The following is a 72,089-nucleotide window of genomic DNA, read 5'->3' on the forward strand; positions in this document are numbered from 1 at the left end:
TCAATCTGGTACTGTGGTCCTTGCAGAAGCCACCCTTCGAGCCCTTGCCAAGGGCATCGCTGAAGGACCTAACACTGAAAGCGGTCTTCCTGGTGGCTATCACATCAGCCAGAAGAGTTTCCGAGCTCCAGGCTCTCTCGTGTAGAGAGCCGTTCCTACGATTCACTGAGGCAGGAGTATCGATTCGCCCAGTGCCCTCCTTCCTGCCCAAGATTGTTTCTCGATTCCATGTGAATTAGCAGCTTTACCTACCCTCCTTTCGTAGGGAGGATTACCCAGAGGAGTACCCTGCGCTCAAATACCTGGATGTTAGACAGGTCATCATCAGATACTTGGAAGTGACCAATGATTTCCGGAAGTCGGATCACCTGTTCGTGCTGTTCGCAGGACCTCGAAAGGGTCTGCAGGCATCTAAGCCTACAGTGGCACGTTGGGTCAAGGAGACGATCCCAGCAGTTTATGTGGCGGCAGGGAAGATTCCGCCTATTCAGCTGAAGGCCCACTCTACTAGAGCACAAGCAGCCTCGATGGCGGAGTCCAGATCTGTCTCCTTGGAAGAGATTTGCAGAGCGGCTACTTGGTCATCGGCTCATACCTTCTCACGATATTACCGCTTGGATGTGGCGGCTCGGGCCGTCAGTGTTGCGTTCAGGGATTTCCATGTCCCGCCCTGGGTGAGTACTGCTTCGGTACATCCCACCAGTCTATGGATTGATCGGCTTGATGATAGGGAAGGTAAAATTATGTATCATACCTGATAATTTTCTTTCCCTTAATCATAGCCGATCAATCCATAGCCCCTCCCAGATATCTGTATTGTTTGTGTTCTGATTATATTTCAGGTTCAAGTTCAGTCTTCATTTCCTGTTCACGAAGACTTCGTGTTCAAGTTCTTCCAATTGAAGTCTCTTCGAGTTGAGACGATTTTGTGTTACAGTGAGCTGCTGCTTCCTCTCCCCCTGTTTCGGCGGTGGCTGGATTGATATCTAAATTATGCTGGCGCTCCCTCCCGCTTCGTGTGGCTGTAGGGTAGCTTGGTATCCCTCCCGCTTCGGCGGTGTTAGGGTAAGCCAGCTCCTCCCGCAGTTACGGTAGCAGGATAGGCCAGTTCCCCCCGCGTCGGCGGGTGTGGTTTCCCGCCCACCGCCCCGGCGGTGGTGCGCTGGAATATTTCCCCTCCTCCGCTTCGGCGGTGGTGAGCTGGGCAGAGTGTCCCTTTGTGGGTGTAATTCTCTAAGTGCTGAGTCCTGCGGATGGAGCTTTGATATCGACATACTGGGGAATTTCCGGCAGCACATGACCACATATAGGGAGGCAAAAGATTGCTCTCTATCTCCACCTGCTGGTAGATGGACACAACCCACCAGTCTATGGATTGATTGGCTGATTAAGGGAAAGAAAATTATCAGGTATGATACATAATTTTACCTTTCCCCTTAACACTTGGAATTTTGATCCACAATGATCCACAATGATTCGAAGAGATCTTTCGTTTCCCGCAGAATTTGACCCAAGGCTCTCGTTAACATACAGTGCTACTCCTCCCCCAATCCGGTCCACCCTATCAGTACGATATAATTTGTACCCCGGTATGACAGTGTCCCACTGGTTATCCTCCTTCCACCAGGTCTCAGTTGCCTATTATGTCTAACTAGTAAAAAAGGCCCATTTCTGTCACAAATGAAACGGGCGCTAGCAAGGTTTTTCTCGGAGTGTGTATGTTTGAGAGAGAGTGTGTGTGTGTGAGAATGAGTGTGTGCGAGTGTGTATGTGAGCCACAGTGAGTGTGAGAGAGTGTGTTTAACACAGATACAGTGTGTGTGTGAGAGAGATTGTGAGAGAGTATGTGTGCAATACACAAACTCTCTGAGATTGAGAGTGTTTGAGAGTGACTGTGTGACACATAGAGAGTGAATGTGATAGTTTGAGACATAGAGTGTGTGATAGTGTATGAGAGTGAGAGAAAGACACTGACTGTGTGAGAGAGAGAGATACCTTCCCCCCCCCCCCCCCCCCCGTCTCTGGTCTCATGACCCCCTCCTCCCCCTTCTCAGGTCTCTGGACCCCCTCCTGCCCTGTGGTCTCAGGACCCCCGCCGCCCACTCACCCCTCCACCTCCCCCAGGGTGCCACCGCGCCTCCTCTCCACCGTCTGGTCTCAGGACCCCCTCCCCCTCCTCCCCCCTCTTAGGTCTCTGGACCCCCTCCCTCTCTGGTCTCAGGACCCCCTCCCCCTATCTGGTCAGGCCCGGCCCCTGCCGCCCTCGCCGCCACCCCCCCCCCCCCCCCCCCCCCCCCCCCCCCGAGGTCGCCCTCGCCGCCACTCCCCCCTCCTTCCGACGTCAGCTCCCATTTCCGGCCACCGCAGGCAGCCATCAGGCATTGGCTGTCAGCTCTGCAGCCGCTCCTCCTCTCGCCTCTCACGTCACTGTGCTCTTCCGGGGTTCTACTTCAGGGGCAGTGACGTGAGAGGCGAGAGGAGGTGCGGCTGCAGAGCTGACAGCCAATGCCTGATGGCTGCCTGCGGTGCTGCGCTTCCTTTTTAAACACATTTTTGCTGGTTTAATTTGCTGGTTTTGTTTTTGCAGTGGCTGGAAATGGGAGCTGACGTCGGACGGAGGGGGGGGGGGGAGTGGCGGCGACCTCAGGGGGGAGAGAGGGAAGCAGTGGCTGTGCCGACCTCGGGGGGTGTGGAGGGCGGAGCGGTGGCACCTTGGGGGGGCGTTAGTAGTTTTTCAGACGGCCTCCGCCATCTCCGCACTTAGCTTGTCTGCACGCTCCCGCTGTCCCTGTACCGGCCTCACTCAGTCCCTCCGTCTGCTCGCACTTTCTCTCGCCCCTCCCTACCAGTTCCAGGTTCGTCGTCCCTCCCTTCCGCCTTCCTCCTTTCCTCCCTTCCAGTTGTTGGCCCCTGGCCTCAACGATTCTGTTTGTCGTTGAAGCTCCGCCTCCGCCCCTGTGCCCTGCCCCTTTCGCCCCTCCGGCTCTGACGTCAGCCTGAGCTACGGAGCCTAGCAGACCAAGGAGCCATGGTCTCGTCCAGCAAGATTAGAATGTTGGAGGTGAGAATTATTATATAGGACTAGTAAAAAAGGCCCGTTTATGACACAAATGAAACAGGCGCTAGGAAGGTTTTCCTCGGAGTGTGTATGTTTGAGAAAGTGTGTGTGAGAGTGACTGTGTAAGAGAGAGAGTGAATGTGCGAGTGTGTGTGTGACAGAGAGTGAGACTGGGTGCGAGTTTATGTGTGAGAATGAGAGTGTGTGCCATGGGCCCCCCTCCCTCCGAGTTCCAGGGTCGTCCGTCTCTCCCTCCCTCCCTCCGTGTTCCAGGGTCATCCGTCCCCTCCCTCGCTCCCTCTGAGTTCCAGGATACCCCTCCCTCCCAGTTCTAGGGTTGTGCTCCCTCCCTTCCTCCCTCCCTCTGAAGTTTAGAAGTCATCTTCACTTACCAAATCGGGGTTACGGCGTCCGTCAGCAGTGGTAAAAGGCGTGCAGGCTTGGCCCTTCTCTCTCAGCTCTGGCAAGGGCGGGACAAGAGCTGAGAGAGAAAGAAGGGCCGAGCCTGTACGCCTTTTACTGCCGCTGCTGCTGGCCGCCGTAAACCCGACTTGGTAAGTGAAGATGACTTTTAAATTTTGGAGGGAGGGGGCCTGGAACTGGAAGGGAAGGACGATGACACCCTCATGCGTGTGACGTCGCGTTCCGTTGCCTGGCAACTCTGCAGCGTTCCCTTCCAGTGATTGGTCACTGCTGCTGGTGATCAACCAGGAAGCACGCAAACGTCAGGACAGGACATGGATACAGCAGGAGCACCAACCCTTCAAGGCTTCACTGCCACGGAGTCAGCTTCAGAACGTTGGAGATGCTTTTTATTATATAGGATTCTTCATTCAGTGCAATATATTCCAATTCTCCCATCTTATAGTTAGCTGTATAGTTCCTGAGTGATTTTTGTATTACAGGTACTTCACAATATGCTTGGTGCTGGATAGGGTTTATGTTTTCTTTGAGATAACACCAAAATCAGAACTTTTTTAAAATATGGTGAGTTCCTGGGAAAATGCTCTTTCCATATCATCATGCTGATCAATCCATAGACTGGTGGGTTGTGTCCATCTACCAGCAGGTGGAGATAGAGAGCAATCCTTTTGCCTCCCTATATGTGGTCATGTGCTGCCGGAAACTCCTCAGTATGTTCTCTATCTCAGCAGGTGGTGGTCACACACAGCAGCAGCTCTGGCTAGGCCTCCAAGCCTAATTTTTAGGTTTTGTTGAGTGCCTGGGGTTGAGGGCTCTTCTTGAGCAAGTGCAAACCTGGTGGCGCCAGGTCCCTCCTTTTCTCCCCCCTCCCGCTGGCTCCGTTAAAAAAAAAAAAAAATTTTTGGACGTCTTTAAGGGCGTTTATTTCGACGTTTATTTAAACGTTTATTGCAGCTACTCACTGGGACACCAGGTCGTTACAGCTTGGAGCGAGAAGCAGGTAATTTTTACCTTTTTATAGCGGGCAGGGGGTTCCCCAATTGATCTCCACGTGGCCTATGGCGTCGGAGGGCGAGGATACGAAGAATCGCTCCCCGGACCACGTGTGCGCTTCTAGCGGGGATGCAGGGGTTTTAAAGTCTGATTCGCCCTTGTTGGGTGTCAGTTTGGAGGCCGGTCAGTGTCCCGGGTCTTCCTCCGGCGCGGCGGTTTTTCCCGCCATAAACGCCCATCCCCCGCTGCTCGCCTCCGCCATCTTGGCCGGCCACTCTGCTCGGACGGCTTCTTCTTGGGCCGCCCTTGAGCTGGGAGACGTTCATGCCATGGCCGCCCTTGATTTGGGCGACGGCAAAAAAGCGGCTAAAGTTAAGCGCCATTCTTCCCACGCGGCTCCTTCGCGGAGTGTCGCGCCGGACGCCATCTTGGATGCGCAGCATGTGGCTCCCCTGCTCTTGCGAGCGCCGTTTGAGGGTGCGTCTAGGGCTGTGGCCCAGGCTGCTGAAATACACAGTCTGGGGGGTTTCTCCCCCGAGTTTATTTTGCTGCTGCATCAGGCTTTCCTTATGCAAAACGCTGCCCCTTCTCCCTTGTCCGATAATGGGGTTGAGGCCCCCGGAAGTAAACGCCCTCGGTGGATTCCCAGGCCTTAGAGGACGCTGTTTCCTCTGATGTAGATGAGGGCAGCGTATCTGAGTTCTCCCAATGGTCCTTTGGGGATTCCTTGGAGGAGACGGATTCCCGCTCGGATGGAGCGGATGACCCCTCTGCAGCGCGGATCTTTCGCTCAGAGGATTTGCCCAACCTGTTACTGCAGGCCATGAGCATTTTGAAGATTTCCTCGCCAGAGGACGTCTCTCCCTCAGCCCCTGTTGGCTCTGCCATTATGCTGGGGACGAAGCGCCCGCCTAGAACCTTCCTTTGCCTGAAAATGAACGTGAGGCCTTTCTTTGGCCTACCGTGGATTCTTTAATCACTGCGGTGACTAAGAAGACGGCGTTGCCGGTGGAAGGTGGCACGGCCCTAAAGGACGCCCAAGACAGAAGATTGGAAGCGGCTTTAAGGTCGTCCTTCGAGGCGGCTGCCTTAAGTTTGCAGGCCTCAGTTTGCGGCTCCTATGTGGCCAGGGCGTGCCTGACGATGGTGCAGCGGGCTTCCCCCTCGGATCCTTCCTTGAGGGCTGACTGGCCGGCCCTGGAATCGGGCTTGGCTTATTTAGTACATAAGTACATTAGTGCCATACTGGGAAAGACCAAAGGTCCATCTAGCCCAGCATCCTGTCACCGACAGTGGCCAATCCAGGTCAAGGGCACCTGGCACGCTCCCCCAACGTAAAAACATTCCAGACAAGTTATACCTAAAAATGCGGAATTTTTCCAAGTCCATTTAATAGCGGTCTATGGACTTGTCCTTTAGGAATCTATCTAACCCCTTTTTGAACTCCGTCAAGCTAACCGCCCGTACCACGTTCTCCCGCAACGAATTCCAGAGTCTAATTACACGTTGGGTGAAGAAAAATTTTCTCCGATTCGTTTTAAATTTACCACACTGTAGCTTCAACTCATGCCCTCTAGTCCTAGTATTTTTGGATAGCGTGAACAGTCGCTTCACATCCACCCGATCCATTCCACTCATTATTTTATACACTTCTATCATATCTCCCCTCAGCCGTCTCTTCTCCAAGCTAAAAAGCTAATGGCAGACTTACTGTATGATGTCTTGAGATCCTCGGCTAAAGGCATGGCTCAGACAGTCTCTGCGCGGCGCTGGCTTTGGCTGAAACATTGGTCTGCGGACCAAGCCTCTAAGTCCCACCTGGCTAAGTTGCCTTTTAAAGGCAAGCTGCTCTTTGGGGTCGAGCTGGACAAAATCGTGACCGATCTCGGCACGTCTAAGGGCAAGAGGTTACCAGAGGTCAGGGCTCGGGCCAGTGCTCGCCCTGGTATCTCCAGAGGACGGTTTCAAGAAGCCCGTCGATACCGCCCGGGCAAGTCGGGCTCCTCTGCCCCCTCTTCCTTCAAAAGGAACTTCTCCCCCAAGCAGCATTCCTTTCGCAGAGACCGCCGTCCCGGAGGTATGCCCTCCGGTCCTCCCCCAGGGTCTCGTACCCAATGACGGGGTCCTGGTCCATGGCCCAGTGCAGATTGGAGGACGCCTGTCCTCGTTTCTGGGCGAGTGGACCAAAGTAACTTCAGACGCTTGGGTGCTGGAAGTCATCAGAGACGGCTACAAGTTAGAATTCTGCCGACCCTTAAGAGACAGGTTTGTACTCTCTCCCTGCAAGTCTCTGGTCAAAGCTGTGGCAGTGCAGCAGACCTTGGACAACCTGATCCGCCTGGGTGCGGTCGTTCCGGTGCCAGAAAATCAGACTGGCAAGGGACGTTACTCCATTTACTTTGTGGTACCAAAGAAAGGAGGTTCTGTCCGGCCTATCCTCGACCTCAAAGGGGTCAATCAGGCCTTGAAAGTGCGGCACTTTCGCATGGAGACTCTCCGCTCTGTTATAGCGGCAGTGAAGGCAGGAGAGTTCTTGGCTTCCTTGGACATCAAGGAAGCGTACCTGCATATTCCCATCTGGCCTCCTCATCAACGCTTTCTACGTTTTGCAGTCCTGGGCCGACACTTCCAGTTCAGAGCCCTCCCTTTCGGGTTGGCTACTGCTCCGCGGACCTTCTCCAAAGTAATGGTGGTCATCGCGGCCTTCCTGCGAAAGGAAGGAGTACAAGTCCATCCTTATCTGGACGACTGGTTGATCCGAGCCCCCTCTTATGCAGAGTGCGGCAAAGCTGTGGACCGGGTGGTTGCTCTTTTGAGCTCCCTGGGGTGGATCATCAACTGGGAGAAGAGCCAGCTGCACCCGACTCAGTCCCTGGAGTATCTGGGAGTTCGATTCGACACCTAAGTGGGCAGAGTGTTCTTGCCAGACAATCGGATTGTCAAGCTTCAGGCTCAGGTGGACCAGTTCCTAGTAGCCTCTCCTCTTCGGGCTTGGGACTATGTGCAGCTGTTGGGCTCTATGACGGCCACGATGGAAGTAGTGCCCTGGGCCAGGGCTCATATGAGACCACTACAACACTCTCTGCTGCAGCGCTGGACTCCGATGTCGGAGGATTATGCTGTGCGCCTTCCCTTGGACCCAGCAGTGCGCAAGGCGCTGAGCTGGTGGATGCAGACAGACAAGTTGTCTGCAGGAATGCCTCTGGTGACCCCGGAGTGGATTGTCGTCACGACGGACGCCTCTTTGTCGGGCTGGGGAGCCCACTGCTTGGGAAGGACAGCGCAGGGGCTCTGGTCTCCTGCAGAGGCAAAGTGGTCTATCAACCTCCTGGAACTCAGGGCCATTCGGTTGGCGCTTTTGGAGTTCATCCCGGTACTGGCGTTGAAGCCAGTACGGGTCCTGTCGGACAATGCCACGGCTGTGGCCTATGTCAACCGCCAGGGAGGTACCAAGAGCGCCCCTCTAGCCAAGGAGGCCATGAATCTATGCCAGTGGGCGGAAGCGAACCCGGGACAGCTGTCAGCGGCCCACATTGCCGGAGTCATGAATGTCAAGGCGGACTTTCTCAGTCGCCATACCTTGGAGCCCGGAGAGTGGCAGCTATCTGCTCAGGCGTTCTTGGACATCACGAAGCGCTGGGGCCAGCCGAGCCTAGATCTGATGGCGTCATCGGCCAATTGCCAAGTGCCGCGCTTTTTCAGCAGAGGACGGGACCCTCGATCCCTGGGAGTAGATGCTCTTCTCCAACAGTGGCCGACACGAGCTTCTCTATGTGTTCCCGCCCTGGCCCATGTTGGGCAGGGTGCTAGACCGGGTGGCAAAGCATCCGGGCCGGATAATCCTGGTGGGTCCGGACTGGCCCAGACGTCCCTGGTATGCGGACTTGATCAGGCTCTCAGTCGACGATCCTCTGCGGCTGCCAGTGGAGCAAGGCCTGTTACATCAGGGTCCCGTGGTGATGGAGGATCCCTCCCCCTTTGGTCTTGCGGCCTGGCTATTGAGCGGCAGCGTCTGAGAAAGAAGGGCTTCTCAGACAAGGTCATCGCCACTATGTTGAGAGCGAGGAAGCGCTCTACTTCTACTGCTTACGCCAGGGTTTGGCGTATCTTTGCAGCGTGGTGTGAAGCAGGCTCACTTTCTCCCTTCACTGCTCCAATTTCTTCAGTGTTGGCGTTCCTGCAAGAAGGTCTGGAGAAAGGCCTGTCGCTCAGTTCCCTTAAAGTCCAGGTAGCGGCTCTGGCTTGCTTCAGGGGCCGCCTGAAGGGTGTTTCCCTGGCTTCGCAGCCAGATGTGGTGCGCTTTCTCAAGGGAGTTAATCACCTGCGCCCTCCTCTGCACTCAGTGGTGCCTGCATGGAATCTCAACCTGGTGCTAAGAGCATTGCAGAAGCCGCCTTTTGAACCCTTGTCGAGGGCATCTCTGAAAGACCTGACGTTGAAAGCAGTCTTTTTGGTGGCTATCACTTCAGCCAGAAGAGTTTCCGAGCTCCAGGCGCTCTCATGTAGAGAGCCTTTTCTGCAGTTCACTGAGGCAGGAGTGTCTATTCGCACAGTGCCTTCCTTCCTGTCCAAGATTGTTTCTCGCTTCCATGTGAATCAGCAGCTCTGTCTCCCTTCCTTTCGTAGGGAGGACTACCCAGAGGAGTACTCTGCTCTCAAATTTCTGGATGTGAGACGTGTCATCATCAGATACTTGGAAGTGACCAATGATTTCCGGAAATCGGATCATCTGTTTGTCCTGTTTGCAGGTCCTCGTAAGGGTCTGCAGGCTGCTAAGCCTACAGTGGCAAGATGGGTCAAGGAAGCCATTGCAGCGGCTTATGTGGCCGCGGGGAAGGTGCCGCCTATCCAGCTGAAGGCTCACTCCACTAGAGCTCAGGCGGCCTCGATGGCAGAGGCCGGGTCCGTCTCCTTGGAAGAGATTTGCAAGGCGGCAACTTGGGCTTCGGCCCATACCTTCTCCAGGCATTACCGCTTGACTGTGGCTGCTCGGGCGGAGGCCCGGTTTGGAGCTTCAGTGTTGCGGTCAGGGATTTCAATGTCCCGCCCTGGGTGAGTACTGCTTCGGTACATCCCACCAGTCTATGGATTGATCAGCATGATGATATGGAAGGTAAAATTATGTATCATACCTGATAATTTTCTTTCCACTAATCATAGCTGATCAATCCATAGCCCCTCCCAGATATCTGTACTGTTTATATTCTGGTTGCATTTCAGGTTCAAGTTTAGTCTTCAGTTCCTTCAGAAGGACTTCGTGTTCAAGTTTTTTCAATTGGATTCTTCAAGAGTTGAGACGAGTTTGTGTTTCAGTGAGCTGCTGCATTCTTCTCCCCTCCGTTTTACGGGGCTGGATTGAGACTTAAATTCTGCCGGCGCTCCCTCCCGCTTCGTGCGGCAGTAGGGCAGTTTTGTACCCCTCCCGCTTCGGTGGTGTTAGGGTCAGTCAGCTCCTCCCGCGGTTGCAGGATAAGCCAGATCCCCCCGCATCGGCGGGCGTGGTGTCCCTCCCCCGCTCCGCGGGGATGAGCTGGACGGATTCCCCTCCCCCACTTGTGTGGGGATGAGCTGGGTTAATTCCCCTCCCCCGTTTCGGCGGTGGTGAGCTGGGCAGAGTGTCCCTAAGTGGGTGTAATTCTCTAAGTGCTGAGTCCTGCGGATGGAGCTTGGATATCGACATACTGAGGAGTTTCCGGCAGCACATGACCACATATAGGGAGGCAAAAGGATTGCTCTCTATCTCCACCTGCTGGTAGATGGACACAACCCACCAGTCTATGGATTGATCAGCTATGATTAATGGAAAGAAAATTATCAGGTATGATACATAATTTTACCTTTTCTGCTTTGCATCCATTCTTAGGGAAAGGGCTATGGGGGTTTCTGTGGATGCAAAACATAAAATGTTTTATACTGTGAGATATTGAAGCTATTGTTACTGATTGCTTTCATTGGTATGTTTTGTCCTTTATAAAATAAAACATATTTTGTTTTACAGAGAAAAGTAAATATGAAAATGTTCCAGAAAGGTGAGATATTGATACATTTATTTATTTAAACAATATCCAGGGGCGTAATGAGAGTGGTCTGGGCCCCTTGCCTGGCCACTGCCCGATGCCCTTCTACCGCCGCAGCCGACGCCCTCATCATCCCGGTTCTTTCCTGTCCTCTGCGCTACTGCTACTCCCTCGCCCGTAGTTGCAAATTTCAAAAACTGACATATTTCAATCACTATACTATAGGTTAACAAATACAAGTAAAACAAAAAATGGAAAATATGAAGATACCATTTTATTGGGCTAAATATATTTTCCAATTAGCTTTCAGAGGCCAAAACCTCTTTCCTCAGGTCAGGACAGTATACTGCTGTGAAGGTATTCTATTCTGACATGAGAAAGGAGGGTTGGGTCTCCAAACATTAGTCAGAAATGTATTAAAATTAGTCCAGTAAAGATATCATCTTATTTCCATTTTCTTTATTATCACAGCTACCACTCTACTTTATACTAAACTAAAAATAAAATTCATTTTTCCTACCTTTGTTTGACCGTTTACTTTTTTCTAATTGTGTTGGTCCCAGTCTCTTAACTCTCGCCAGCGTCTATCCCTCTCTCTCCTCCCCCCCCTTTCCATCCAGAATCTCACCCTTCTCTCTCCTCACGTCCATCCAGTCTCTCCTCTTTTTCTCCCTCCTCCATCCAGCATCTGGCCCATCTCTCTCTTCACTTCCATCCACTCAGGCCCCCTCTCTCTCTCTCTCTCTCTCCCCAGTTACATCCAACATCTGCATCTTCTCTGCCCCTTCCATCCAGCTTCAATCCCCTCTCTCCCCTTCATCCAGTGTCTATCCCTCCTCTCCATCTGACCCCGTCCCCTCTCTCCTTCGCAACCAGCATCTGTCCTCCCTTCCCCCTCCATCCAGCATCTGTTCCCCCTCACTACTCCATTCTCCATCCATTGTCTATACTTCCCCATCACCCGCTCACCCTGTACCTATGGTCCCCCTTATCCCTACTCAATTTTATATGTACCACACTATCACCCCACTGGCCCCGGGCATGGAGGGAATACATGCCGGATTCAACATTGGGTAGGGCTATACTAGTAGCGCTATAGAAATGTTTAATAGTAGTAGTAGTAGTGCTCCTCCTCGTCCTCGGGAGCCTCGAAGCTGCGGGACAGGGCATCCACCTGGACATTCTTTTCCCCCAGTCTGAAGATCAGACGGAAGTCAAACCGGGCACAGAACAGAAACCTCCCCCCCCCCCCCCCCCCCTGGCCTGGCGAGGATTCAGTCTGGTGGCATTTTGCAGATACAGCAGGTTTTTGTGGTCAGTGTCAAATTCGTGACTTTTTTTTCCTTTGGGTTGTGCTCCTCTCGCCCTCTGGTGGCCAGAACCGGTGGCTGCCATAGATTTTCCAGACTTTGCATTCCGGTCCAGATATTTTAGCCTTCCAGTCTTGTGTGGAAGTTTGGCAGCTAGCCTCACCCGTAGCTGCCTTGTGATTTGTTACAGCTGAGCTCAGCTGTGCTGAGCTTATTAGCCACCTGGGAACTTGCTGACTTTGCCTTTGCAACGTTTGCTTTAGGTCCAGGTTAGCGTTGGTGCAGTGTGCACTTTTGACCTATGTGTTTAGCTTCCCTGCTTTTTCCTTGTGGCTCCCCTGCTTTCCCTTTTGGTGCTGTTAGAAACACTTTTGTTTTGCTGTTAGAAGTATTTCTGCTTTTGGAGCTGTTAGAATCTCTTCTGTTTTGCTGTTAGAAGTACTTCTGATTTTGGTGCTGTTAGAAGCACTTCTGTTAGTGGAGTGCTTAGGAGCACTCCTGATTAGTTTAGTGCTTAGGAGCACTGTTGGTGGAGTGCTTAGGTGCACCTTTGTTAGTTTAGTGCTGTGGAGCACTGCTGTAGCTTGGTGCTTAGGAGCACCTTTGTTAGTTTGTGTTTAGCTTTCCTACTTTCTCTCCTTGTAGCTCACCTGCTTCTCCTTTGTTAGTTTAGTGCGGTGGAGCGCTGCTGTAGCTTGGTGCTTAGGAGCACCTTGTTAGTTTATGTGTTTATCTTTCCTTCTTTCTCCTTGTGGCTCACCCTCTTCTCCTTTGTTAGTTTAGTGCTGTGGAGCACTGCTGTAGCTTGGTGCTTAGGAGCACCCCTGTTAGCTTAGTGCTTAGGCATTCTTCTGTTAGTGTAGTGCTTAGGAGCACTTCCGTTGGTTTAGTGCTTAGGAACACTTCAGTCTGGTTACGCTATAGGAACACTTCTGTATTGCTGGGTTGCCCTGCTTTCCCCTGTGGGCTTATCTGCCTTTCCCTTTGGTACTTTGGAGCACTTCTGGTACTGTCAAGCTTGTTCTAGTATCCCAGTCCCTGTGTTATCCTGTATCCAGTAAGCCCTGCCGGCCGCTTGAACCCAGGGGCTCAACTCCTGGGGGACAGTGGCTAAGTGCAGGTGAAGCAGTGCGGACCAGTCTGGGGTACTCCAGTCCGGTGTGTTGCTGTCCAGTGCAGACCAGTCCGGTGTGTTGCTTTCCAGTGCGGACCAGTCCAGTGGGTTGCAGTCCAGTGGGTTCCGGTCCAGTGAGGACCGGTCCGGTGTACTCCAGTCCGTGTGTTCTGGCTCGCTGGGCGGCTCCTGCAGTCCTTGCTTGTGCCGGTGTGCTAGCCCAGTGTTGGTTTGTGGGTTTTGCCTGCTGCTGTCGCTCCTCGTCAGCAGCCCAAGGGCTCACGTTTGCCCCAGAGCCTGTCCCCACGGGCTCTGAACCTGAGAACCTGACAGTCAGTTATCACTGTCACTGGGTGCGCTGCTCCCTCCAGTAAGTAGCGCCACTCCTCAAAGGCTAGTTTGAGCGCCAGAAGTTCCCGATCCCCCTCCATATAGTTCCGCTCCGCGGGGGTGAACTTGCGGGAGAAGAAGAAGCAGGGATGTTTTTTCCCGGATGCTGACGTCTGGGACAGTACTGCCCCTGCTCCCAGGGATGAGGCGTCCACCTCCACCAGGAAAGGCTGGGTAGGGTCTGGACTGCAGAGTACCGGAGCAGAAATGAAAGCCATCTTCGGGGTGGCGAACGCGGTGAAGGCCTCCGACGTCCAGTTCTTCACGTCGGTACCCTTCCTCGTGAGGGCCGTCAGGGGAGCCGTGATGAGGGAGTAATTCTGGATGAACTGCCGGTAGTAATTGGCGAACCCCAGGAACCGCTGCAAGGCCCGCGGACCCTGGGGAGCCGGCCAGTCATGGATCGCTGTCAATTTACTGGGATCCATCTGCAACCCGGTGGAGGAAATGATATACCCCAGGAAAGGCAGACTCTGTTGGTGGAACGAACACTTCTCCAACTTGGCGTACAGCCGATGCTCCCGGAGGCGCTGGAGCACTCTGCGGACATGGGTGACATGTTGTTGCAGAGAAGCGGAAAAGATCAAGATGTCATCCAGATAGACGATCACTGAGGTGTAGAGCAGGTCCTGGAATATGAAATTTACAAAGTTCTGAAATACTGCAGGGGCATTGCAGAGGCTGAACGGCATCACCCGGTATTCAGAGTGTCCATGGGTGTTAAATGCCGTCTTCCTCTCATCTCCCTCCCGCATCCGCACCAGGTTGTAGGCCCCGCGTAAGTCCAACTTAGTGAAGATCTTGGCCCTGTGCAGGCGGTCGAACAACTCCGGGATGAGTGGAAGCGGATACTGGTTCTTGACGGTGATTTTATTCAAACCCCGGTAGTCAATGCAAGGGCGAAGCGACCCGTCTTTCTTTGAAACAAAGAAGAATCCGGCCCCTGCAGGGGAAGTAGAAGCTCAGATGAACCCCTTGAGGAGATTCTCCTGGATGTAGTCCCTCATGGCCTGGGACAAAGTGTAAAGACGCCCTCTGGGTGGGTTGGTTCCCGGCAGTAGATCAATAGCACAGTAGAAAGACCGATGGGGAGGAAGCGTATCCGCCGCCCGAGCACTGAACACATCCTGGAAATCTTGATAGTCCTTATGCAGCCCGGGCAACCCTTCCTGCGGGTTCTGAACTTGGACTAAGCAGAGGTATAGGGGCCTTGACCGGCTGGAGACAGTGCTGAAAACACCAGGAACCCCATTGCCCGATCTCCCTGGTGGACCAGTTGATAACCGGGGCGTGTAGTCGGAGCCAGGGTAGTCCAAGGATCACCGGGTGAATGACTCGGGGAAGTACCAGGAACTGGATCTCCTCCTGATGCATTGCCCCCACCTGCAGACACAGAGGCGAGGTAATCCGGGTGATAGTCCGGGGAAGACTGTCCCCCTGGATGGAGGTGACCCTGAGAACCGGTTGGCAGGGCACCGTGGAACCACCCAACTGCAACAGGAACTTGGCATCAATGAAGTTGCCGCCGGCCCCAGAGTCCAGCAAGGCCCGCGTCTGGATCTGGACCCCTTCTCCACGGAGCAGGACGGGAACAGAGAGCAGCTTGTCGGGAAGGGATGACAGCCGACCCAGAGCGTTTCCCGACGCCCCAAGCTTATTTGGGCAGGTGCTCGAGAAATGGCCGGCCTGCCCACAGCACAGGCATAACCGATTCCTGAGATGATGGGCCCTCTCCTGCTTGGACAAGCGATGCCGCCCCACTACCATGGGTTCCTCTTCGGCTCCTTCCGAACCCTCTTTTGAGGAACCTGGGCGGAAGCGGACCCTGGTTCTCTGCACCGCCGGCTACTTAGCCCTCTCCTGGACTCGCTCCTGGAACCGGATATCAACCCTGGTGCAGAGTGCAATGAGGGCGTCCAAGGTGGCGGGAATCTCTCTACCAGCCAATTCGTCCTTTATTTGGCAGTTCAACCCATGCCAGAAAATGGCCAGGAGGGCTTCCTGGTTCCACCGGAGTTCTGCGGCCAAGGTACGGAACCAGACAGCATACGCCCCGACCGACCTAGAGCCCTGCTGGATCCGCAGTAGCTCCCTGGAGGCAGAAGAAGGCCGGCCAGGCACGTCGAATACCATCCGGAACTGCCACAGAAAACTCATCAAGGTCCACCAGGACCGGACTCTGCTGCTCCCATAGCGGGGGCGCCCAGGCCAGGGTGGCACCTGAAAGCAGAGAGATGATGTAGGTCACCTTTACTTTATCGGATGGGAAAGCTTCTGGTTGCAGCTCGAACAGGATCTGGCACTGGTTGAGAAAACCCCGGCATGCTGAGGGGGGTGCCACCGAATCGGGGAGGTTCTGGAAGCCGCAACTGTGCGGAGGAAGCCTCCACCCTAGGGCCCGGAGGAGCCACGGCAACCTGTTGCTGGAGCGCCGGTAACTGGTTACAGACGTCCTGCAGAACGTTGAACAAGCAGGTTAGCTGAGCCTGCTGCTGATGTAGAACCTGAGCCAGGTTGGACAGCTCGGACTTGTCTGGCAAGCTCATGCCTTCGGCTTACTGTTATGTCTGGGAATGTGAGCTCTTGTGCCCCGACTGAGCACGGCGAAGATGGAGTGACACCGCACTCGGTCTGGCAGCCAGACAACCCCTAGCTTCACATGGGAAGCGACACCCGTTCCCCGGGAGTTGAGCCCCCAGGTGCAGGCGGCCACCAGGACTTCCGGAACCGGTGGGGTTGCACGGCCACTGACCCGACAAGCAGGGAGAGCAGACACCGTCCAGGAGCAAAGGAATCAGCAGCGCAGCGAATAGTCAGAGAAACAGTCCGAGGTCTAGGCAGGCAGCAACACAGCGCGTTGTCAGGCAACAATCCAAGGTCTGGTACACAGGAACCACAGGAACAAAGATAGCCGGCTATAGAACACAGACGTAGACCACGACCTCTAAGCACTAGAAGCCGAAGCAAGGAAGGACTGGAGGCAGGGCTTTAAATAGTGTAGGAATTAGGTTCAATCATGTGCAGCTGATCCAAGATGGCTGCCTCCATCAGAAGAGATGCCCTACTTCCAAATATGGGCTTCGTTCCTGAAGCTGCCCAACTCCAAGGTGGCTGCCACAACCTGGGACGCCCATCTCCAAATTGGCCGTCCTACCCTGGAGATACCACATCCAAGATGGCCGCCACAGCCTCGAATGCCCATACGCTGCGCAAGCAGGCTGCACCTCTGGAGGAGTGGAACAGAGTGTAACAGTACTCTCATCAGATGTAACGAACAATAACTCAGTCTTGTCAACATTCAAAGAGCTGATTATCTTTCATCCAAGTAGATACAGTGTCCAAAATAGTCTGCAACCGGAGTACTGCAGTGGAAAAGTCAGCTGTCAGTGGAAGAAAAAACTGGATGTCATCTGCATATACACAGTATGATACCTCAAAAGAACACAATAGGCAACGTAAAGGAAAAGATACAAATTAAACAACAAAGCTGACAGCAATGAACCCTGCAGCAGTCCGGTTCACAGCGATCGGGCCCTCGAGGTTTTAGCCCCCACATGTACCGCCTGGGTACAACCAGTTGATAAAGACACAAACCATTTCAGAACGGTTCCTGCAAGGCCATAACTACATAGATGATGCAACAGTATCCCATGATCCAAAGTATAAAATGCAGCAGAAATATCTAGTTATTTTATATAATTACTTTTTAGTGACAACCATTTGATTTTTTTTTTTTTTTTTGCGTCACTAGGTCCATTCTTCCTTTTGCGTGAAATTGTTTGAGCATGCAGTATAAGGTGATAACAAAGATGGCTGGGTCATTGGCATTTAAGAACTCTGTGTCAAATTTTTTTATTTAGTAAGCAAAAAAGATATTTATGTTAGGTGCAAGTTGTGTCTGGTAGGAGTAATGAAGTGGTGTCAGTGCCAGCAAAGAAACAAAATCTTGTTCAATCAACTGTTGACTTTAACCGTGACAGTGTTGCAGACTCAAGTGGATGACCTCATCATTTAGCGTTGGAGAATAGCCAGCTTTCATTAAGCTCATCACTGGGTTGCAACCAAGGAGATTGGTTAGGAGTTGGAAAACTCTGGGTTGATGTCTTGAGGTTAAATTTGCAAAATGAAAGAAACACTGACAGCTCATTTGAGCAAACTACTTCTACTATTTAACATTTCTAAAGCGCTACAAGGGTTACGCAGCGCTGTACAATTTAACAAAGAAGGACAGTCCCTGCTCAAAGGAGCTTACCATCTAAAGGACAAAAAGTGCAGTCAATCAAATTGGGGGCAGTCTAGATTTCCTGGATAGAGGTACAATGGTTAGGTGCCGAAAGCGACATTGAAGAGGTGGGCTTTGAGCAAGGATTTGAAGATGGGCAGGGAGGGGACTTGGCATATGGGCTCAGGGAGTTTATTCCAAGCATAGGGAGAGGCGAGGCAGAAAGGGCGGAGCCTGGAGTTGGCGGTGGTGGAGAAGGGTACTGAGAGGAGGGATTTGTCCTGTGAGCAGAGGTTACGGGTAGGAGCGTAAGGGGAGATGAGGGTAGAGAGGTAATGAGGGGCTGCAGATTGAGTGCATTTGTAGGTTAGTAGGAGAAGCTTGAACTGTATGCGGTTCCTGATCGGAAGCCAGTGAAGTGACTTGAGGAGAGGGGTGATATGAGCATATCGATCTAGGCCGAAGATAAGACGGGCAGCAGAGTTCTGAACGGATTGAAGGGGAGATAGATGGTTAAGTGGGACCCCAGTGAGGAGTAGGTTGCAGGAGTCAAGGCGAGAGGTGATGAGAGATGGTGTGCTCGGAGAGGAAGGGGCGAATTTTGCTGATGTTATAGAGAAAGAAGCGACAGGTCTTGGCTGTCTGCTGGATATGAGCAGAGAAGGAGAGGGAGGAGTCGAAGATGACTGTGAGGTTGCGGGCAGATGAGACGGGGAGGATGAGGGTGTTGTCGACTGAAATAGAGAGTGGAGGGAGAGGAGAAGTGGGTTTGGGTGGAAAGACAATGAGCTCGGTCTTGGCCATGTTCAGTTTCAGGTGGCGGTTGGACATCCAGGCAGCAATGTCGGATAAGCCGGACGATGCTTTGGCCTGGGTTTCCACAGTGATAACTGGTGTGGAGAGATAAAGCTGGGTGTCGTCAGCATAAAGATGAAATCAGCGAGCCCAGGGAGGAGGTGTAGATTGAAAAAAGAAGGGGTCCAAGGACAGATCCCTGATAAACTCCAACAGAGAGTGGGATGGGGGTGGAGGAAGATCCATGAGAATGTACTCTGAAGGTACGGTGGGAGAAATAAGAGGAGAACCAGGAGAGGACAGAGCCCTGGAACCCAAATGAGGATAGTGCAGCAAGAAGTAAATTATGATTGACAGTGTCAAAAGCGGCGGATAGGTCGAGGAGGATGAGGATGGAGTAGTGACCTTTGGCTTTGGCAAGGAACAGGTCATTACAGACTTTAGTGAGTGCTGTTTCTGTCGAGTGTAGAGGGCGAAAACCGGATTGAAGCGGATCTAGGATGGCATGAGAGGAGAGAAAATCAAGGCAGCAGCTGTGAACGACGCGTTCAAGTATCTTGGAGAGGAAGGGTAGGAGGGAGATGGGGCGGTAGTTGGAAGGACAGGTAGGGTCTAGTGATGTTTTTTTGAGAAGTGGTGTGACAACAGCATGCTTGAAGGTGTCAGGGACAGTTGCAGTGGAGAGAGAGAGGTTGAGGATATGACAGATGGGGGGGTGACAGTAGGAGAGATGGTGTTTAGTAAGTTGGTGGGGATGGGATCAGAGGAACAGGTGGTGCATTTCGAGGAGGAAAGAAGGTGGGCGGTTTCCTCCTCGGTGATATCAGGAAAAGAGGAGAAGGAGGCCTGGGTTGGTTGGTTGAGGGAGTGGGTTAAAGGGTGAAGAAGAGGAGGTGGCTTGGTAGTGAATTTGAGGTTGATCTTCTGCACCTTGTCGCAGAAGTAGTCAGCTAGTGATTGAGGAGAGAGTGAGGGGGGGTGGGAGCGGAGGGCACTTTGAGGAGGGAGTTAAGGGTAGCGAAGAGACGACGAGGGTTGGGGCCGAGAGAATTAGTCAAATGGGTGTAATAGTCCTGTTTGGCAAGGAATAGGGAGGACTGGAAGGAGGATAGCATGAATTTGTAATGAATGAAGTCGGTATGGGTGCGAGATTTCCTCCAGAGGCTTTCAGCAGATCGGGCGCAGGAGCGAAGGTATCGGATGCAAGGGGTCAGCCAGGGCTGGGGATTAGTACGCCTTGTAGGGCAGGAGATGGATGGTGCAAGTGTGTCCAGAGCAGTGGAGAGAGTGGCATTGTAAACAGACACAGCCTTGTCGACAGACTCGGAGGACATGATGGAAGGGAAGACAATGGCCAGTTTGGTGAGTAGGGGTGGTGAAGCTCAGCTGGAGGTTGAAGGAGGATGTCAGAGTGAGGAACTGAGAAGCGTAGGAGTCGGATGGGTCATCAGCGTGTATGTTAAAGTCTCCAAGAATGAGGGACGGAGATGAGGGTTGAAGAAAAACGGAGAGCCAGGCATCGAAGTCGGTAAGGAAGGAAGGGAGGGACTTATCAGGGGGGCGGTAAATGACTGCAACTCTGAGTGGCAGCGGGTAGAATAGACGGATGGAGTGAACTTCAAAGGATGAGAAGCAGTGAGACTGCGGTAGGAGGAGGGGTTGAAAATGACAAGAGGGCGAAATTAGAAACCCGACTCCTCCTCCGCGGCCAACTGGGCGGGGAGTGTGGGAGAAAAGATAGCCTCCATGGCACAGGGCCGCAACTGAGGCAGAGTCGTCGGGGGTGAGCCAGGTTTCAGTTACGGCGAGCAGTTGAAGGGAACGGGAGATGAAGAGATCATGGGTGAAGGAAAGTTTGTTGCAGACCGAGCGGGCATTCCACAGGACACACGAGAAGGGGAGGGAAGAGGGGGGGAGGAGGGGAATAGAGATGAGATTGGAGACATCCCGGAATCGTTTGCATGGATAGGACGAGGACAGGTGTGGGTGACCTGGATTGGGATTGATGTCTCCCGCGGATAGCAGGAGAAGGAGTAAGAGAGTGCGGAGGAGGGTGGGGGAGGTAGGGCGACGAAGGCGACAAAGACTGGATGCGCTTAGGAGGAATGGGGATGGGTTAATGGCAGGAAGGAAGTGATGAAGGTTGAGAGCTAGGAAGGAGGAGGGGGATAGGAGAGGTGTTAAGCAACAGATAGAGCAGGAAAGTAGGACTGGAGGCTTAAAACTAGAACCAGCAGGCAACGCTTGGAATAGAAGGGCTGGCGGGTAGGCAGGTGGTTTGACAGGCAGATTGGCTGGTGGGGAGGTAGGTAGAAGGGCTGGCAGGCAGGTAGGTAGGTTGATGGGTTGGGAGGCAGGCAGATAAGTAAGTTGGTGGGCTGGCAAGCCGGCAGGCGGGGAGGCAGATAGGTAGTTGTGCAGGCTTGAAGGCAGGCAGGTGGTTGATGGGCTGACAAGCAGGCAAGCAGGTTGAAGGGTAAGCTGGCAGGCAAGTAAGTTGACGGCTGGCAAGCCGGCGGGTGGGGAGGCAGGTAGGTAGTTGTGCAGGCTTGAAGGCAGGTAGTTGATGGGCTGACAAGCAGGCAAGTTGATGGGCTGACAAGCAGGCAGGTTGGTTGATGGGCTAGCAGGCAGGTAGGCTGGGGCTGATGCGATGTGACTGGAACAAGCTGAAGCAGAGGAGAGCTGAGCAGTGGAGAGCGGAGCAGCAGGACTGGGACAAGCTGGAACAGACGGATTGGGACAAGCTGGATCAGGCGGACTGGAACAAGCTGGAGCAGAGGAGTGCTGAGCGGCAGGACTGGAACAAGCTGGAGCAGGTGGATTGGAACAGGCTGGAGCAAAGGAGAGTTGAGCAGCAGGACTGGAGCAAGCTGGAACAAGCTGGAGCAGATGGATTGGAACAGGCTAGAGCAGCGGAGAGCTGAGCAGCAGGACTGGAGCAAGCTGGAACAAGCTGGAGCAGATGGACTGGAACAAGCTAGAGCAGAGGAGAGCTGAGCAGCAGGACTGGAGCAAGCTGGGACAAGCTGGATCAGGCGGACTGGAACAAGCTGGAGCAGATGGATTGGAACAAGCTGGAGCAGAGGAGAGCTGAGCAGCAGGGCTGGAACAAGCTGGATCAGGCGGACTGGAACAAGCTGGAGCAGAGGAGAGTCGAGCAGTAGGACCGGAATAAGCTGGAAATCGGACTGGGACAGGCTGGAGCCGAAGAGAGCAGAGCAGCCGGATTGGAATACGCTGGGCAAGACGGACTGGAACAAGCTGGAGCAGGAGAGAACGGAGCAGCAGGACTGGACACGCTGGAGCAGATGGATTAGAACAGGCAGACGGAGGGGCAGACGGGGCGGTGGCGGAAGGACCGGCAGATGGGCAGGGCGGCAGGGCCACAGGCAAGGACCAGAGCCAGCACCAGCACCTCCCTCCAGGCTCCGACAGCCGGCCTTAACTAGCAGGCCGCGCAGACAACCACTCGTCTGCTGACAAGATAGCGGCGGCGGACCCAAGTGCTCCAACGGCACTGGACAGGAGCAGCATCCGCAAGCCACAGCGGGTGATGACAGCGGCGCTGTCGCAGCCCCCAAAGGACGCAATTGCCATGCTAGAGCCCGGGGCAAACGGCGCACTCTCGCTGGAGGAGTCAGTTTGCCCCATCGGCCTGGAGATCCCGCTAGAGCCGGCGACCATGCCACGCTGGCACTCGCTCTGCCTGTTCATGTACAGCGCCATAAGTCATAATCGCAGTTTCTTCGGTGTGATTGTTCATTGATTGGATGAAACTTCTCTATAGAATCACTCTGCTGCTCCTACATGTCAGTGTATCAAGGGAGGGGGGTAGCACATGATCTGATAATGTCAACTCTTGATCTGGCAGCTAAGGTGACAATGACCATCACAGACAATGGCTCTAACTTGGTCAAAGCCTTCCATTTGTTTTCGGAAAACTCACCTGATCACGGCTTGTCTCCTCAGTCCTCAATCTGAATCAGAAGAGACTGACTTTACTAATATCAGTGAGGTCTTTGCTGATGGTTGTGATACAACAGAAGAGCAGTATGCTTTGCCACCGCACCAACAATGCGCTGTACACCCACCGCTGGGTCTCCCCATAAAAGTGGATCCAAAACATTCCGAGGAGGGGGTACTATCCACCTCCCTCTTGCAAGGACACCCACATAAGACTATAAATTAGTGCTGACTTGTGTATAGATCTGGCATTCCCAAGTCCAGATTTCTATAATTCAAATGATTCAGAACTCAGCTGCTACGTTAATATTCCAGAAAACTTAGCTGGACAATTTAAATCCTTTATTAGGAGTACTGCATTGGTTGCCTGTGACGTCTTTGGTCATCTTTAAGGCACTTTGTTAAGTGTTTAAGTTCTTGGATAGTTTCTGCCCTGAAAATGGATCTCAGTTGGTGAATGTGTTGAAATCCAGGATGGCTTCTAGAAGATGTAATTTGCTTATTGCGACCTTGTCCTTCAACTGAAAATATATGGTTTAAGGCCGTTTTTGTTCATGTTTTCACTGGCTATTCGTGATTGGAATAATCTCCCGTGTGAACTTTGTATAATAAGGAATGATTTTTTGTTCATAAAGCTTTGAAAACCTTTTTACTAGATTGGAGGTGGGGGGGTGCTAATTGTCTTGCTGCATGTAATGATTTGGTGTTTATTTTCTGCATTTGTGTTACTTCCTGATATTCTTCTGTCAGTCTCTTATTTATTGGTTGTAACTCACCTTGAATCTAAATTTAGACAGTTGGTGAGAGATAATCCCTAATAACATAACATAAAAAGAAACATTTTGGGACAGATTTGGATTCAATAGAATCAGGTTGCAAGTCAGGGGCAGAACGCAATGGCCTGAAATAGACCTGAAAGGCAAGCAACCATACCATCCCTGACCTACAATAACATCTATGGAGAACACACTTCAATCAATTGCATAAGACCCAAGAGGAACAAACCAACATTAAGTGGAAAAAGAGAGGCAAAATTGTCCAGACCCCACAGGCTGCTAAAAGGAGTACCCTAATGAGCTCCTCTGTTGTACTACTTCATCTGTGCAGCGAGGAGACGTAGCACCCCCAGCATGAACTGTCTGCAGAAATGCCCATGTGTCCTAATAATGTCACCAGGGGTGGGGTTAGTAATTGTCCTGGCAGTTGGAGTCAGCACTACTACTACTACTACTATTTAGCATTTCTATAGTGCTACAAGGCGTACGCAGCGTTGCACAAACATAGAAGAAAGACAGTCCCTGCTCAAAGAGCTTACAATCTAATAGACAAAAAATAAATAAAGTAAGCAAATCAAATCAATTAATGTGTACAGGAAGGAGGAGGGTAGGTGGAGGCGAGTGGTTACGAGTCAAAAGCAATGTTAAAGAGGGGGGCTTTCAGTCTAGATTTAAAGGTGGCCAAGGATGGGGCAAGACGTAGGGGCTCAGGAAGTTTATTCCAGGCGTAGGGTGCAGCGAGACAGAAGGCGCAAAGTCTGGAGTTGGCAGTAGTGGAGAAGGGAACAGATAAGAAGGATTTATCCATGGAGCGGAGTGCACGGGAAGGACGAGTGTGGAGAGATACTGGGGAGTAGCAGAGCGAGTACATTCATAGGTTAGTAGAAGAAGATTGAACAGGATGCGAAAACGGATAGGGAGCCAGTGAAGCGACTTGAGGAGAGAGGTAGTATGAGTAAAGCGATCCTGGCGGAAGACAAGACGGGCAGCAGAGATTTGAACCGATTGGAGAGGGGAGAGGTGACTAAGTGGGAGGCCAGCAAGAATCAGATTGCAGTAGTCTAAACGAGAGGTGACAAGTTTGTGGATGAGGGTTTTGGTAGAGTGCTCGGAAAGAAAGGGGCAGATTTTACGGATGTTGTAAAGAAAGAAACGACAGGTCTTGGTGATCTGCTGGATATGAGCAGAGAAGGAGAGAGAAGAGTCAAAGATGACCCCAAAGTTTCGAGCTGAGGAGACAGGGAGAATGAGAGAGTCATCAACAGAAATAGAAAACGGGGGGAGTGGGGAGGTAGGTTTGGGGGGGGAAATGAGAAGCTCGGTTTTGGTCATATTTAATTTCAGGTGGCGTTGAGACATCCAGACAGCAATGTCAGACAAGCACACTGAAACTTTGGTTTGGATGCAAGGTGAGATATCAGGGGTAGAAAGGTAGATTTGGGAGTCATCAGCATAGAGATGGTAGGAAATGCCATGGGATGAGATTAATGAACCAAGGGAAGAAGTGTAGATAGAAAAGAGGAGGGAATCAAGAACCCTGAGGTATGCCGACAGGCAGAGGGATAGAAGTAGAAGAGGATCCACCAGAGTGAACACTAAAGGTGCGGAGGGAGAGGTAGGAAGAGAACCAGGAAAGGACAGAGCCCTGGAATCCAAGTGAGGACAGGGTATCGAGAAGTATGCTGTGATCGACAGTGTCAAAAGCAGCGGAAAGATCAAGAAGAATGAGGATAGAATATTGACCTCTGGATTTAGCCAGTAATAGGTCATTGGAGACTTTAGTAAGCGCAGTTTCGGTTGAGTGGAGAGGGCGAAAACCAGATTGTTGTGGGTCAAGAATAGCATGTGAGGAGAGAAAATCAAGGCAGCGGTGGTGAACAGCACGCTCAAGTAATTTGGAGAGAAAAGGGAGGAGGGAGATGGGTCGGTAACTAGAGGGACAAGTAGGGTCAAGTGAAGGCTTCTTAAGGAGAGGTGTGACCACAGCATGTTTAAAGGCAGTAGGGACAGTTGCAGTGGAAAGTGAGAGGTTGAGAATGTGACAGATAAAAGGAATAAGAGTAGGTGAGATGGCATTAAGAAGGTGGGTGGTAATGGGATCAGAGGAACAGGTGGTACATTTTGAGGAAGAAAGGAGAAGTGTAGTTTCCTCTATAGTAACTTCAGGAAAGGAGGAAAAGGAATGAGGGGAAGGAGAGAGAGGGGAACGGACTAGTGGAGGTAGAGAATTCAAGGTTTATCTTTTGAACCTTGTCGTGAAAGAATTCAGCAAGGGTCTGAGGCGATAATGAAGGGGAAGTTGGGGGAGGGGGCACCTTGAGGAGAGCGTTCAATATGGTGAAGAGAAATCGAGGGTTAGAGCCAAGAGAGTTGGTCAGTTGGATATAATAATCCTGTTTGGCGCGTAAAAGAGCAGATTGGAAGGAGGTCAGCATGAACTTAAAGTGTAAGAAATCAGCTAGGGCCCGAGATTTCCGCCAGAGGCGTTCGGCGGAGTGGGTACAGGAACGTAGGTAGCGGATATTAGAAGTCAGCCAAGGTGGGGGTTTTGTACGCCTTATAGGGCGGGTCATCAAAGGTGCAAGAGAGTCTAAGGCAGAGGATAGAGTATTGTTGTAAGAAGAAACAGCCTCGTTGACAGACATGGATAGTGCCACAGTAGAGAGGAGGTTTGAAACATGGGAGGATAGAGATGAAGGGTCAATATCGTGAAGATTCCTAGATAAATTAGATAAGATAGGACGGGACTGGGAGGGAGGAGATTTAAGTGTGAAAGTTATAAGATGGTGATCAGAGAGGGGAAGATAGAGGCAAGGAAACTAGAGGGTGAACAGTTGGAGGAGAAGATGAGATCAAGACAGTGACCATTTTCATGAGTGGGGGAGGTGGAGCATAGTTGGAGATTAAAGGAGGATGTTAAAGTGAGTAACTTGGAAATATAAGAGTTGGAAGGATCATTAGCAGGAATATTAAAGTCACCAAGGATGAGAGAAGGGGAGGAAGGATCATGGAAGAAGGCAAGCCAGGCATCAAAGTCACTGAGAAAGGATGAAAGGGACTTATCAGGGGGACAATAAATGACCGCTATTCGAAGAGGCAGAGGAGAGAAAAGGCGGATAGAGTGAACTTCAAAGGAGAAAAAAACAGTGAGATTGAGGTGGAAGAAGGGGTTGAAATCTGGAGGAGGGAGAGAGAAGTAGTCCAACACCACCCCCGCGACCAGCAGGGCAAGGAGTATGTGAAAAAAGATAACCGCCATGGCAGAGGGTTGCAACTGAAGCAGAGTCATCAGGGCAGAGCCAGGTTTCTGTTATGGCGAGCAGATGGAGGTGACACGAGATAAAGAGGTCCTGGATATAAGGGAGTTTGTTACAGATAGAGCGGGCATTCCATAGGGCGGGCAGAGAAGAGGAGGGGAGTAGAGGAATAGAGATGGAGTTAGAGAGGTCGCGGTGAGATCTGTAGTTGGGATAATAGTTGGTGAGGAGGGCCAGGATTGGGACAAGTAGAGCAATGTCAAGATGTTACAGACAGTGTGCCAGGTGGCCCTGCGAGGTAAAAACAAGTCAGGCAGGCTCACACAAAAACAGGGAACACAACAGACATAATTGTTGTCACTGGGAAAGTTCAGTTTCTCTACTTCTGTCTGCTGGTAGGAAAGGAACACAATTCAATGGTCTGGTCTAGTGGGATGAAAAGGAAATACAATTAGAGTTTATTCTTTAAGGTATAAATGTAACTTTTTTTTTTAAGGTTATTATACGGCCGTCAGACATGAAGACAAGTTTGTGGACTGGTAAGTTTATTACTTATTATTTTAAAAAAACATTTCCATGTGCAAATAGTGGTATTTATACATGTATATCATGTACATGTGTAAATACTGATTTCAGAAAGCCCTTATTTACAGTGGTTTATGAGTAGGTGTGGCTTGGGTGGGACTAGAATCTACACATGTATCCCTGTTTTACAACAGAAATACAAGTGGTTTTACACCAGTTCATGCATAGGTTTTAAAAATGTGTTCATCTTGGCCCCTTGAGCGATTAAGGGAGTCATTCTTAATCCCATGCAGTTTATTTCCTCCTCCAAAATGAAACCAAATTAAAACTGTGGCCTCATCTTTGTCTCTCTTTTTACCTTTCAGGAATGCGAGGATGAAATTAAGGTAAAGTGCAAATAACTAGTTTCTTTATTTCTTTGCATTTGCTATATCACCTTTGCTATTTCGCAGATCAAAGCGTACTACATCAATTTTCCAAAGAGTGGGGACCTGGCTGGAAGTTTAGCTATTGTTAAGAAGTGGTAGTAGTTTGGATAGGAGATCTGTTTCTGGGACCTTTGAGGAAGGAAAAGGGTCAAGGGAGCAGACAGTAGTCCTCATGGTTGCAAGAGTTTGAGTAAGAAAAATCAATTTCTCTAATGAGGACCAGGAAGCAAAGCGAGACAGGGAGAAGTGTTTTCAGTTGTGGAGTTGGTAGAATAGCTGAGAGTGCTTACTGTGTTTGTTGAGGGAATAGGTGAAGACTGGTGAGTAGATGCCAATATAGACAGTAGATGAAATTTTCATGGAAAAGTACAATGAGTGTATCTTCCGAAGGACTCAGTGAAGGTATAGAAGAACATGATTAAAGCTACAGAAACTAGAATTCAAGCTCTTTACTTGGATTTGGGGCATTTAGTATTCTTGTTGACTTTATTGTATTCATTACGTAATATATCTTTTATTGTAAACCGCACTGAAATAGTTTATTGGGTTGTTGCAGTATATTTCAGTATATAAGAGAGGGAGGGAGGGAAGAGTGAGGAGTGATGTTGGAGGTGGAGAGGAGGGAGGAGGGATGGAAGATGCTGAACCTGGGGGGAATATAGGAAGATTGAAGGCAGATATTGGATATGGATGGGGGAGGTGAATCAAAGGTTCATGAAGGTCAAATGTAGGGGGGTGTTCTATGGGTACATGAGGAAATAGGGAGGTGGAGGGAAGATGTTGAATGAGGAGAGTAAATGGGGAGAAGTTGGATGTGAGGGGAGATGGGAAGAGTGCAGATGCTGGATATGGGGAGAGATCAGGAGAGTGCAAATGGACATGTGGGAGGTGGATATTGGGAAATGGGAGATTCTGAACATTGGATGATATAGGGAGATGGAAGGAAGATACTGAACATGGGGAGGGGCATATGAAGATGGAGGGGAAATGCTGAAGGCTCTTGGTGCTTTCTTTTTGGTAGTTGGACTTTGTCTTGTGCTTTGTACCCTCTCTGTTATGTTGTGACCATCCGCCAGCAGGTGGAGATAGAGCACACTAATGAGTTGCACCTTATAAGGTCCTTTGCACAGCAACTCAGCCAGTATTCTGTACCTCCAGTAGGTGGGATTACAGTTCCTGTGCAGTGTGGTGACTTCTGTGTGGCCTCCTGTCCTGCTAAGCAGGTTCAGTAGAGTTTGGGGTTGAGATGAGAGTTGCTCAGGGACAGAAATCCAACCTGTGCCCGCCTGTCCCCACTGGAATCCAACCCATCCCCATTCGTCCCTGTAGGGAATCTAACCCGTGCCCGCCCGTCCCCACAGTGAATCTAACCCATCCCCGCAAGAATTAACCTGTCCTCACCCAGTCCCGCAAGAATTTAATGGTACATTTAAAAAAATTGCTGTGGGCTCTCTCAGTCTCTCTCTGGGTTTGAGCCGCAGTAGGCAAGGCAAGGCAAGGAAGGAACGGAAGTTGGAACACTCTGGTGTTCACATGTAAGACTTCTCCGATTCACTGGCACTGTGTGCCAAGAGATTGCCACATGCACACGGCAGTAGGTCAGGTGACATCTGATGTTCGTGCCTATGTCAGGACTAAGGTCTGTGCATCAGCCCGGGAGCAGAGAGGATTAATAGTAACATAGTAAATGACAGCAGATAAAAAACGGATCGGTCCATCCAGTCTGCCCAATAGTCACAATCGTTATCAATTCATGCTTAAATCAACAATGAATGTGATATTATATACTTGATTATGGTCTTTCCGTGGCGTTTCTGGGACATAGACCATAGAAGTTCGCTTGGCCCTATCCCTTATGTTCCAACTGCTGGAGTTGCCCTCGAAGCCCACTCCAGCCTATTCATCTTCTCATTTGCGGGACACAGACTGTAAAAGTCTGTCCAGCACTGGCCTCATGTTCCAGCCACTGAAGTTGCTGTCTAAACCCTTTCTAGCCCATCCTAAACCAGATTACCATATATGAGGCACAGACCGTACAGGTCTCCTGGCATCAGCCCTAGTTTATCACAGCAAGAGTCGCCATCTAAGTATCACTCGACACATCCACGCACATTCAGCCATTTAAGTTTAGTTTTTTTTTATAACTGCCATTTTCTAATTAGAGATCCTCTATGTTTATCCCATGCCTTTTTGAATTTCATCACCATTTGTATCTCTACCACCTCCTTAACCCTAGAACGCATATTGGGGGCCTATGCTTACATTTTTGCTATTATCTGCAAAATTACTTTAGTTAGAATTTTGAAACTCAAGGTATTACTCAAGTATGTCATTGTTGATAATATCCAGTTGTTCATATAATTTTTTTTCATAGGTGTAACAATGCTTGTTTGGTGAAAACTACATCTGTACGAATTGGGGGCCTTTTAGGCCCCCGCTGTTTTTATCATGTTCTCAGAAGTGTTTGTGTCTCAAGTTACTTTATTTGTACTCAGTAATGCTGGTGGAGGGGCCAGGGTGTGGATAATAACATGTGAGGATGTCATGTGATTTTTGGAGGGAGTGATAAGGCCATGACATCACCTCAGGTCCTCTGAACACTGAGGACAGTATACACTGTGAGCTAATTGCTGAAGGACCTGTGATAAGATAAGCTGTTGAGAGGAAATCTGTTTCATTTTCTAACATCTAGTCAGCAATGGCACAGTCTTCCTCCAAGTGTCTGACTGACCAAGAGATTGAAGCGATTATGTTTCAAAGCGATGATGAAAGTGAACTATCTTTGTCTGATGAAGAATATCTGCCACCAGCTAATCAAACATCCTCATCCAGTGATTCTTCTGATGATGAAGAAGTGAATCTAGTGGATCCTCAAGAAGTGATAAGTAGAACATCCAAAACGAATGTTTTTTGGGACAGTAATCCTACATTAGTCGGACGTACTCCAATACACAATATTGTGAGACAGGCTCAAGGAGCTGTGGGAAGTCCCAGTTACTTTACCCCTAAAGATGTATTCTGTACTTATTTTTCTGACAATATTGCAGAAGAGGTCCTATTATGTTCAAACCTAGAAGGAAGACGTATCGCTTCAGCAAAAAATAAGTCCTGGAAAAATATCTCAAAAGAGGAACTTTATGCATATATTGGACTTTTCCTGCTGGCAGGGAGTCAAAAATCGTATGATGTCCCAATACGAGAATTATTTCTGGACCCACTTTCTGATCCACACTATAAGGCGACAATGTCAGTGGGCAGATATGAGGAAATTAGAAGGATCATTCGCTTTGATGATAAGCGAACTCGTGCAGCGAGGTTTGAAACAGACAAATTAGCCCCTATCAGTTATATCTGGAACATATTTATCAAAAATTGCACAAAACTTTACAATCCTAGTACTAATGTTACTGTAGATGAGTAACTTGTACCGTTCAGAGGACGCTGCAAATTCATACAATACATGCCCAGCAAGCCAGCCAAGTACGGTATAAAAATCTTCTGGATGTGTGATTCTGCAAATTATTATGGCATAAATGGCGTAATCTACTGTGGCAAAGAGGTTGGTGCACCAGTACAGAAGGATCTGGGGTCTGAAATAGTCAAAACTCTTGCTGTTCCAATATTCAATTCAGGTAGAAACATCACCAAGGACAATTATTTCACCAATGTTGAACTAGGCAATTTTCTGCTTGCAAAAGCTATTACACTTGTTAGTACTATAAAGCAAAACAGACGAGAAATTCCAGCAGCACTCAAACACAATCGTCAGCGAGCACTTTATGAGAGTGTCTTTGGATTCAATAACAAAGCGACTTTGGTATCTTACAAGGCAAAGAAGGAGAAATCTGTAATTTTACTCAGTACCATGCATCACGATTGCAGTGTTGACAGCAATAACCAAAAATTGAAACCAGAAATCATCCTGCATTACAATGCAACAAAAGGAGGTGTAGATAAAATGGATGAGATGGTGGGAGAATATTCGTGTAAGAGGCAAACAAAACGATGGCCTGTAGTACTATTTTCAAATATGCTTGATGTAGCAGCCCTAAATTCATTCATTATTTATACAGAAACTCATCCTGAATTTCATGCACAGAGGAAGGACAGGAGACGCTTATTCTTGAAGGACCTTTGTCATGAACTTGTAATACTTCACATGATAGAGCGAAGCGACTTGAAATGCTTGCCAAAGAAAACTAAAGAAGCAATGAAACGGTGTGGCGTACAGTTTCAGATTACTCTAGAGCCAGGAGAAAGAAAACGAAAGCGTTGTTTCATGTGTCCAAGAAACATAGAGAGGAAAACTGAGCGATATTGTTCCACTTGTAAGGAAACTGTTTGCAAAGAACACTCTTCTGAAAAAATAACATGTCAGAATTGTTTGGAAGACTAATATAATAGAAAAGAAAGTTAGAATAAAAATGTAGCTGCAGCTAGTTTGCTATAGATTTCTATGCATTTTTGTGTGTTTTCATGTCTTTGCGTGAAATTTGGGAAAAAAAAGATTTTTTGGTGTTTTCTGTGAAAAATTATAATTAAAATGTTGTCCACTATTCATATTTTATTGAGCAATTTTGAAATAAACTTGTGAAAGTTATTTAAGTGTATTTTTCTACATTATGTGCATGGGGGCCTAAAAGGCCCCCATGACGTTAATATGTATATTTTTAACGTCATGCGTTCTAGGGTTAATGGAGACTTTCCGCATCTGTGCAGGAGGAGCGAGGAGGAGGAGACAGCACTCAAAGAACTTGGTACTCGGTAGGTGAGAGGCTGGCGCAAGTGCAGCATACACTTCCACGAGAACCCCACAGGAACTGCTTCTGTCCACACGGGAATCCCACAGGAATTTCTTCCGTCCCCACGGGAATCCCACAGGAACTGCTTCCATCCCCACGGGATCCCTGCAAAACTACTTCCGTCCCCGCGGGTTCCGCAGGATTCCCGCAAACCCCGTTCCCATTCAGGTCTCTAGTTGAGAATGTCCTGTGCTTCAGGTGTAAACCTAGTGGTCTAGGTCTTTCCCTGCTCCCCCATTGCCACTTTCTGCCTCTCTTTCTGTCTTCCGTTATTCTCCTGCCTCTATTTAAAAAATGTCTTGGCTCTCAATTCGCTCAAAGTTCATGTGGCAGTGTTGGAGAGCTATAGAGGTAGAATACAGAATGTCTTATTGGCATCTCACCCTGATATTGTGTGGTTCCTTAAAGGAGTCACTTATCTGCATTCTGTTCTGATATGAATGGTTCCAATTTCTTTGCCGAAGATTGGATCTCCATTTCTGTAAACCAGACTGTGTTTCTTCCTGCTTTTTCCAGGGAGTTCTATTCTGCAGAATAAACTTCCCTGTGGCTGTTAGATGTTAAGCAAGTCCTTATGTGCTAGCTTTCTTCTACCAATGATTTCAGGCATTCTGATCAGGTTTTTGTCCTCTTTTTGGGACCCCAGAAAGGTCTTCCAGCCTCCAAAGCAACAGTGGCCCGATGGCTTAAGGAGGCTATTTCTTTTTTTTTTTTTTTTGATTTGTTAAACTTTTATTGATATTCCAACATAATATTACACTCGTAACCAATATTCCTATACATATCTCATCTGTAACATTCAAGCTTTGTTAACATTCTTTTATTTTTCCTCCTCCTCCATTATACCCCGACCCCCCCCCCCCCTCTCCCCTTTCCCACCCTCCCCTCCCCCCATTAGCTCACTTAATCGTAACCATTCCTCCGCATTGGGTTTGTATTTTCCCTTTCGCCTATCAGTCATTTTTTCCATTCCCATCAAGAAATACAATTTGTTTTCCCAATCTTGTCTCGTGGGGCCTGTTCTTTGTTTCCATTTCAATGCTATTGTTGTTTTGGCTGCGGCTAGGCATATACGTTTTATTCGAGTTTGCCAGGCCTTCCCTCCCTTATTCCCGTAACCCAGCAGACACCATTTGGGATCACAAATGAACTGAACCCCTATTACTTGAGTAATTAATCCTGTGACCATTTCCCAAAACTCTTGTATAATGGGACATTTCCACCAAATGTGATAGTATGTTCCTTTTCCTTCTTCACAGCGCCAGCATTTATCTAATGCATTAGGGAACATTGCTTTTAATCTGTCTGGTGTATAATACCAACGACTCATTACTTTATAAGCGTTTTCTTTCACCAGTACACAAATAGATGCTTTTTTTTTACCTCTATACACATTTTCTTCCATTCTCCCCCATTGAATTCCTGTTCCAGATCCTGCTCCCAAGCTTTCATATAGGGTAATTTTTCAAAGGTAGTGCCCCTAATATGTTCGTATAGTTTAGAGATACCTTTTCCTCCCCCATATAGGGTCCCCCATAGGTTTTCAAACTTTTCATTATCTATCCAGTTGTCCTTATTCCATAAGGAGGCTATTTCTTCTGCTTCCATTCTGATGGGTAAATCTGCTCCCATACATGTTACGGCTCATTCTACCAGGTCTTTTAGCAGAGTCCAAGGCGATTTCGTTGGCAGAGATCTGTAGGTCGGCAACGTGGTCTTCTTATTCATTTGTTAAGCATTACCAACTAGATGTGTTTGCTCGAGCAGGTGCTTCTTTCGGGGCCACTGTTCTGGCTGCAGGGAATATCACGGTCCCTCCCCTCTTAAGGATTGCTTTTGTACATCCCATTTGTCTGGACTGATCCTTGGGACTTAATAGAAGGAAAAATTAGTTAATTACCTGACAATTGTCTTTCCTTTAGTCTCAAAGGATCAGTCCAGAGCTTACCCTTCTATGATAGTTTAGATTTGTCAGCATTTTATTAAAATTCATGTGTTTATAGTGTTTCTGGTTCCATTATTTCTAGGCTTTACATTTCATGGTTATTCTTCTTTATAGAGGCTGGAGTTTTTTTCTATAAGTCACTCTCTTTTACCACTTTGTTATCGAATAGTGGCTAAGTTGTTACGCACAGGACCTTATAAGGCACAACTCATTAGTGTTCTCTATTTTCCATTCTCCTGTCTAGGGAGACCCTCTATAATCAGTCCTCTGTAAGCAACTTCATTGTCACTACAGGTGCTTACATAATTGACCAGGCAAGTTAGATTGCAGTAATACAGTAACACAGTAAGTGATGGCAGATAAATACCCGCACGGTCTATCCAGTCTGCTCAACAAAGGCTTAGCTGCACCCACCAATCTGTGTAGGTTATAGTCATTCATGCTTTAGCTGTCCAGTTAGGTATGTGTATGGCACTGCATATTGTTCAAACTCACATAACTTCCAGGTGCCCAGACATGGCCTGGCACAGAATATGTGGGTGTAAATTACCCAGTGGTGGTCAGTGTTTAAAAAAAGCAACTGTACTATAACAACGTAACTCCTCTAAAACTAATAATTGTAAGCCACATTGAACCAAAACCTTGTTTTTGGATAATTGTGGGATATAAGAATGAACAAATAAAATAAATAATGCCTTTTAATTTCTAATCTAATCTCTCTGTTTTTCCATTCAGGAATACCATCACATATGAAAGCGAAAGGTATAAAATCTCTTTTTTTTTTTTTTTTTTTTTAAACATATACCAGATGATATTTAAAACTTTTTAACTGGCCAGGAACGGCACTTCACTGGCTATCTACTACTACTACTTAACATTTCTATAGCGCTACTAGGGTTACGCAGCGCTGTACAGTTTAACAAAGAAGGACAGTCCCTGCTCAAAGGAGCTTACAATCTAATGGACAAAATGTGCAGACAATCAAATTGGGGCAGTCTAGATTGAAGAGGTGGGCATTGAACAAGGATTTGAAGATGGGCAGGGAGGGGGCTTGGCGTATGGGCTCAGGAAGTTTATTCCACACATAGGGAGAGGCGAGGCAGAAAGGGCAGAGCCTGGAATTGGCGGTGGTGGAGAAGGTTACAGAGAGGAGGGATTTGTCCTGTGAGCAGAGGTTTCGGGTAGGAGCGTAAAGGGAGATAAGGGTAGAGAGGTAATGAGGGGCTGCGGATTGAGTGCATTTGTAGGTTAGTAGGAGAAGCTTGAACTGTATGCGGTACCTGATCGGATGCCAGTGAAGTGACTTGAGGAGAGGAGTGATATGAGCATATTGGTCCAGGCAGAAGATAAGACGGGCAGCAGAGTTCTGAACGGATTGAAGGGGAGATAGATGGCTAAGTGGGAGGCCAGTGAGGAGTAGGTTGCAGTAGTCAAGGCGAGAGGTAATGAGAGAGTGGACGAGAGTTCGGGTGGAGTGCTCAGAGAGGAAAAGGCAAATTTTGCTGATGTTATAGAGAAAGAAGCGACAGGTCTTGGCTATCTGCTGGATATGCGCAGAGAAGGAGAGGGAGGAGTCGAAGATGACTCCGAGGTTACGGGCAGATAAGACGGGGAGGATGAGGGTGCCATCGACTGAGATAGAGAGTGGAGGGAGAGGAGAAGTGGGTTGGGTTGGAAAGACAATAAGCTCTGTCTTGGTCATGTTCAGTTTCAGGTGGCGGTTGGACATCCAGGCAGCAATGTCAGATAAGCAGGCCGATACTTTGGCCTGGGTTTTTGCCATGATGTCTGGTGTGGAGAGATAAAGCTGGGAGTCGTCAGCATAGAGTTGATATTAGAAACCATGAGATAAGATCAGCGAACCCAGGGAAGAGGTGTAGATTGAAAAAAGAAGGGGTCCAAGGACAGATCCCTGAGGAACTCCAACAGACAGCGGGATGGGTATGGAGGAAGATTCATGAGAATGTACTCTGAAGGTATGGTGGGAGAGATAAGAGGAGAACCAGGAGAGGACAGAGCCCTGGAACCAAAATGAGGACAGTGCGGCAAGAAGTAAATTATGATTGACAGTGTCAAAAGCGGCGGATAGGTCAAGGAGGATGAGGATGGAGTAGTGACCTTTGGATTTGGCAAGGAACAGGTCATTACAGACTTTAGTGAGTGCCGTTTCTGTCGAGTGTAGAGGGCGAAAACCGGATTGAAGCGGATCGAGGATGGCATGAGAGGAGAGAAAAGGCAGCGGCTGTGAACGTTCAAGTATCTTGGAGAGGAAGGGTAGGAGGGAGATGGGGCGGTAGTTGGAGGGACAGGTAGGGTCTAGTGATGGTTTTTTGAGGAGTGGTGTGACTACAGCATGCTTGAAGGTGTCAGGGACAGTTGCAATGGAGAGAGAGAGGTTGAGGATATGACAGATGGAGGGGGTGACAGTAGGAGAGATGGTGTTAAGTAAGTTGGTGGGGATGGGGTCAGAGGAACAGGTGGTGCATTTCGAGGAGGAAAGAAGGTGGGCGGTTTCCTCTTTGGTGATATTAGGAAAAGAGGAGAAGGAGGCTTGGGTTGATTGGTTGAGGTTGTGGGTTAAAGGGTGAGGAGGAGGAGGTGGTTTTGTAGTGAATTTGAGGTTGATCTTCTGTACCTTATCGCGGAAGTAGCCAGTGATTGAGGAGAGAGTGAGGGGGGGTGGGAGCGGAGGGCACTTTGAGGAGGGAGTTAAGGGTGGCAAAGAGACGACGAGGGTTGGAGCTGAGGGAATTAGTTAATTGGGTTTAATAGTCCTGTTTGGCAAGGAATAGGGAGGACTGGAAGGAGGATAGCATGAATTTATAATGAATGAAGTCGGTATGGGTGCGAGATTTCCTCCAGAGGCGTTCAGCAGATCGGGCTCAGGAGCGAAGGTATCAGATGCAAGGGGTCAGCCAGGGCTGGGGATTAGTATGCCTTGTGGGACGGGAGATGGATGGTGCAAGGGTGTCCAGGGCAGATGAGAGAGTGGCATTGTAAGATGAGACAGCCTTGTCGACAGACTCAGAGGACATGATGGAGGGGAGGAGATTAGAGATACTAGAGGATAAGGTGGGAGGGTTGACGGCCTGGAGATTCCTGAAAGTAGTGGTTAGTGTAGGGCGGGACTGAGGGGGAGGGTGATGAAGTGTGAAGGTGATCAGGTGATGATCTGAGAGAGGAAGAGCTGTGGCGCAGAAGTTGGAGGGTGAGCAGGTAGAGGAGAGGACAAGGTCAAGACAATGGCCAGTTTGGTGAGTAGGGGTAGTGGAGCTCAGTGGTCCTAGAGACATTATAAAATGCCAGGAGCATGCTCCTCTAGAGACACTTCACTTTGCTCTGCTCTTCTCTTCCCCACCCCCACCACTGGCTGCAGTAAGGATCTCTGGACCTGCCTCATGTTCTGTAACAAAGATTTGTAAGTTAATTTATGATTCAACCTGTTATCTTGTTTAAGCAAATTTCTCCTGTACCAAGATCCTTCTGAAAGATACCTCTCACTTGTAACATGATTACATTACCTGTATTGTAAATAAACCCCTTTGAAGCTAAAATATATGGTCTTTTCTGTTCTGAGCACATGCTTTTAAATCTTGCAGTGCAGGTTAATGTAATTCAACAGAGATAATATTTAATTCCCCCTTATTCTTGTAATTGTAAATCTTATTACCTTATAGGTAATTGGTGGAGAATAAAATATAGAATCAAAAATATAATTTTCCCATATTTATTAAATACAGCACATGCTGCGACCACATGATTTGAGTAATTTCCCCTATTCTTAAATATCATATTAGAACTACTACTACTACTATTAAACATTTCTATAGTGCTACTAGATTTACGCAGCGCTGGTCAAATTAACATGAAAAGACAGTCCCTGCTCAACAGAGCTTACAATCTAAATTGGACAGACGAACAGACAGCTAGGGGTGGGGAAATTGCAGTGGTAGGGGTGATAAGTGAGGGTGTTGAGTAAGAGAGTCATGGTTAGGAGTCGAAAGCAGTAGCGAAGAGGTGGGCTTTAAGCCTAGACTTGAAGACAGCCAGAGACTGAGCCTGACGTACTGGCTCAGGGAGTCTATTCCAGGCATAGGGAGCAGCGAGATAGAAGGAACGGAGCCGGGAGTTAGCAGTGGGGGAGAAGGGGGACGACAGGAGACATTTACCCAGCGAACGGAGTTCACGGGGAGGAGTGTAGGGAGAGATGAGAGCGGAAAGGTACTGAGGAGCTGCGGAGTGGATGCACTTGTAGGTCAAAAGGAGAAGTTTGAACCGTATGCGGAAGCGGATAGGGAGCCAGTGAAGCGACTTGAGGAGAGGGCTAACGTGAGTATAGCGACTCTGGCTATAATTAAACTTTTAATTAAAAAGTTATAATTAACTTTTAATTAAAATGTTACAGTTAAAAGTTATTTTGTTGAAATATATTTAAGAATAGAGGGAATTGCTCAGAGCATGTGGTCGCAATATATGCTGTATTTATAAGTTTTTAAGATATATATATATATATCTCTATATATCTCTATATAAAACGCACCTCCAACGTTCTATGAAGCTTCTTTTAGCCAAAAGTGAAGGGGGTGAGATCCCATTGTGTCTGCCCCGCCCACGCGTCAAACGTGATGACGTTGAGGGCGGAGCAATGACACTCAACCAATCGCTTCGCTCGGCAGCGAAGCATCAGGGAAGGAGGCGGCGCTCTCGACGTCTAGCCTTCCCTTCGCTGTGTTCCGCCTTCTTCTGACGTCAAGGATGACGTCAAAAGAAGGCGGAACACAGCGAAGGGAAACCTAGACGTCGGGAGCGCCGCCTCCTTCCCTGACGCTTCGCTGCCGGAACCGCCACGGGGTAAATTTTAAAAGAAGAAGAAGAAAATAAAACAAACCCGATGCATGGATGCGAAGGGGGGGGGCATGGATGCGAAGGGGGGGAGGAGAAGAGGGCGGGCCAGGCTGGGACATGGGAGAGAGAGGAGCATGGATGCGAGGGGGAGGGTCATGGAAGGGAGAGAGGGGACTTGCTGCAAAAGGATGAATGGAGGGGGCAGGGGACAGAGGAGCATGGATTGCAGGGCAGGCCTCAGCCAGAGAGGGGAATGCTGGATAGGGATGAATGGAGGGGGCAGGTGACAGAGTAACATGGATGGCCATGGATTGGGACGGCAGGGCTCAGGGAAAGGGGAATTGCTGGATACGGATGAATGGAGGGGACAGATGGCCATGGATGGATATGGATTGCAGGGCAGGCCTCAGGCACAGAGGGGAAATGCTAGAAAGGGATGAATGGAGGGGGCAGGGGACAGAGTAACATGGATGGCCATGGATTGGGAGGGCAGGGCTCAGGGAAAGGGGAATTGCTGGATAGGGATGAATGAAGGGGACAGATGGGCATGGATGGATATGGATTGCAGGACAGGCCTCAGGCAGAGAGGGGAAATGCTGGAAAGGGATGAATGGAGGGGGCAGGGGACAGAGGAGCATGGATTGCAGGGCAGGCCTCAGGCAGAGAGGGGAAATGCTGGATAGGGATGAATGGAGGGGGCAGGTGACAGAGTAACATGGATGGCCATGGATTGGGACGGCAGGGCTCAGGGAAAGGGGAATTGCTGGATAGGGATGAATGGAGGGGACAGATGGGCATGGATGGATATGGATTGCAGGGCAGGCCTCAGGCAGAGAGGGGAAATGCTGGAAAGGGATGAATGGAGGAGGCAGGAGACAGAGTAACATGGATGGCCATGGATTGGGAGGGCAGGGCTCAGGGAAAGGGGAATTGCTGGATACGGATGAATGGAGGGGACAGATGGCCATGGATGGATATGGATTGCAGGGCAGGCCTCAAGCACAGAGGGGAAATGCTAGAAAGGGATGAATGGAGGGGGCAGGGGACAGAGTAACATGGATGGCCATGGATTGGGAGGGCAGGGCTCAGGGAAAGGGGAATTGCTGGATAGGGATGAATGAAGGGGACAGATGGGCATGGATGGATATGGATTGCAGGACAGGCCTCAGGCAGAGAGGGGAAATGCTGGAAAGGGATGAATGGAGGGGGCAGGGGACAGGAGGAGCATGGATTGCAGGGCAGGCCTCAGGCAGAGAGGGGAAATGCTGGATAGGGATGAATGGAGGGGGCAGGTGACAGAGTAACATGGATGGCCATGGATTGGGACGACAGGGCTCAGGGAAAGGGGAATTGCTGGATAGGGATGAATGGAGGGGACAGATGGGCATGGATGGATATGGATTGCAGGGCAGGCCTCAGGCTAAGAGGGGAAATGCTGGAAAGGGATGAATGGAGGGGGCAGGGGACAGAGGAGCATGGATGGCCACACACACACACTCTCTATCACACTGTGTCTCACATACACACTTCCACACACTCTCTCACAAACACACTCACACCCAGACTCACTCTCTCTCTCACACACTCACACTTTCACTCTGACTCTCAGTCACTCTCACATACACTCTCCCAAACATACATACTCCGAGGAAAACCTTGCTAGCGCCCGTTTCATTTGTGTCAGAAACGGGCCTTTTTTACTAGCATATATATATATATATTGAATTTATTCTCCACCAGTTACCTATACGGTAATAAGATTTACAATTGCAAGAATAAAGGGGAATTAAATATTATCTCTGTTGAATTACATTAACCTGCACTGCAAGATTTAAAAGCATGTGCTCAGAACAGAGAAGACCATATATTTTAGCTTCAAAAGGGTTTATTTACAATGCAGGTAATGTAATCATGTTACAAGTGAAAGGTATCTTTTAGAAGGTTCTTGGTACAGGAGAAATTTGCTTAAAAAAGATAACAGGTTGAATCATAAATTAATTACAAATCTTTGTTGCAGAAGATCACAGGAGTGCAGGAATTCTTACAGCAGCCATTGGTGGAGGAGGGGAAGAGAAGAGCAGAGCGAAGTGTAGTGTCTCTAGAGGATCATGCTCCTGGCTTTTTATAATGTCTCTAGGAGCACTGAGTCCTGAGTGATTTGCAGAGTGATATTCAGAGGGAGATATCGCCAGTTAGTGCTTAGCAAATAGCTGGTTATATGGCACGATATAACCGTCTCTCCACTGATATTCAGCACTTTGCCGGCTAAGTTTGGTAGCCAAATTAGGCCATCAAAATAGCGGCCAGTTTCAATTTAACCAGCCAGTGCTGAATATAGGCTTGGCCAGTTAAATTTAAACTGTCAAAAAACACCTGGGTATTCAATTCTGATTACCATAAACAGCTTGACATTGATATCCAGGCTGACCGCTGACCACGGGAGGCAGCCTGGCTACCTCCCCCAGTCTGAATATCGGGCCCTCAGTAGCTCATATCTGGACAAGATGAAGACACAGTCCAGGAACGCATGTTTCCACACCACCCATAGGCATAAAACAGGATGCACAGCATTCAGTGCACACCATGCTTTAGTAAAAGGGCCCCCAAATTATAATAATAAAATGTTTTTTAGTAATATCATTTTTGACAAGCCTCTGTGATTGATTAACCAGTTTTCTCTCTTGTCTATCTAGAAAAGTGGAGCAAAAGAGAGGCAATAGGTATGTGTGTTTTATGTTCTATTTTTAATAAAATGTTCCAAATTATACACCCCCAGCCCTAGTAGTACTGGGCAGTTTGATCTCTAGATGTAATCTTTATTTATGTTTATTTTATACAGAATATGGAGAATGATCAAAAAAATTTTCTGCTGCTGATAAAGTTCTGACACCCGTAGCAGACAAGTCCTCTGGGAAGGCGCAGAGCAGAGGTGAGGTGGACAAGATAGAAGACATCTTATATAATAATTTGCACCTCCGTCTGGATGCCTGGGTTCCTAACACAGTTCCCATTGGTCCACCCTGGGGCTGACATCACAGGGTGGACCAATGGGAAGTGAGAGGGAAGGGAGCCCAGCAGCAGCCATCGGGGGTGAGTAAACAATCGCCCCCCCCCCCTCTGAGTTCCTTGACCCCCTACCTCCCACTCCTGTCCATCAGAGTTCCAAGGGCCCACTCCAGTCCAACGGCCCCACTCCCTTTACGAGGAGGGAGGAGATAGGTGGGGGGAGGAGGAGGAGATAGGTGGGGGGAGGAGGAGGAGGAGGTAGGTGGGGGGAAGAGGAGGAGGTGGGGGGAGGAGGTAGGGAGAGGAGGAGGAGGTAGGGGGAGGAGGGGGAGGGAAGAAGGGGGAGAGGGGAGGAGGATGAGGAGGGAGGGGGGAGGAGGAGAAGGAGGAGGAGGAAGGAAGGAGGGAGGGGAGGAGAAGGAGGAAGGAGGGGGGGAGGAGGAAGGAGGAGGAGGGGGGAGGAGGGGCAGAGGAGGAGGTAGGAGGAGGGGCAGGTCCTGGAACTCGAAGGGGAGGGGTGCCTGGAACTAGGAGAAGAGGGAGGGAGGCAGGTAGGGGCATGGAACTCGGAGGGGAGGGGAGGGGGCCTGGAACTCAGAGGACAGAGGGAGGGAGGGGGCCCTGGAACCTTGTTAGAGATCTGATGCGCTATCCTCCGAGGCAAATTTTGAAGAAGTTATTAAAAAAAAAAAAAAAAAAAAAAGCTCACGACACTGCAGAATTGCAGCAACGAGACATCTCTTGAAGAACACCAACTGTCTATAGACCTGTTTCCTGCTTCACTGAATCGCAACAGAGATATCTTTTGTAAAAGACCAACTGCCATCACATCTGTTCACTGCTGTTTCCTACTTCACTGAAACTTGGAAAAGAGGCATCTTTTGTAAAATACCAACTGCAATCACATCTGTTCGCTGTTATTTCCTGCTTCATTGAATCGCAACAAAGAAATATATTTTGTAAAAGACCAACTACCATCACATCTGTTCACTGCTGTTTCCTGCTTCACTTAATCGCAGCAAAGACTCATCTTTTGTAGAAGACCAACTGCCTTCACACCTGATCACTGCTGTTTCCTGTTTCACAGCAAGACTCATCTTTTGTAAAAGATAGACTGCCTTCACACCTGTTCACTGCTGTTTCCTGCTTTACTGAATCTTAGCAAAGAAACATCTTTTGTAGAAATCCAGCTTCCTCCACATCTGTTCACTGCTGCTTCCTGCTTCACTGAATTGCAACAAAGAAACATCTTTTGTAAAAGACCAACTGCCATCACATCTGTTCACTGCTGTTTCCTACTTCACTGAATAACAACAAAGAAATATCTTTTGTAGAAGACCAACTGCCTCCACACCTGTTCACTACTGTTTCCCGCTTCACTGAATCGCAGCAAAGACTCATCTTTTGTAGAAGACCGACTGCCTTCACACCTGTTCACTGCTGTTTCCTGCTTCACTGAATCGCAACAGATATACCTTTTACAAAAGACCAACTGCCATCACATCTGTTCACTGCTGTTTCCTACTTCACTGAATAACAACAAAGAAATATCTTTTGTAGAAGACCAACTGCCTCCACATCTGTTTACTGCTGTTTCCTGCTTTACTGAATCTTAGCAAAGAGACATCTTTTGTAAAAGACCAACTGCCATCACATCTGTTCACTGCTGTTTCCTACTTCACTGAATCGCAACAGATATACCTTTTACAAAAGACCAACTGCCATCACATCTGTTCACTGCTGTTTCCTACTTCACTGAATAACAACAAAGAAATATCTTTTGTAGAAGACCAACTGCCTCCACATCTGTTTACTGCTGTTTCCTGCTTTACTGAATCTTAGCAAAGAGACATCTTTTGTAGAAGACCGACTGCCTCCACACCTGTTCACTTAGGTTTCCTGCTTCACTGAATCGCAGCAAAGACTCATCTTTTGTAGAAGACCGACTGCCTCCACACCTGTTCACTTAGGTTTGCTGCCTCACTGAAGCTCAAGTCATCATCTCTGGGACAGTGGCCAATTTACTATTTCAGAGACTACAATTGTTTGATCTGCTTACCTCAAAGAGACATCTTTTGATAGAAAATATTAAAATAAAATAACCTTCACAGAGCTGCTGAATTACTTTTTGTATATTATACAGGTAGAAAATTAACAGGCATTTTCTGTAGTCTGTAGAAGGGGGTGAGGGAAAACAGATTAAACATACCGAATTGTTGACACATCAGATGCTGGATTCATATTGGAGGTTCCGAGTACATACAGTGTTCAACCAGTGGTACACTGAATGGTAAGCTCTGGTATAAAAAGGAGGTACTTTGCTGAAGGGATGAGAGGTCAGTTGGGCTGCTCACAGGAACCGGATGCAGCCTTCTGTTTCTTTCTTTTGTCTTGGAAGCACATGATGCAAGAGGAGACAAGAGTTACTCAGCAGGCAAATAGGCCTCAGTCTGAACCAAGAGGAAAGGCCCTTAGTCAGTGGTGGCAGGGAGCATGTGCCCAGAGGGGCCAAGGAGTAGATGTACATAGTGCATTAGACTAAAGCTTAATATGTAAACATAGTTGGAGATTAAAGGAGGATGTTAAAGTGAGTAACTTGGAAATATAAGAGTTGGAAGGATCATTAGCAGGAATATTAAAGTCACCAAGGATGAGAGAAGGGGAGGAAGGATCATGGAAGAAGGCAAGTCAGGCATCAAAGTCACTGAGAGAGGATGAAAGAGACTTATCAGGGGGACAATAAATGACCGCTATTCGAAGAGGCAGAGGAGAGAAAAAGCGGATAGAGTGAACTTCAAAGGAGAAAAAACAGTGAGATTGAGGTGGAAGAAGGGGTTGAAATCTGGAGGAGGGAGAGAGAAGTAGTCCAACACCACCCCCGCGACCAGCAGGGCAAGGAGTATGTGAAAAAAGATAACCGCCATGGCAGAGGGTTGCAACTGAAGCAGAGTCATCAGGGCAGAGCCAGGTTTCTGTTATGGCGAGCAGATGGAGGTGACACGAGATAAAGAGGTCCTGGATATAAGGGAGTTTGTTACAGATAGAGCGGGCATTCCATAGGGCGGGCAGAGAAGAGGAGGGGAGTAGAGGAATAGAGATGGAGTTAGAGAGGTCGCGGTGAGATCTGTAGTTGGGATAATAGTTGGTGAGGAGGGCCAGGATTGGGACAAGTAGAGCAATGTCAAGATGTTACAGACAGTGTGCCAGGTGGCCCTGGGAGGTAAAAACAAGTCAGGCAGGCTCACACAAAAACAGGGAACACAACAGACATAATTGTTGTCACTGGGAAAGTTCAGTTTCTCTACTTCTGTCTGCTGGTAGGAAAGGAACACAATTCAATGGTCTGGTCTAGTGGGATGAAAAGGAAATAAAATTAGAGTTTATTCTTTAAGGTATAAATGTAACTTTTTTTTTAAGGTTATTATACGGCCTTCAGATATGAAGACCAGTTTGTGGACTGGTAAGTTTATTACTTATTATTTTAAAAAAACATTTCCATGTGCAAATAGTGGTATTTATACATGTATATCATGTACATGTGTAAATACTGATTTCAGAAAGCCCTTATTTACAGTGGTTTATGAGTAGGTGTGGCTTGGGTGGGACTAGAATCTACACATGTATCCCTGTTTTACAACAGAAATACAAGTGGTTTTACACCAGTTCATGCATAGGTTTTAAAAATGTGTTCATCTTGGCCCCTTGAGCGATTAAGGGAGTCATTCTTAATCCCATGCAGTTTATTTCCTCCTCCAAAATGAAACCAAATTAAAACTGTGGCCTCATCTTTGTCTCTCTTTTTACCTTTCAGGAATGCGAGGATGAAATTAAGGTAAAGTGCAAATAACTAGTTTCTTTATTTCTTTGCATTTGCTATATCACCTTTGCTATTTCGCAGATCAAAGCGTACTACATCAATTTTCCAAAGAGTGAGGACCTGGCTGGAAGTTTAGCTATTGTTAAGAAGTGGTAGTAGTTTGGATAGGAGATCTGTTTCTGGGACCTTTGAGGAAGGAAAAGGGTCAAGGGAGCAGACAGTAGTCCTCATGGTTGCAAGAGTTTGAGTAAGAAAAATCAATTTCTCTAATGAGGACCAGGAAGCAAAGCGAGACAGGGAGAAGTGTTTTCAGTTGTGGAGTTGGTAGATTAGCTGAGAGTGCTTACTGTGTTTGTTGAGGGAATAGGTGAAGACTGGTGAGTAGATGCCAATATAGACAGTAGATGAAATTTTCATGGAAAAGTACAATGAGTGTATCTGCCGAAGGACTCAGTGAAGGTATAGAAGAACATGATTAAAGCTACAGAAACTAGAATTCAAGCTCTTTACTTGGATTTGGGGCATTTAGTATTCTTGTTGACTTTATTGTATTCATTACGTAATATATCTTTTATTGTAAACCGCACTGAAATAGTTTATTGGGTTGTTGCAGTATATTTCAGTATATAAGAGAGGGAGGGAGGGAAGAGTGAGGAGTGATGTTGGAGGTGGAGAGGAGGGAGGAGGGATGGAAGATGCTGAACCTGGGGGGAATATAGGAAGATTGAAGGCAGATATTGGATATGGATGGGGGAGGTGAATCAAAGGTTCATGAAGGTCAAATGTAGGGGGGTGTTCTATGGGTACATGAGGAAATAGGGAGGTGGAGGGAAGATGTTGAATGAGGAGAGTAAATGGGGAGAAGTTGGATGTGAGGGGAGATGGGAAGAGTGCAGATGCTGGATATGGGGAGAGTTCAGGAGAGTGCAAATGGACATGTGGGAGGTGGATATTGGGAAATGGGAGATTCTGAACATTGGATGATATAGGGAGATGGAAGGAATATACTGAACATGGGGAGGGGCATATGAAGATGGAGGGGAAATGCTGAAGGCTCTTGGTGCTTTCTTTTTGGTAGTTGGACTTTGTCTTGTGCTTTGTACCCTCTCTGTTATGTTGTGACCATCCGCCAGCAGGTGGAGATAGAGCACACTAATGAGTTGCACCTTATAAGGTCCTTTGCACAGCAACTCAGCCAGTATTCTGTACCTCCAGTAGGTGGGATTACAGTTCCTGTGCAGTGTGGTGACTTCTGTGTGGCCTCCTGTCCTGCTAAGCAGGTTCAGTAGAGTTTGGGGTTGAGATGAGAGTTGCTCAGGGACAGAAATCCAACCTGTGCCCGCCTGTCCCCACTGGAATCCAACCCATCCCCATTCGTCCCTGTAGGGAATCTAACCCGTGCCCGCCCGTCCCCACAGTGAATCTAACCCATCCCCGCAAGAATTAACCTGTCCTCACCCAGTCCCGCAAGAATTTAATGGTACATTTAAAAAAATTGCTGTCGGCTCTCTCAGTCTCTCTCTGGGTTTGAGCCGCAGTAGGCAAGGCAAGGCAAGGAAGGAACGGAAGTTGGAACACTCTGGTGTTCACATGTAAGACTTCTCCGATTCACTGGCACTGTGTGCCAAGAGATTGCCACATGCACACGGCAGTAGGTCAGGTGACATCTGATGTTCGTGCCTATGTCAGGACTAAGGTCTGTGCATCAGCCCGGGAGCAGAGAGGATTAATAGTAACATAGTAAATGACAGCAGATAAAAAACGGATCGGTCCATCCAGTCTGCCCAATAGTCACAATCGTTATCAATTCATGCTTAAATCAACAATGAATGTGATATTATATACTTGATTATGGTCTTTCCGTGGCGTTTCTGGGACATAGACCATAGAAGTTCGCTTGGCCCTATCCCTTATGTTCCAACTGCTGGAGTTGCCCTCGAAGCCCACTCCAGCCTATTCATCTTCTCATTTGCGGGACACAGACTGTAAAAGTCTGTCCAGCACTGGCCTCATGTTCCAGCCACTGAAGTTGCTGTCTAAACCCTTTCTAGCCCATCCTAAACCAGATTACCATATATGAGGCACAGACCGTACAGGTCTCCTGGCATCAGCCCTAGTTTATCACAGCAAGAGTCGCCATCTAAGTATCACTCGACACATCCACGCACATTCAGCCATTTAAGTTTAGTTTTTTTTTATAACTGCCATTTTCTAATTAGAGATCCTCTATGTTTATCCCATGCCTTTTTGAATTTCATCACCATTTGTATCTCTACCACCTCCTTAACCCTAGAACGCATATTGGGGGCCTATGCTTACATTTTTGCTATTATCTGCAAAATTACTTTAGTTAGAATTTTGAAACTCAAGGTATTACTCAAGTATGTCATTGTTGATAATATCCAGTTGTTCATATAATTTTTTTTCATAGGTGTAACAATGCTTGTTTGGTGAAAACTACATCTGTACGAATTGGGGGCCTTTTAGGCCCCCGCTGTTTTTATCATGTTCTCAGAAGTGTTTGTGTCTCAAGTTACTTTATTTGTACTCAGTAATGCTGGTGGAGGGGCCAGGGTGTGGATAATAACATGTGAGGATGTCATGTGATTTTTGGAGGGAGTGATAAGGCCATGACATCACCTCAGGTCCTCTGAACACTGAGGACAGTATACACTGTGAGCTAATTGCTGAAGGACCTGTGATAAGATAAGCTGTTGAGAGGAAATCTGTTTCATTTTCTAACATCTAGTCAGCAATGGCACAGTCTTCCTCCAAGTGTCTGACTGACCAAGAGATTGAAGCGATTATGTTTCAAAGCGATGATGAAAGTGAACTATCTTTGTCTGATGAAGAATATCTGCCACCAGCTAATCAAACATCCTCATCCAGTGATTCTTCTGATGATGAAGAAGTGAATCTAGTGGACCCTCAAGAAGTGATAAGTAGAACATCCAAAACGAATGTTTTTTGGGACAGTAATCCTACATTAGTCGGACGTACTCCAATACACAATATTGTGAGACAGGCTCAAGGAGCTGTGGGAAGTCCCAGTTACTTTACCCCTAAAGATGTATTCTGTACTTATTTTTCTGACAATATTGCAGAAGAGGTCCTATTATGTTCAAACCTAGAAGGAAGACGTATCGCTTCAGCAAAAAATAAGTCCTGGAAAAATATCTCAAAAGAGGAACTTTATGCATATATTGGACTTTTCCTGCTGGCAGGAAGTCAAAAATCGTATGATGTCCCAATACGAGAATTATTTCTGGACCCACTTTCTGATCCACACTATAAGGCGACAATGTCAGTGGGCAGATATGAGGAAATTAGAAGGATCATTCGCTTTGATGATAAGCGAACTCGTGCAGCGAGGTTTGAAACAGACAAATTAGCCCCTATCAGTTATATCTGGAACATATTTATCAAAAATTGCACAAAACTTTACAATCCTAGTACTAATGTTACTGTAGATGAGTAACTTGTACCGTTCAGAGGACGCTGCAAATTCATACAATACATGCCCAGCAAGCCAGCCAAGTACGGTATAAAAATCTTCTGGATGTGTGATTCTGCAAATTATTATGGCATAAATGGCGTAATCTACTGTGGCAAAGAGGTTGGTGCACCAGTACAGAAGGATCTGGGGTCTGAAATAGTCAAAACTCTTGCTGTTCCAATATTCAATTCAGGTAGAAACATCACCAAGGACAATTATTTCACCAATGTTGAACTAGGCAATTTTCTGCTTGCAAAAGCTATTACACTTGTTAGTACTATAAAGCAAAACAGACGAGAAATTCCAGCAGCACTCAAACACAATTGTCAGCGAGCACTTTATGAGAGTGTCTTTGGATTCAATAACAAAGCGACTTTGGTATCTTACAAGGCAAAGAAGGAGAAATCTGTAATTTTACTCAGTACCATGCATCACGATTGCAGTGTTGACAGCAATAACCAAAAATTGAAACCAGAAATCATCCTGCATTACAATGCAACAAAAGGAGGTGTAGATAAAATGGATGAGATGGTGGGAGAATATTCGTGTAAGAGGCAAACAAAACGATGGCCTGTAGTACTATTTTCAAATATGCTTGATGTAGCAGCCCTAAATTCATTCATTATTTATACAGAAACTCATCCTGAATTTCATGCACAGAGGAAGGACAGGAGACGCTTATTCTTGAAGGACCTTTGTCATGAACTTGTAATACCTCACATGATAGAGCGAAGCGACTTGAAATGCTTGCCAAAGAAAACTAAAGAAGCAATGAAACGGTGTGGCGTACAGTTTCAGATTACTCTAGAGCCAGGAGAAAGAAAACGAAAGCGTTGTTTCATGTGTCCAAGAAACATAGAGAGGAAAACTGAGCGATATTGTTCCACTTGTAAGGAAACTGTTTGCAAAGAACACTCTTCTGAAAAAATAACATGTCAGAATTGTTTGGAAGACTAATATAATAGAAAAGAAAGTTAGAATAAAAATGTAGCTGCAGCTAGTTTGCTATAGATTTCTATGCATTTTTGTGTGTTTTCATGTCTTTGCGTGAAATTTGGGAAAAAAAAGATTTTTTGGTGTTTTCTGTGAAAAATTATAATTAAAATGTTGTCCACTATTCATATTTATTGAGCAATTTTGAAATAAACTTGTGAAAGTTATTTAAGTGTATTTTTCTACATTATGTGCATGGGGGCCTAAAAGGCCCCCATGACGTTAATATGTATATTTTTAACGTCATGCGTTCTAGGGTTAATGGAGACTTTCCGCATCTGTGCAGGAGGAGCGAGGAGGAGGAGACAGCACTCAAAGAACTTGGTACTCGGTAGGTGAGAGGCTGGCGCAAGTGCAGCATACACTTCCACGAGAACCCCACAGGAACTGCTTCTGTCCACACGGGAATCCCACAGGAATTTCTTCCGTCCCCACGGGAATCCCACAGGAACTGCTTCCATCCCCACGGGATCCCTGCAAAACTACTTCCGTCCCCGCGGGTTCCGCAGGATTCCCGCAAACCCCGTTCCCATTCAGGTCTCTAGTTGAGAATGTCCTGTGCTTCAGGTGTAAACCTAGTGGTCTAGGTCTTTCCCTGCTCCCCCATTGCCACTTTCTGCCTCTCTTTCTATCTTCCGTTATTCTCCTGCCTCTATTTAAAAAATGTCTTGGCTCTCAATTCGCTCAAAGTTCATGTGGCAGTGTTGGAGAGCTATAGAGGTAGAATACAGAATGTCTTATTGGCATCTCACCCTGATATTGTGTGGTTCCTTAAAGGAGTCACTTATCTGCATTCTGTTCTGATATGAATGGTTCCAATTTCTTTGCCGAAGATTGGATCTCCATTTCTGTAAACCAGACTGTGTTTCTTCCTGCTTTTTCCAGGGAGTTCTATTCTGCAGAATAAACTTCCCTGTGCTAGCTTTCTTCTACCAATGATTTCAGGCATTCTGATCAGGTTTTTGTCCTCTTTTTGGGACCCCAGAAAGGTCTTCCAGCCTCCAAAGCAACAGTGGCCCGATGGCTTAAGGAGGCTATTTCTTTTTTTTTTTTGATTTGTTAAACTTTTATTGATATTCCAACATAATATTACACTCGTAACCAATATTCCTATACATATCTCATCTGTAACATTCAAGCTTTGTTAACATTTTTATTTTTCCTCCTCCTCCATTATACCCCGACCCCCCCCCCTCTCCCCTTTCCCACCCTCCCCTCCCCCCATTAGCTCACTTAATCGTAACCATTCCTCCGCATTGGGTTTGTATTTTCCCTTTCGCCTATCAGTCATTTTTTCCATTCCCATCAAGAAATACAATTTGTTTTCCCAATCTTGTCTCGTGGGGCCTGTTCTTTGTTTCCATTTCAATGCTATTGTTGTTTTGGCTGCGGCTAGGCATATACGTTTTATTCGAGTTTGCCAGGCCTTCCCTCCCTTATTCCCGTAACCCAGCAGACACCATTTGGGATCACAAATGAACTGAACCCCTATTACTTGAGTAATTAATCCTGTGACCATTTCCCAAAACTCTTGTATATAATGGGACATTTCCACCAAATGTGATAGTATGTTCCTTTTCCTTCCAGATTAAACATACCGAATTGTTGACACATCAGATGCTGGATTCATATTGGAGGTTCCGAGTACATACAGTGTTCAACCAGTGGTACACTGAATGGTAAGCTCTGGTATAAAAAGGAGGTACTTTGCTGAAGGGATGAGAGGTCAGTTGGGCTGCTCACAGGAACCGGATGCAGCCTTCTGTTTCTTTCTTTTGTCTTGGAAGCACATGATGCAAGAGGAGACAAGAGTTACTCAGCAGGCAAATAGGCCTCAGTCTGAACCAAGAGGAAAGGCCCTTAGTCAGTGGTGGCAGGGAGCATGTGCCCAGAGGGGCCAAGGAGTAGATGTACATAGTGCATTAGACTAAAGCTTAATATGTAAACAAAATAATATGAATGTGTGTAAAATGGGGGCAAAACATAAAATATGTCCCATAACTTGTTAAAATTCAAGACAAAACTGTTCTGCTCTCTCAACAGGGTGATTGGCATGCAGTTTAAACCAGAGTATAGAACATCACTATAAGAAGACTCTGAACTCTTGAAAGAAATCTTTGATAATGCAGTAATCAAATAAAAAAATATATAACTTACAGTTTAGATGTGGTGGACAAGAATTTTTCTTTTGCAAACAGAGAGTCTGTTATCAACCAGCTGTCTCTCCATTGATGACAGCTGAGAAGAATTCAGCTACTAATAGTAATGCTGTTTAAACTTTTACACTACTGAAATCTTGATGGAGTTATAAAGGCTCGTAGAGCTCATGTCATAGATACACATTAGCAGTTAAAATGATAACAGGAAAAGCATGCTGTGGACTAGCACTACAGATCAATGGAAAGGGAAGTGTGTGTGTGTGGGGGGGGGGGGGTGCTACTAGCCCAGCATGTTTAGAGAACAAGGCAAGACAATAGAAAGAGTTCCCTAACACATAGGGATCTAGGACATGTACTCTCGAACAGCCTATTACAGAAAACTACAGGATTACAGGGATTTGTAGTCTTATCTATTTTAAAGGTACAGGCACTGTAATCTGTTACAGACAATGCTCAGCATATTCACATAAACAACAAATAGTCTGCCTCCTTGCAAATGGGTAGAACACTATTGGGCTCATTTTCAAAAGAGAAAAATGTCCAAAAACTGGCATAAGTCTTTATTTGGATGTTTTTTCTCATAAAAACATCCAAATAGGTATTTTCAAAACCAATTTTTAAGACGTTTTTCTATGACGTCTGTCAGAAGTGCGTTCAAATCACAAGGGGACATGTCAGGGGTGTGTTAAGGGTAGGATTTGGGCATTCCTCAACATTGTACGTTGCTTGGACGTTTTTTAGCCATAATGGAACAGAACAAAACTGTCCAAGACTAACACTAAGACGTTTTGAGCTAAACCTGTTTTTGTAACGAATAAGGCACAAAAATGTGCCCTAAATGACCAGTGTGTATTTCCATCCCTTAGCCACCCAGGGAGGGAAAACACAGATAAGAAAGAGAACTTAGACTCCATTAGGCACAGCCAGTAAATTACCTTTTATTAGCATCTCACAGAGCCAATAAAAATACAAACAAAAGTTCTCTCCCTGAAGCAGGTTGTCAGTCAGCAAATGCGCATCCTGACAGACAAGGACTGCTCTGGTCACACCTCCCGGACATCACATATATATACTGTTGCAAATTCCATTTCTCATAAATCATGTGATTTCCTATAAACTAGCACCATTAGGTTGCCTTATACCATACTAGTAAAAAAGGCCCGTTTCCGAAACCAATGAAACCGGGCGCTAGCATGTGACCTTTTTGTGTGTGTGTGTGTATGTGTCACAGAGTTATTTTGTGTGTGTGAGGGTGCGGTGTGTGTGCAGGTTGTTGATGTGTGTCTTTTTTTGTTTTGTTTTTTGCTTGGGGGTTGTGGGATGTGCTGTGCTGTGCTGGCAAAGTGGGTTGGATTGGTGTGTGGCTTTGAGGGTGCGTTTCTGTTGTATTGTGTGTGTGTGGTTTTGTCTGTCATGGAGGTTTGTGGAGGGGGGTCTTTCTGTTGGTGAAATGTAAATGTGGTTGTAGGGGGGTCAGCCTTTGCTGAGTGGTGGTTTTTTTTTCCCAGGTTTTTTTTTTCTTTGTGTTGTGCTGAGGCAGCAGTGTTGTTTTAGATGGGCGGAAGGTAGAGGAGCACGTTCTTTGTCTGTTGGTAATTTTTGGCCGTTTCAGGGCTGCTATAGGAGAATGCTGGAAGAGAAATGTGCTGTTGGAAGCAGCGCCATCTTTTTCCATTGGGCTGGGGTTCTGGGCATCCTGGAGGTGGGTGACGGCTTGCCTGAGGACGGGGATGGTTGTTTTAAGTTGGCGGAAGGGAGAAGAGCACGGTCTCGGGCCGTCTGGGGGGTGATAGCTTGCCTGAGGCTGGGTATGGTTGGGCACGTTCTTGGCCGCTTCGGCAAAAGAGGAAGGGGGTGGGGAGTTACCTGCAGCTGCCTGAGAAACCATGTATTCTTTGTTTGTTTTGTATTATTAGTTTGCATTTCTGTTGAAGAAAGAGTGGATGCCTTTCGAATGATGGAGGTGGTGCGTCGGTGTGCGGTTGTTTCGTTAGTTTGGCAGCCAGTCTCCAGCGATTCCTAGGCAGGGAAGGAGTACTCCTCCCCCTTCCTTGGTCGCTGTTTGCTGCTGGCTGGGTCGCGGGTAATCCTTCCAGCTGGGCTGCAGCTTGTCCTGTTCGCCCACGTCCCAGATGGTGACGGGCACGTTGTTTTCCGGCTCCTCCAACTCCATGTCAAGCGATCCCAAATATAGTCTTTGCTATAGGCCCTCTGGCACTCTTCAGTACTGGCATTAGGCATTTAAAAATTTCTTCTCCCACCCCCCCCCCCCCCCCCCCCCCCCGGTCTAGTTTTGCACATACCCACAGAAGGAATATTCTTCTCTCGTTCCAGCGGTGGTTCTGTGCTCTCCGTGCTGCACAGATAATGAGCCATTCTGCTGTGGAATTCTCCTCCCTTATTGTCACGTAGTTTCCTCTGATTGGTTCGTCTTAAGTTGCCTAGTGTTGCCTGGGAACGGTGTTGTAATGGTCCTTTGTGTTTCAGAATGTTGAGGGTGTTTTTTCTGATTGGTCCGTCATGCGAGGGCGGGGCAGAGAGACATGGTCAGTGTTGTGGCTTCACCACCATGAATCCATGAACCCTTCAGGGAGTGGCTGAGTGACTTCAGAACGTTGTCTTCAGAACGTTGAGGGTGAGTTTTATTATAGTAGATATGGATTGCTTCTGTATTCTATCAGTCTCTCCTGATGTGTTTGCACGTGAACAGTCTGTGGCCATTGGTTAGTCAGTTATCAGTATAGCGTGCAGTTAGTCACAGAGCAAAAAATTACATAGAGAAGGGAGACAAGGGTATTGTTCTATCTCCCTTAGCCCTCACACTGTGTCCTCAGCCTGTTAGCAACTGCCAAGGTTACCTTATATGAAAGGCATGATCTCAGCTCCCAGCTCCTGAGAAAAGCACTGTATGTTGCAAAGATAACTTGTTAGGCCATCTTGTGAGAACCAAACTGACAGGCCCCAGTAGTAGGCCTGGCCCTTAGCAAGAGGCGTAATATAGGAAGGAATATACATTTCCCTCTTGAAAGGCTGAATAGCGAGGAGCATGAAGCCTTTCACACACTCGGAGCATACACAGAGGTGGTAAATAGGACTGGGTTCTTTAGAGCCAGTGTCACAGAGAGAAAAAGGACACAAGGGATGATTGAGGTAAAAAAAAACTAATGATTAAAACAAAAATAGAATTTAAGGACAAAAATGGGGTACAGGAGAGAATGATGTGTCTAAGGGGAAACATAAAGCAATGGCATGGTATCATGAGTAAAATTAGGCCAGGAACAATTAAAAGTATGGTGGCATATTTCTTACACAAGGACAAAAACCTGAAAAACAATCAACAGAAAAAAAACACAGGATGAGCAGATATACACTAAATTATAAATTGCAACATGTAATATCAAAATTTCTAAAGCCACTTAGCATAAGTAGCGGCCTGCAAACTACCGGTAGGAGTGAAAAAGAAATGCAGCAAGATCAGTGTTAGAAAGTAAACAAAATGTCAACAGAAATAGAAAATCAAGCAGGCATAGAAAATCAAGTGGGCAAGTGTTCAGATATCAGAAGTAGTCCCAGGAACATATAAGTATATGGAACAGTGCCAGAAAAGATCCATAAAAGGAAAAAAAACAGGACAAATGGAATTAAAACAAATAGTTAACATGCATAGCAGCAGCAGAAACCATATGAAACCAAGCAGACAGATTAAGAAGAGAAACAAAGGGTGGGGAGTGAGCAACAAGAATAGAACAAAGAGTTGGAAGAATAAAAAAAAAAAAACCAAAGTCATCATTATGGTAAATACTTCATTATGGTAAAAGTCCAGAATGCAAAGTCCAAAATTAACAAATCCTTCTCAAGTTCCAAACAAAACAGTAGGTGAAGGGTGAAAATCAGATGGTTCCAGGAAGAATCTCCTCCAAGGAAAGATGATGTTGGGGTAAGAGTCCAAATGCAAAACTGTCCTGATTAGACAAGAGCAGTGTCATGTGGATTAGACCCTAAATGCTCGCTTCGGTTATTCTTTTCTTCACTGGTTTGAGACGAGGGTTCCTATTGAAGCACCTCTCCTGTGCAGCCGGGCTTACCCTGGCGAGAAGTTGGTCAAATCTGGTTGCTTAATGTCAGCACCTGGGTCTGCTACCTTCTTGTAGTGCGATTTACAGCTGTGGGGGTACTCAGGAGTACTTGGTATGGACCTTGCCAGCGAGGTGAAGCCCAATTTTCTGTCTTGATGACCTTGATAAGGACCTAGCCGAGCTCAATAGGTTCAGGATCTGTGAACACCAGTGACCAACAACAGAAAATGAAAAACAGTTAGGATGGAGGCAGTAAAGGGATGGCCCCCCAGTGGGTTTGTGTAGGGACAATTTCAAACAGCTCAAAACAATCTCCCCATTTGCCTAAAAAAAAAAAACAACGGCGCGAATCTCTATCTAGTATCTGATATGAGATCAGCCAAAAGTATACTAATTCTCCCATATTAGGTCTAGGTCAAGTTTAAGTACAACAATCCCATAGAGGTCAATAGTTTCTAAAATATCAGTATCATCAGGATCAGGGTCCTAACTCAAAGGAGACATGAGAGAGTTAAAAGGGTAAAGCAGTTCTTGCACAAATGTTGGAGTAATTTTGCAGCTTTACAGCAGTGGCTGACAAGGCCTCAATTTGCTTCCAAGTTATGTGTGTAAACTGATCTGGAATGACATTAGACAGAGAAGTATTGGGGAAACTGGTATGCTGTGAATATTCTTGTTACCATCCCTCTTGTGGAGTGCCTGATCCAGGAAGGGTACTTCTTTATCTATCTGTAAAAGACTGTCTTGTAAAGGGACAGTTAGCGTATCTATTATGGGCTGCAGACTCAAAAATGGCTAATCTGCCCAGAAGAAAGCAGCCAGTGGGTGAATGATAAGAGGACATATACAGAAAAATAGAAGCAAAAACATGTGGAAACATATGAGTGTACAGCTAGTAAGCAGACAGAAAGCATTATAACTAAAAATGGAACAGAAATTACATAAAAGCAAAAATCCTGCAATCAGAGCAATAGTGTAATCACTGAGGTAGAGTTCAACAGTTCATCCAGCAAATGGAGCAGGTCTTTAATCACACAAATTAGTCCAAAAATTCTCCTTCCAGTAATACAGCTGTAGGTGTCACTGTTTTCAGACTAGTCTCGCAGCATGCTTCAAAAGGATTGCAAATGTAGTTGAAGTTAATTTGGAATAAAAAAATACAAAAGAGTATACCATATACATTTCCCTGTATAAACAGTACAACATATGTCTTGTTTTAATTTAGGGTTCAGAGACCCCTAGGTTTTGTCTGGTACTGGATCTCAGCTGTCCAGTGACAGAGAGAGCCCCCCCAAGAAGGCTGGAGTGACCTTAAATCTGACTCCATCTCTAAAAAGCACTAGTACTGAGGTAATCAAGAAGTTGTGAAGTTCTAAATGGAATTGCTACTGAGAGAGATGTTAGTCCTCCTCTCAGCACTGGCAAGGGAAAGATACCAGCCTTATGACAAACTGGATTTAGGCTACAGGTTATACAGTGCAGCGAGAGAGAGCTTGATAGAGCAGAAGCATCTATACTTACAGCCTTTGATCATTAAGTGAAGTCCACAGAATATCATTTGGGATGAGGAGTTTATTTGCCAAGATACGAGTCAAATCAGTGATTGACAACAGGTACGTACAATCAATTAATTATAGGCATATAATAATCCAGCTGCAAACAGGTGTTAATTAGTTCCTAATCTTTTATCATTTCTTTTACCAATTAAAGGTTTTACAAGGGAAAGCAATTAGGTAATTTGTCAACTCTGCTGGTCACATTGGTTTCCCTTGGAGAGAGAGAGTGGCAACCCTTCTCTCTAGCTTAAACCAGGAAATACTCTGATTTTTATAGGTGCCCTCAGGATATGGATAATATGACAGTAGATATACCTGATTGGATCTATGCTAATGTCATGGTTACAACTGATTGGCTCATGCTAATGAGTAGCTTTTATCTTGCTAACATGGTTTTGTCTTTAGCTCGCTTGACCACAAATCTTAAGCAAGACCATGGCTGACCACAATGTCACTCTATCCTTTGGACCCCCACCTTTGTGTTTCCTGTTGTTCTTTGCAGTGCTCCAACACTGGGAGTTCAAGCAAGAGCCACACAGGCCTGTAAGCTTTTCCCTCATTTTAGAGCCTGAACCAAAGTCTAGGCAGGGGACCAAGGCTCATAGCTGTAGCATTTTTATACATCCCCCCCCCCCCCCCCCCCCCCCCTCCTTTGAAGGCCATCTTACAAGTGCAGGGACATGAACACTGACAACAGGTTCCCACATACTATTCTCAGGCACAAAGCCCTTCCAAGCAAGAGGATAGCATAGACTCACTCTTATCCTTCTGATATCTAGAATATCTTGCATAGCATAAGACATTTGGAGTCATCAGATTTGATGTACCCCTAACTGGTGGGTCATATTTTTCCCCAGGCACTCTGTAGATTTGAGGTTGCATGTCCAGTGCAAAGCCCACTTTCTTGACCACTTAGGGACCAGAGTCTTCCCCAGAGGTACAGTGAACTGGGAGACAGCAGGGCCCAAGATGGATCAGGATTCTGAGGTGGAAGGTGAGGAAGCCTTTCCCTGGGGTGGCATCTCACCCAGTTGAAGGTCGCTAGGACCTTCATACTCCCAGTAAGGTGGAAGTTTCATGGCTTGTTTCTTGCTGCAAATGTCTGCATTGGAGACGGAGGCGGCCAGTGGATCAAGAAGCAGAGGTGAATCCATCTTAGGTAGGGTTAGTGAGGTAGAACAGGCGTTAAGCAAGGTTGAGAACAGATTGGAGCCCAAGCCAGAATGACTCCAGAGTGTCAACCAAGGAAGCCCCAAAATGACCTGATAGACAGATCTGGGGAGTACATGGAAAACTGTTGTTTCTTGATGCTGGGGGCCCACCTGAAGAGAAATAGGTTGAATAATTATCCACAGATGCCCTGCCAATGGGCCCCCTTAGACTGAGGAGATACAGAGAGATTCACTGAGGGGATTCACAGAAATGTCATATTGGCATATCAGCCATTCGTTCACAAAGTTCCCAGCAGCACCAGAATCAAGGAGGGCCTGGAGAACGATTTGTGTATCTTCCCATTGAAGGATGACAGGTAGAGTAATGAGGGAGGTTGGAACAACTTGGAAAGGGCCTAGGGAAGTCTCCCCTACCACTCCTAGGTCTTGAAGGTTTCCTTTTTTCCTGAGACATCACTTAGCATAATGTCCCAGGTCCACACAGTATAGGCAGAGGTCTTGCGTTCTCTGATGCCTTTTCTCCGCCGAAGGAAGTTGAGAATGTCCTATCTGCATGGCAGGAGGAGCTGGCATCTGTGGGTCTGTGGGATCCTGAAACTGGGGTATCAAACCTGTAGGACGGCATCTGCCTCTATGTTCCTTAGCCCTCTCTTGGTAGCAGATGTCTACCTTGATGCATAGGGAAACCAGGTCATCCAAATTGGTGGGGAGATTCCATCCTGCCAGTTCATCCTTATTGTGCCCCACCAGGCCCTGTCAAAAGATGACCACCTGGGCCTTCTTATTCCATTGCAGTTCTGAAACCAGGGTCTGGAATTGAATGGCATAGTGGCCCACAGTTAGTGTCCCTTGTCATAGGCGCAAGAAAAACTCCTCGGCTCGTCAAATACCTGCCGGAAGCATGTGAGGAAAGCCACCAGATTGGACATAAGTGGGTCATTCAGCACCCAGAAGGGAGATGCCCAAGCCAACACCTGCCCAGAAAGGAGAGAGACAATACAGGTAATCTTGACCCAATCAGAAGGAAAGCTAGAGGGCTGTAGTTCAAAGTTCATCAAACCCTGGTTAATAAATTGTCACGGCTCTGGGTGAGTGAGCTCTTGGGTCACAGTTGGGTATATGCTGCCTACCCAACCCAAAGGCTAGGCGGGCCCCGACTGGCGGCAGATGAATCACGCCCTGACCAAGACCAGATCAGAGAGTGGCTCGTAAAACAGCCCTTGGGGGTGCCCCGACAAGTCAGGGTGGAGAGTGGGATTCAGTTTGATAAATGCCATTAAAATTAAGGGGGGGAGTTATTATTATGGGCTACCATTAAGATGTCTTATTTAACCACCAACTCATGCTATTTTAGCACAGGTCTATTTTATGCATTGAGACCTTGTTACTAAAAACCCAATTAATAGTAAAATAACATGCCTTAATGGTAGCCCACGTTGATAACTTCCCCCTTTACTGAGGACTGAAATATATCTATGGTCTGGAAACAATGTTACTCTGGACAGGGTCTATAATTTGTGGAAAACAGAGAAAGGAAGAAAAGAAACAGTTTCTACACAGTAATTTGTAAGTACCCAGTTTTTTCTATATATATTTCATCTACTACTACTACTACTACTTATCATTTCTATAGCGCTACAAGGCATATATTTGTACTGTTAATCAACTCACTGATAAAGAAACTGAGAAACAGAGAAAATGACAGCAGATAAAGACCATATGGCCCATCCAGTCTGCCTATCCGTATCATCTGCTATCTCTTTCTCCCCCTAAGAGATCCTACATGCCTGTCCCATGCTTTCTTGAATTCAGATACAGTCCTCGTCTCCACCACTCCACCTGGAGGTCATTCCACTCTTTCCATAAAGATTAGATTATTTCCTTAGATTATTTTTGAGTATACCTTAGATTATTTTTCAGTATATCTTCTTCAACTTCATCTGATTCCCTCTTGTTCCAGAGCTTCCTCTCAGTTGAAAGAGATCTGCCTCCTGTGCAATTATGCTGTGGAGATATTTAAATGTCTCAATCATATCTCCTCTCACTTGTCTTTCTTCCAAGGTATACATATTCATGTCTATGAGTCTGTCTCTATACACTTTATGATTAAGACTACTGACCATTTTAGTAGCTGCCCTCTGGACCAACTCCATCCTCTTTATATCTTTTTAAAGGTGTGGTCTCCAGAATTGTACACAGAAACGTATACAGAGACACTATCACCTTCTTTTTCCTGCTGGCCATTCCTTTTCCTATGCACCCAAGCCTCCTTCTTGTTTTGGCCATCACCCTTTCTACCTGATTGGCCACCTTAAGATCATAAGAAATGATCACCCCCCCCCCCCCCCCCCACGTCTCACTCTTCTTTCAAGTACAAAAGTACTTCCCACCCTAAGTGGTACTACTCCCTTTGGATTTCTGTAGCCCAAGTACCTGATATGTCTTACAGGTTTTCAAAGAGACAGTCTTTCTCTATCTCTCCAAACAATAATCCAGTTCCTTGTACCACTGATGGATTAACCCCTGTATGAACACCCACTGAGAGTCGACCAGAAGACATAGCAGTGAATATGGCCCAAAACTTTGGCTGCATGTTTACTAATGTTGTACATGACATCTGAAAATGGAAATATTTCTATTTATACTCTTGTGTGTCCTAAATAGTTAAATTAAATATACCATTGCTATAAATACATGTTCCAATGCATTCCTTAATGAAATACCAGTATTATATATTAATAATAGCAAGTAGCACCCACAAGGAAATGGTAATGTTTTGCTTGTGGTGACCCATTCCTTAGAAGGAGCTATGGCAGTAGGGTGATCCCAGCCAGGACCTCCTTTGAAAGCTGGTTCATAATGAAGTCTGGCCCTTAAAAAAATGGACTCTCTCTACACACCTCCAGAGTCACTAAGGTCCTCCTATGGAGTATCTCTAACTACACCAAAGGACATCACGTGATGTGACATCCACCAGCGGGCCTTCTCTGGAGTAGCTCCCACACTCTGGAATGCATTCCTTGAAAGGCTTCACTTAACACAAGACTATCTCTACTTCAGGAAGCAGATGAAAGCTCAGTTCTTCAACCAGGCCTTTAACAGAAGAAGTAACTAACTTGCTAGTCACACACACAAGGAGTAAAATGGCTGCACATACAGGATATGCTTATCCACGCCTACCATAATTGAGATAATATTCAAGCATATTTCTGACTTCATGTACAACTTAAAGTTAGACTAATTCCTGTTACTCTGTCTTATATATCTATAAGTTATATCTTTGCTTACATCCTAGGCTGTCTATTAAAATCTTTTACTGTATATTGTGTTGATACTCTAATGTAGTATACTATGCCATACCATGTATTGTTGTTTGAATATTTTTACTGCTGTAATTGTCTATTGCCTAAGTTTGACTTATTCTTGCTGTACACCACCTTGAGCCAGTTCTTCAGAAAGGCAGTAAATAAATCCTAATTAACCAAACGGTAGAGTCTATGGTCAATTTTTGTCCATCTCCTCTCTTATGGTAACTCTGAGGCTCAGCAAAGAAACAGACAAAAAGAGAACTGGAGTCAATATCCCCCTAATTCTATAAACTTGGGTGCACAGTTTGACGTGTGGAGGGGCATATGCAATATGACATCTAAATCTGAATTTAGACATTTTGCAAAAAAACATCCAAAAATTCAGTAGCGAGCATGACCATTTTCAACCCAGAAAAACATCCAACTTTTTGTTCTGAAAATAGCCATTTACTAGATGTTTTTGTGCTCAGTGCGTCTATCTTTTTGGACCATTTTCAGAAAAAAAAATATCCAAGGGAAAAAAGCACAAAAACAAACCATTGGGATATATGGGGGGGTCAGCATTCTTAGTAGACTAGTCATATAGACATCCCATCAGAGCAATGGGGCACCCTAAGGGGTACTACAATGGACTGCACATAAAAGGTCCCAGGTATACAAATCACCGTTACCCCCTTATATTGTATGGTGAGTCCTCCAAAACCTACCAAAAACCTACTGTACCTCAAGTACACCACTACAATAGCTCTTATGCCTGCAGGTGTCACCTATATGTAAGTACATTAGTTATTTGGTACATAGGAGCCAACTTTTCAAAATTATTGGGGGTGCTAAGCCCAATGGAAATAACCCCTCCCTGGACACATACAAGGATTTTTCTCAATATTGGGGGTGCTCAAGCACCCACAGAGTCGGCTCCAATGATTTGGTATATTTTGGAGGGCTCACATGTTCCAGTTAGAGTAGATTATAGGCCTAGGTCCCCTTCTCGACAGTTCACTGCACTAACCACTAGGCTACTCCAGGGACCTGCTTGCTGCTCTAATAGGAGTGACCATAATGTTTGAAGTTGTCATACAGCCTGGTATGTATTGTTTCTTTCACATTTGGGGGGGGGGGGGGGGTAGACATGGTCAGTGACCACTGTGGATGTATGGGGGTTCATGCCTTAATCCCTCCAGTGGTCATCTTATCATTTAGGGCACCTTTTGGTGACTTATGCATGACTGAAACAGGTCTAGACCAAATCGTCTAACTTTTAGCCCTGGACATTTTTGCTTGGTTCCTTTATAACAGATAAACGTCCAAATTTTGGAAACACCCAAATCCTGCTCCCAACACCCCCCCCCCCCTTGTGATTTGGATGCACTGCAGAGAAAATCATCTCCGATCCAGGTTTTGAAAATTGCAATTTGGATGTTTTTCTTTTTAAAATGTCCAAAAGCCACTTTATGCCATTTTCAGATATTTTTCTCTGTTAAAAATGAGCCCCATAGTGTGAAAAGTTGCATGTCCAGTTTATAGAATACTCTCAGTAATGTCTGTAACTTAATTGTTAAGGGGGTCTTTTACTAAGGCGTGCTGGCATTTTTAGTGTGCGCTAAAAATAGGCAAGCGCTAAACACTAAAGATGCCAATGTATTCCTATGGACGTTTTTAGAGTTTAGCATGCGCCTATTTTTAATGCGTGCTAAAAATACCAGTGTACCTAAGTAAAAGACCCCTCAAAATTAGCTGCTAATTGGCATTAATAACAAATAATTAGCAGTGATTGGTGCTAATTGGCAATAATTTGTTGTTACATATGGAACTGTTCGTAGTTGATATTTGACAAATTAAGGGTCTCTTTTATAAAGCAGTGGTAAAAATTGCCCTTAGCTCACACTTACCTGGGTCTTTCCCACATGCTAAGGCTATTTTTAGCACTGCAGTAAAATGGCCAGTTTTCTATTCTCGGCATTAATGGCCACATGCTAATGTAGTCCCACTGTAATAACATCAATAGTCTTTTTAAATATCCCAAAACAATACCACAGCAACAGTACCCCCTCTACAGATGTTGCTAGTATCTGAATATTTCCTTAAGGGATAGGAAAAGCCTCAGAGAATTTGGGTAGCTATAACATTCAGATAGCTGTATGACAGCAGATTTGCTCCCTTTTTCTTCAATCATTGGCTCATAAACCTCCCCATCATTTTGTAAATCCTGGGATGTGCAGCTTTAAATCTTCACCAAAATTCTTATTTCTCTTAAGTGTACTTTTTTCCTTTTTTTTCTCCTTAAGTTTGTGCTTAATATATAATTATGAGGGTTCACTTATCTTTGAAATTGTAACCTTGTCCTCCCAAGACACTCTAAACAAAATGACTCAGTAATGTTTCTCACTGCAAACCAGTCCTTGATTCTTCTTCCTGCAAACTGATTTGCAGTGAGAAACACTACTGAGTCATTTCGCTGTACAGCTGCAAAAGATGGATATATAAGGCACGTGAAAAAACTAAACCAAACTAAACCTAGAAAACATTTGCTAACTGACCAAAACTTACCACAACATAGAATGCAAATCAAAACACTCTTAAACTAACCCCACAGAACTACTAATCTCCTATTTGATTTTATTTATTTATTAGGATTTATTTACCACCTTTTTGAAGGAATTCACTCAAGGCGGTGTTCAGTAAGAATAGTTCAAACATGAGCAATAGGCAATTACAGCATTAAACTATTCAAATAACAATGCAAAGTATGGCATAGTATATTACTTACAATGTCAACACATTGATAGTGAAGAGTATAAGCAAAGATGGAACATATAGATAGGTAAGAGAATAAGAAGAGTTAGAAAGTAAGGTGACTAATTTAAAGAGAGTTGCACATGAGGTCAGAGAGATGGTTAGCTAACTTACAGAACCCTTTTATCTCAATCAGTTCCTCTGCCTTAACTAGTAGAAGACAATAACTCTAGCATCCCAAAAACTGACACAATGCACAGAACTTAACAGCAACACTATTTAATATTTGTCCAGTTTCCTAATCCTTTAAATCTCCTAGTTTCAAACAAGCCCTTTTCCATAGTTTAAAACAGCATATACTTCTAAGACTTTTCCCAAACTATAGGAAAGAGTTAATTGAGCTCAGATCAAACATCTAAGGGAATGCTATTTCACAAATTGGGAATAGCCATTGAAAATTCTAACATACAGCTAAGGGTCGGCCAATGTCATTTTCCAAGATGACACCCATAGAGAAGGAGTCACTGGAGATCACTCTGACGATGGGGCAGACTCTTGGAAGTGGGGGTGGTGGCCACATCTGAGGCTTGGGAATCTATTTTCATTGTGAATGAGGCTTTATTTTCTGCTGTCCTGCACTACCCTAGTCCACCTCCACAACGAATTCCTTCCTTTAAGAACATAAGATAATATACCATTGGTTTGGGGGAGATATATGTTGATGTGTATGAACTGAATGCTTCCAAGCTGGCCTAATTGCTGTAAAATCTATGACATAAATGTCATTCACTCAACCCTTCTATGGAAAGATTTTCAGCAGTTCTGTTTCTATAAGCTTCACCAACACTGATGGAGAGGGAAATGCTCATGGGTAAGGTGATGTAATCCACCACCATAAGTACAAATGTATTGCCATACTGGGGTAGTCCGAAAGTCTATCAAGCCCAGCATCCTGTTTCCAACAATGACCAATCCAGGTCACAAGTACCTGGCAAGATTCCAGTACAATACATTTTATGCTGCTTATCCCAGAAATAAGCAGTGGATTTTCCCCAAGTCCATTTTAATAATGGTCTATTGACTTTTCCTTTAGGAAGCCATTCAAACCTTTTTTAAACCCCACTAAGCTAACTGCTTTTATTACATTCTCTGGCAACGAATTCCGGAGTTTAATTACACATTGAGTGAAGATCTACCCCATAGTGGTCCAATTCAGTAATCCCACTAGATAAGAGCCCCTACTATAGTAACAGGGGCCTCTATTATGATCAGGAAGACAAATAGAACTAAGAGATTCCCCCAGAAGACAAAGTAGATTTCTGGCTAGAAAATTTGCATTTTCTCTCAACTCTCACACTTTCAATGGTATTTCCTAGACAGTCAAACCTATGCTGGTTCTCCAAGGTATCACAAAATCTCACTACAGCCAATATATGTGAAAGGTAGCATATCAGTCACCTCTCTAGGCAAGCAGTCGTCTACTACAGTAATCATTTCTGTAGCACTACTAGACATACACAGCACTGTACACATTATATGCAGGTACTTTCACTATACCTAGGGGCCTCACAATCTAAGTTTTTGTACCTGGAGCAATGGAGGGTTAAGTGATTTGCCCAAGATCACAAGGAGCTGCAGTGGGAATCAAACCCAGGTTGCCGGGATCAAAGCACACTACACTAACCATTAGGCCAGTCGTTCACTACGTATCCTCTTTCTTCCTCATGTCGATCTCCAGAGCCTAGATTATCCCTTCTTTGTTTTACATTTCTTGCTCTTGGAGTTCCTTCCACAATCCACCTGTACTCCATCTTTTCCCTTCGCTCTTATTTCCTCTTGTAATCCCAGGGATGCAACCAGAAATGGAGGATGGGGTGGAGTTTGGTCTCTTCCTCTTCTAAAACTCCACACATAGCCCTCTCTTCTGTGCTTCTTTAGTTTTTTCTTCAATTTTATTGACAAGGGCTCATCTGCATCTGCAGATGATCTTTTTACTTCTTCTCTTATGTCCTGAGAACTATGAGGTAAATTCAATTCAACTCTTTTATTTTCTTTGTGGAAACAATGACTGCACACCAGGTCGAACCCTAACAAGTTCAAAGAATGGTCAAAATGAATGCATAAGTCTTGTGCTTGTGCATGGGGGGTGTCTCTCCCATTTTCTTGCTTTCAAAACTAATGCACACCATTTCTTTCTCTGGCCTCTGTTTTCTTCTAATGTGAAACAAATATTTAATCACTTTAAGAGTTTGTCCTTAGCTATGTTCAAAGCCATGGATCTAGCTGAACTGGAAGAATGCATTATCATCATTGTTCTGTAAACACAGCTTTAACAGCTGCAGAGTGAGCCTGAAAAGGAAGATATATTTTGTAACTCAAGAAGCACTATCATAATAATAGAGGCACACCCGTTATTGAAAACACATTTTAACATGTCTGAAATAGTTGATTATAAGGGTGGAATACTGGTATGGCATTCACTTTGAGGTGAAAAGGGTGACCAGCAGGATCCCACAGTGATCATTCCTGGAGCCAGATCTAGGCAATATTAGAGAGGCTCATGGGAAAGGTCTATTGTAGATCACAGCAAGAGGGACAGCAAGGCTGGCTCCACTAGGGAGTGGAAAGGTGAGGCTGATCTCAAAAAGAATAGAGCAGTAGAGTATTTGATAGGTAAGTTTTAACCCACATAATTTGGGAAAATGCACCCTTTACAAATAGCACAAGATAGATACATTCCCTGCCTCCCCTCCTTCCAAATTCATGGTCCCTTTTCCCTCCTCCCTAGGTGCTTGGTGTACCCTGGTGACTAGTTCACTTTCCTATCACCTTCAACCTTTTTCCTTCCCCTTGCCTGTCAGTCTCCCAGTCTTCACTTCCCTCCCTTCCCTATCCATGGTCATCAATCCTGCATCCCATCCCACTCCACAGTCAACCTCTTATCGCACCTCTCTCAGCTTCCAACCCCAGTCTCAGATCCTGAATTCTGTGACCCCAATGGGATGGGGTGCTGAAGGGTGGAGACCCTCCCTATTGTCTTTTCCTGTAGTAGCTATCTGTGCTAACCATCATTACAAGCACTTTCAGAACCCGCAGGCCAGCACTCACTAGAGGTCAGATATACAAATGGATGTTTTCCCCTTTTTGTGTTTGTGGGGTAAAAGGCTTAGTACATAGATCCAAGCTGTACCATTCTCTGTAGTGATAGCAATGACCACCATCATGGGCCAGCACAGCAAGTTCAAGTGACTGACAACAGCACTGCATGTCCCATACCCCAAAGTTATCATCTCACACCTTAAATGGTGTCCACTTCATCTGAGTCGTTCTGAAATGGCTCTCAGAGGTCCATAGACCACAAGTAGAAAGGTTGGCATCCAGTCTTCAGGGAGAAGAGGTTGCTTCTGGAACATCTCTCCTAGTTCCTAATCCATGCATTCTGTGAGGGACTTGCAGACAGTTCCTACCATCAGACACAATGTGGACACAGAATACATGCAGTGCAATAGATCTTCCCAATCACAATGCTCAATTAGAACTTGTAGAATGAACCTTTATTTGGAACAGTTCTAACAATGTGCCTTACACAATGCTGGACACCAAGCTGGGAGGAAGTAAGTCTCAATCTTCTTCCTAGATTGTCTGGGGAAGTTTTCTGGAGGGTTTGAAGCACTTCTGCAGGATGGGAAGGGATGGGGTGGAGATCATAACTTGATTTGTTTTTTTCCAAATTAGATCAACGGGAGGAACGATGAACAGGCTTTGACATTTTATTCAGAGCTAGTTTGCTTGGAGCTATCAGCAAAAGCATGGCATTGCTGTGGGCATCCAGATTTATCCAGTAGTGAAATTGCAGATTTTCAGTGACTGTGTTCAATATTTAGAAAATTACCCCTTACTAGAGACTTCAGAGTTTCCATCAGTGTGGGAGGAGAAAAGGCTCTACACTCTCCAAGCATAGGTGTTAGAGGAGCAGTATGTGTAATTCAACACAGGTGTTTCTTTCTCTTTCTTCTCCCTCCTTCCTGGAGTAGTTTGGGGCTCAAGATAAGGGTCCAGAAGGGCCTATGACTTGGGTGAGTCAGCAAGGGTCTAATTTAGGACCTTGATTTGTTGGAATTGTGCTACAATAATTTCCACAAGACTGAAGGCAAAAGGAAAAGACTGAAAGGAGTGTCTGCTGAGGAGTGTGATCCATCTAGAAAAGAAGACCAGAAAAAAGCAACTTGGATATCACAGTATCAAGAGATTATTCTAACCTGCAAGGTCATCAGCAAATTTGTCATCAGCAAATGTAATCACCTCATTCCTTATTCCCATTTCTAGATCATTTATAAATATGTTAAAAAGCAATGGGCCCAACACAGACCTCTGTGGAACTCCCCTATCTACCCTTCTCCATTGAGAATACCGACCATTTAACCCTACTCTCTGTTTTCTATCTTTTAACCAGTTTATAATCCACAACAGGACTCTGCCTCCTATCACATGACTTTCTAACTTCCTCAGGAGTCATTCATGAGCTACTTTGTCAAGTGCTTTCTGAAACTCACATATACACATGAGCACCTGGATTATAGAATTGCCCTTTTGGTGTCTCCTGAGCAAAAAAAAAAATGTCTAAGGCTGTAGATGATTTCACTGAAAACTAGCTCCTGTTCCCTTCGCGTTGTCTCTAGCTATCGAAGATGACTGGCTGGACTCAGTGAGTACCAGTAAACTCTTGATAGTTGCTCCTCTCTAGTACCTAGGGCTGTATGTAATGGGTCACTGGCCAAACTCAGGGGTCAGACTGCTCTCAGAGTTTTGTGCAGCAAAAATATCCCTCTGTCCTTGGAAATTTGGCAACCTTCACAGGCTTGGCTGGTCTATACCGTGCTGCTGCTCTCTCCAAGGCCTGAAATGTCAGCAGCTGATAACAGAGTGGGCTGCCCCTATGATTTGTCAGGCCTTTTTCTCTGGCTGCTGCTGTAACTCCATCTCTGACTGTAGCTGAAGATGAGCTGAACTCCCAGCATGGATAAGCCCACCCTTCCTCCAAAGGGGAAGGTGCCTCGAATTTTCAGCCAAACAGCTTGTCCATATTATAACTTTGCTGAAAACAGCAATAAATTCAGGGAGATTGAAAGCACAGATAACTGTTATTTAGCAAGGGCCCTTACATCTTTTGTGCTAAACCCATTTTTCCCTCTGGGGAAAAATGGCCAAATTTTCTATTTTTCTATTTTTCTATTAATGGCCATGCACTAATTTTAGAGAGAGAGGTTCTCTTATTCACTATACACACACAGACTGTTGCTGGAGGAAAAGCCCCAAGAAGCTCCTAGACTTCTAATGTGTCTTACAGGAGCAGGACTTCTTCATCATAGGCAAAAACCTCCTTATAAAGCGACTTTATGCTATCAAAATAATTAATTTAGTTTAGCTTAGGACACCTGGTCTCTTCCTCTCTTCCCAGAGCCCCGACCGTGATCAACGGTGGCCAGCGTTTCGAATTACTGCTTCAGGATCACAAGCCAGAGGGATCTGCAGGAGGGACACAACAAATTAATTCTCACACTACCAGGCTTATTCTCTGTCTTCTTGCATTCGTTGGTGTGCTTACATCCATTCAACAATGCCGATGGAGCTAGAGAGACAGCTCATCCGGGAAAATGGCGGCTTATTTAAAAATATTGTGACGTCACACCAGGGCCACCGAGAGGGGGGGGGCAGGGGGGACAAAATTCCCCGGGCCTCCAAGGGGGGCCCGGCACCGCAGTCCCCGGTCTCACCCGCCCGACCTCAGCTCCGTCGACAGCCCCTTTCCATCCGCCACCGGGCCCCCTGCATTCAAATCGGCAGCACTTCACCTCCGTGTGAAAGCACAGCTGCAGATCACCTCCCTTCGGGCCTTCCCTCCCTGTGTCCCGCCTTCGTCTGATGTAACTTCCTACTACTACTACTACTACTATTAAACATTTCTATAGCTGTTCCATGAGGGCAGGACACAGGGAGGGAAGGCCCGAAGGGAGGCGATCTGTCGCTGCGCTTTCACACAGAGATGAGGTGCCCAAGATAAACTCATATGTGTATACCTTACCTTGATTTGTACCTGTCTTTTTCAGGGCATAGACCGTATAAGTCTGCCCAGCAGTATTCCCCGCCTCCCAACCACCAGTCCCGTCTCCCATCACTGGCTCTGGGAGACTGGACTGGTGGTTGGGAGGTGGGGAATACTGCTGGGCAGAGATACGGTCTGTGCCCTGAAAAAGACAGGTACAAATCAAGGTAAGGTATACACAAAAAGTAGCACATATGAGTTTATCTTGTTGGGCAGACTGGATGGACCGTGTAGGTCTTTTTCTGCCGTCATCTACTATGTTACTATGTTAGAAGCCTAAATAATAAGATGGGAGAGTTAGAGTATACGGCACTAAATGAAGAAGTAGATATAATAGGCATCTCAGAGACCTGGTGGAAGGAGGACAATCAATGGAATACTGTATATCAGGGTACAAATTAAGTCGCAATGATAGAGTGGATCAAATTGGAAGGGGGTTGTGCTATGTTAAAGAGGGAATTGAGTCAAGCAAAATAAACATTCTACGTGAAACAGAAAGCAATGTAGAATCCTTATAGATAGAAATTCCATGTGTGAAGGGAAGGAGTATACTGGTAGGGCTGTACTACCGTCCGCCAGGACAGAATGAACAGACGGATAAAGAAATGTTTACAGAAATTAGGAAAGCTGGCAAATTAGGCAACTGTTAATAGTGGGTGATTTTAATTACCCCAGTATTGACTAGATAAATGTTAAATCAGGGAGTGCTAGGAGATAAAATTCCTAGATAAAATGAATGACTGCTTCTTGGAGCAACTGGTCCAAGAACCAACAAGAGGGGGAGCTAGCACTTCAAATTGTGTT

The 72,089-nt window shown here is 46.6% G+C and overlaps 2 long non-coding RNA genes across 2 annotated transcripts; both read left to right on the forward strand.

Annotated features, from left to right (window-relative positions):
- Window positions 1-10,471: 10,471 nt before the first annotated feature.
- Window positions 10,472-50,474, forward strand: LOC115463773. The gene is made up of 9 exons (XR_003941074.1): window positions 10,472-10,503; window positions 26,818-26,860; window positions 27,212-27,232; window positions 34,757-34,783; window positions 41,560-41,586; window positions 41,706-41,795; window positions 45,290-45,332; window positions 45,684-45,704; window positions 50,435-50,474. It is a non-coding gene; the product is annotated as an uncharacterized LOC115463773 (long non-coding RNA).
- LOC115463777 lies at window positions 50,470-52,307 on the forward strand. Its single transcript, XR_003941078.1, has 3 exons — window positions 50,470-50,509; window positions 51,766-51,857; window positions 52,222-52,307. It is a non-coding gene; the product is annotated as an uncharacterized LOC115463777 (long non-coding RNA).
- Window positions 52,308-72,089: the final 19,782 nt, after the last annotated feature.

Source organism: Microcaecilia unicolor, chromosome 2, assembly GCF_901765095.1.
Source record: "Microcaecilia unicolor chromosome 2, aMicUni1.1, whole genome shotgun sequence".
NCBI lineage: Eukaryota > Metazoa > Chordata > Amphibia > Gymnophiona > Siphonopidae > Microcaecilia > Microcaecilia unicolor.